This window comes from Eleutherodactylus coqui, chromosome 3 (genome assembly GCF_035609145.1).
Source record: "Eleutherodactylus coqui strain aEleCoq1 chromosome 3, aEleCoq1.hap1, whole genome shotgun sequence".
Lineage (NCBI taxonomy): Eukaryota > Metazoa > Chordata > Amphibia > Anura > Eleutherodactylidae > Eleutherodactylus > Eleutherodactylus coqui.
In genome coordinates this window covers 122,536,648-122,608,736 of record NC_089839.1, presented here as the reverse complement: position 1 = coordinate 122,608,736, position 72,089 = coordinate 122,536,648, and the positions used below count along the sequence as shown (strand labels likewise).

The 72,089-nt window shown below is 47.1% G+C and overlaps 1 long non-coding RNA gene and 2 pseudogenes across 1 annotated transcript; 1 reads left to right on the top strand and 2 right to left on the bottom strand.

Annotated features, from left to right (window-relative positions):
* Window positions 1–24,884: 24,884 nt before the first annotated feature.
* LOC136622731 (U2 spliceosomal RNA) lies at window positions 24,885–25,003 on the bottom strand (annotated as a pseudogene).
* Window positions 25,004–28,440: 3,437 nt separating this feature from the next.
* LOC136619814 (uncharacterized) lies at window positions 28,441–52,268 on the top strand. The gene is made up of 2 exons (XR_010791046.1): window positions 28,441–28,763; window positions 51,971–52,268. It is a non-coding gene; the product is annotated as an uncharacterized lncRNA (long non-coding RNA).
* An 18,950-nt stretch (window positions 52,269–71,218) lies between these two features.
* On the bottom strand, window positions 71,219–71,337 carry LOC136622720 (U2 spliceosomal RNA; annotated as a pseudogene).
* Window positions 71,338–72,089: the final 752 nt, after the last annotated feature.

The window sequence follows — 72,089 nt, the reverse complement described above, 5'->3', positions numbered from 1 at the left end:
CTAGAATGGAGGCCGGCCGCGCGTACACCCGCGGCAAATAAAGCATACCGCGGGTGAGGTCAGGTGATTTCACGGTGCGGAATTCCACGATGGAATTCCGCACCGTGAGCATTGAGCTATTAGGTTCAATAGAACCTAATAGCTGCGGGCAACGCAGCAGATTTACGCAGCGTAAATCCCTCCGTGGGAAGGAGTCCTAACTTTAGCCAGCAGAAGGCGCCATAGTATAAGGCAGAAAAAGAAAAGCCCCTAGGCAACCCGAATCCAAAATTGGATTGCAGAGGGTTAAAGAGGCCCTGTCCTTTTTAGAACGACGGGGGTAAAATCATACGTCAGGATCAGCCCCGCCCCTGACACGTTGGCGCTTTGCGATAAATAAGTGGGTTTTGTGTTGCAGTTTGGGTACCCAGTCTCTGAAAGGTTCGCCATCACTGATATAGAGGAAGCCCCGACATGTTGGATACACATGGGAGTGCAGCGCCAAAAACGCATGGAACCGTAGTAAGAGGAAAAACAGTGTGAAAATGGCCTTATAAAGATATATGTTTACATTTAGGCTGGATTCCGATGAGCTTACGCATATTTGCACAGACAAAGAAATAACACGCAACGATTATCTCAGCTAGTGAAATAGACAATTAGTATAATATGCGTTCTTTCCCTATGAGAATGTGCGAGAAAATATAGTATGCTGCGTATTTTTTTGTACGATCGAAATGCACATGGAAAATACGCGCCTGTGAACAAACCCATTGAAATCAATCATTTCTATTTTCTGTGACTTTCGTAGGTGCAACTGCCCCAGAACAAATGGAATCCTGTCCCCTTCACCAGCAGTTTACACTCCGTGCCAGTGCGCGGAAGTTTGGAAATTGCTACGGGATGACAGGCGCCGCCCGATCTTCACCACCTAAATCAAGTACAACATGTGGCAAAAAAACAATATCAGAATCACTTGGATATGCAGAGCCTTTAGGCCTCATGTCCACGGGGAAAAGAAGAATTAAAATCCGCAGCGGATCACCTGCACGCGGATCCGCACCCCATAGGGATGCAATGACCACCCGCGGGTAGATAAATACCTGCGGATGGTCAATAAAAGTGAATTAATAAAAATGTGGACATGCTCCATTTAGGTGCGGGTCTCCCGCGGGGACGGCTCCCGCAGGCTTCTATTGAAGCCTATAGAAGCCGTCCGGATCCGCGGGAGACCTAAAATAAGAATAACTTACCCGTAGCGGACCGGGCAGATCTTCTTTCTTCGGCCCGGCGGATGGGCCCGGCGCACGCGCGCGGCACGCCTATAGCAGTTTGTCTCCTCACCAACCATATGTATCAGTGTTATGGTGGATGGTCTATATTGCATCTATTACTCCTAGTTCTAGCTGGTTGTCATCCCTTTGATGACTGTCAGGATCCAGTAGCCCCCCACCCATCCTTCCCCTCTGAAGGTAATATGGAGCTCACTAGCTAGACTAGATTGGAGCGGCTCCTCTCTTCAGTAGCTCCACTCTAGCGACTTCACTGATCTGCTGGCTAGAATGTATTGGCTGGTGGTAGGATCTCCCAGCAGCCACTACACTCCAGACGCACCATCCAATCAGTGAGCGCGGGGCGGGGCTAGTGGGCGGCAGCGCTGGGGAGGACGCAGCAGTTCTGAACTTCATGTCTTTTGGGGTGGGTGCGGTGGCCGGGCTTCAGTTCCTGCAGGCAGAGCTGCACATCCAGCAGGTGAGGCCATCATATCTCTAGGGGGCATTAGTGTTTACAGCTGCTTTAACCAGGGCATTGTGGGTAATGGGCGGGGCCATAGTCTCCGCTAGGGCATTGTGGGTAATGGGGAGGGCTCTCTAGTCTTCGCTGGGACTAGTGGGATCATAAATGGAGAGGTATATGTGCACAACAGAAGCATCTGCACAGCGCAGGCCGAGTCTTCATGCATGGCTGCTGCCGCACAGGAGGCTGGAGGGGCGGGTGAATAACAGCACCTAGCGGACATGGCGTGGCCCCAACTGCACCGCTCTGCGCCATCTGCGTGCAGCGCGGGGACTTCTTACAGATGCGACACCATTGTACCCTTTACATTCCACGGTCAGCATAGATTGCTGTCAGTCCCAACCAGCTCCCTCTGTAAACCCTTTACATTCCACGGTCAGCATAGATTGCTGTCAGCTCCAGCCAGCTCCCACTGTGAACCCTTTACATTCCACGGTCAGCATAGATTGCTGTCAGTCCCAGCCAGCTCCCACTGTGCTCCCTCTATATGCCGCGGTCAGCATAGATTGCTGTCAGCCCCAGCCAGCTCCCTCTGTAAACCTTTTACATGCCACGGTCAGCATAGATTGCTGTCAGCCCCAGCCAGCTCCCTCTGTGAACCCTTTACATGTCGCGATCAGCGTAGATGGCCGTCAGTCCCAGCCAGCTCCCTCTGTAAACCCTTTACATGCCGCGGTAAGCATAGATTGCTGTCAGTCCCAGCCAGCTCCCTCTGCGAACCCTTTACATGCCGCGGTCAGCATAGATTGCTGTCAGTCCCAACCAGCTCCCTCTATAAACCCTTTACATGCCACGGTCAGCATAGATTGCTGTGAGCCCCAGCCATCTCCCACTGTGAACCCTTTACATGCCACGGTCAGCATAGATTGCTGTCAGTCCCAGCCAGCTCCCATTGTGAAGCCTTTACATGTCACGGTCAGCATAGATTGCTGTCAGCCCCAGCCAGCTCCCTCTGTGACCACTTTACATGCCGCGGTCAGCATAGATTGCTGTCAGTCCCAGCCAGCTCCCTCTGTGACCACTTTACATGCCGCGGTCAGCATAGATTGCTGTCAGTCCCAGCCAGCTCCCTCTGTGAACCCTTTACATGCCACGATCAGCATAGATTGCTGTCAGTCCCAGCCAGCTCCCACTGTGGGATAGTACAATCTCAGATTCTGCTCCCACGAGTTTACAGCAAGTACCAGCCACCCAGGACATAAGTTATCTCTTAAGGGGTTAAACCCTTAATGCCACCGGATGTACGTCTGTCCTGGCTGTGTGGTACTTGCCACAACAGGACACAAACGTACATCATGTGGATGGCATGAGATCAGAAGCTGAGCTCACACCATCCGATAGCGGGCTTCCCACTGCTACAGCAGGGTACATAAGGATAGCGATCCCTACTATTAAACTCCTACATTCTGTTGAGATGGCAGCGAGTAGAGGATTCCCCGAGGGAGCATGCTCCCTATGTTATTGTTAAGAAAATTGTAGATCAGTGTATCAGTTAATTATTCTATATTGCATTGTACATTAGGAATATATAGCAGTGAAGGGGTTAAACGAAACTCTTCTATAGGCCTGCATGTCTTCTGAGGAAGAAAGATTAGAAGATAAGACAGTCTACTAAATCACTCATGTATGTTTATAGAATAACATACATAGGGAGAAGCAGAATAGACTGTATGGCGCCTTCCCAGGCCTTCCTTTTTCCTGAATTTATGACGGTCTTATTGTATGTAATAGATACACTTAAGGAGGTGTAACTTATGTTAATCACTTTTATTTTAGCCTATTATGTATCCTTATTCACCTTGGAGGTATATACTTTTGCTGTGATGTCATTTATAGTATATAATCTTTGACCACCTTAGAATAAATTAGAAATCACTTGATACCGCACAGGCTGGTGTGATGTGTTTCTCCTGGGCCCAGACTTCTGCACGGGATCTGGGATCATCTTCTCTTTGATAAACACATAAATTCTCCTTACATTTTTGGTCCTTCGAGCCGGAATCACTCACTGCAGAGGGAGAGGACAGCCTGGCTGTGAAAAGGTGGGTCTGAAGTACTCTCCGATCATTAAAAGACCTCCGTCTTGCTTAGACGTCATTAGAGGCCAGTCGGGCATCCTGTCTGAAACAGTGACGTTTTTCAGAACTAGCCGGAGAATTTAGAAGCCTCCCAGATAACGTGTAGTAAGTATAACAATGGTTAAACTTCTCTTCTCTCTTCTTCTTCTTCTGTATACTTTAGTGTTAGTAGAATTTACAATGTGTATTGTAAATGAGAGGCAATCATAGACGAAGGGACAATAGCAGTAGTCTATGTGAAATGTGTAAGGTAAATGAGAAGTATAGACGAATGGGTTGTCAAAGGGGCAATAGCAGTAGTCTATGTGAGACCATAGCCATTGTGAGAAGGCTACAGGAAAGAATTAACTCCGTGCGACACGTAAAAAGTGGTTAGATGACGTCATGGGACACAGGGGTGTCCAGGAACTTTACTCCTTATCTTTCTATTACTTTCTCTTTGATATTGTGTTATAGAGTAACTAAGAATATGAAGAGGGCGGCCGCCTACTAACATAATGTACTATTTGTATTGCTGTCTTATATTGCATGAAGCGAATGTGTGAGTGATTGAGATGAGTGGAATAAATAAATAAATTAAGAGTTCCTAGTTGTAAAGAATTATGTGATAAAATACGGACAAAATCAGCTAAAAGATCAGCAGAAATACGGATTATCCGCTGCTGAAGTCTGGTTAAAAGAAGCCCCAAACTGTCATGCCCATATAAAAATAGACGCCCGACAGTTTGATGAACAATTCAAAGGGTTAATGAGGAGTTCCAATTGAATGAAAAATAGAGAGAGCAGATAGAATAATTCTATGGCCAGATTGGAGTTCTGTAGAAGGAAATTAGAATGGGAGGGGAGGAGATGGTGGACCCCTTCCATAGTATAATCAGAAGGGAATAGGAGGTTATATAGTGAGATACATGGTTACCCTGAGGATGGGATCCTTGCAGGATGTTTTGCAATATGCAAAACATGCAGAAAAGTGTTACAAAGAAAAGGGTGAGAAAGTGAGGTTTTTTTATATGGGGAGAAGAATGTGATATGATGGTTCAAGAAAGTCAGAGAGGTCATTGGACAGCGAGAGGATGTGAAAGCAGAGACAGAGGAAGAAGCAGAGGTGGGATGCAGCTCGGGGATTTAAATGTGTGTTGGAATTATGGGAAGTCTAGTGATTTTGCCCGAGAGTGCCCTGAGAAACAATGTTCTCAGCCACCTTGGGGAAAAATAACTAGGAGGGGTCGATGTACAACACTTGGAGGATCTCATGGCAATTTCTACTGCCTGAGATAGATCTCCAGGTGAATGGGCGGATGATTACTTTCCTGGTGGGCTCAGGAGCGACCAGGACATTAACACATCCCAATATGTAGCCAATGTTAAATGTAGTAATAGTCATATCCTGGTAAGAGGGGTTAATGGCCGGACCCACAGGGAATCCCTCTCTGAACCAGTTATAACAGACCTAGAGACAAATAAGCCTGTGAAATGTCAGATTATGTAGTCTTGAATATGTCCAGTAAATGTGTTGTGATGAGATATTATGATAAAATTAGGTATACCTTCACCAGAGTACCTCAGGGCTGCTGTGAATCTCCAACAATTTTCTCCCAGGCTATGTCAGTACACTTAGCCCAGTTCCAGCCTCTTAGAGGTAGTCAGCGACTACTGTATGTTGGTAGCTAACAGCAGACAGTGGAGAGAATTGTGGGGGGACACAGTCGTACTCTTGAGGTTTATTTATGAGCAAGGCCATAAAGTAAACATGTAGAAACTCCAATACGGTCAGCAAACGATTAAATATTTGGGGTATAACCTGTCAGATGAAGGTAGGCAAGCAATTCTGGAGGTCCCAAAACTATGAGCAAATGATGTCCTCTTTGGGAATGACAATGTTACGTGTGCTGCTGGGATTTGTTGTTCTATTGTGTTTCCAGCAGCACAGCACTCTCAGGGTTAATGATTGAGCTGGCTGGGTGTGGTACTGTCTGCTAGCCAATCCCCTGGTCAGTCTATATGGCCCCTCAGGCGAGCAGTCATGAATGCTTGTCTGGTGAGGGTTGCAGTGTGATCAGGTTCATGTCCGTTTGTACGTTTATATTCTGTCAGTTTTGTGTTAGCTTGCTGTGTGTCCTGCAATCTGTGTCCTGTCCTGTTGCAGTGCGGTGTGAACGCTGTCTGGGTTTGCTGGACTCCTGGTTAGTGTAGGGACTAGCAGTATAACCAGGAGCCGTGAAGTGGCCTACTAGCTTTCAACATATTGTACAACATGTCAACTAATACCTGGTATTTATATTCAGCTTCCAATCTGGTACTAGTGGTTGCATGTTGTATGCGGTGTATTCTGGGTCTGTGGCATGTGAATGCATCCTGTTCTGGTGTGTGGCTCCTAGGATCAGCTAGGGCCCAGATCCGAAGACCGCTGGGCTGCCCTTATTAGGGCAATGTCCCCGCTTAGGTAGGGCCACTGTCATCCTCCCTTGTAGCACAGGGTCAGTTGCCTGAAACCGGTGTGAGTCCCGTGTGACCCTGGTGATACCCGTGTGCGTCCCCTTTGGTCATGATCATGTGGGTTCCGTGCTTTGCCTGCCCACACGATCGTAACAGACAAACTTCTGCAGCTCCTGGATCCCAAATTCTGCATCTCTGACAGCGCTTCTTACCAGACTCATCTGTGATGAACTTCTGGCTGCAGTTGACCGGATCCAGTGAGATGGGCCTCTGAGGAAGCCTTTGTCAGGTTAAAACAGACTCTGGTGGGCACATCAGTCTGGGGGGCTGCTGAACTACAGCAAGCCCTTAGTGCTAACTGTTGACTCAGGGGAAGGATATATGACCTCTGTGTTAACTCAGGAACATGTTGGGAAACAGACCGCTGGCATACTACTCTTGCAGACTAGATCCAGTGGCCGAGCGCTCCCACCCTGCGTACAAGTGGTAGTCAGACCTTCTGCCACTATAGTGCTGTCCCCCCCACACACACACTGAGTACCGCACGCAGTTAGTTATACTCATATCTTAGTCCTTCTAGACATCCCCCTGCAGGACACTACTGCTCACAGCCGCACCTGCCAACCTAGGGATATACTACGCTCCATCCATCTACCTTACTGCCTATCTCTTCAGACGGTCCTCCATACAACTGTCTAGGAGAGATGGCACATGAGGTGTTACTCAGACCAGATCTGCAGGAGGCATCTCTTGTGGATGCTGAATACACTCTTTGTAGATGGACTGTACATCTCCGTTAAAAAAAAAAAAAAAAAAAGCTATCTTACCTAAATTGTTCTTCAGATGTGCAGCAGTTTTGAGCCATGGGCTGTGTCATGTCTCAACAGGGGGGATGGTGGCACTCATATGGACAGTATTCACAGCCTAGGGGTTTACAAACTACTCTAAAAAATTTTTTTTTGTCTTGTATTATTTGTGCTAAACAATGCAGAAGGGAGTATAAGACCAGGAGGGGGCGCCGTCCTACACATGGGGGATGCTGGGAGAGCTCTGGGTGTAACTTCTATAGAAGGAGTGACGAGTGCCATACTGGTAGATCTGCTCCCTGACCTACTGACTGCAATCCCTGCTAGCCATCATAAACCGCTCCTGCAGTCACACAGTTTCTGCCGTCACACGGCTAAATGTCTGACCATTGTCTATGTGTATAGCATCTCTCACATCTCCACCCCGCCATACTGTGCACATCTCACCATACCGTGCACATCTCCATCCCCTTTACCTCCTGTACCCCCCATTACCTGTAGTATGTAAGCTCGTTGGAGCAGGACCCTCACTCCTATTGTTTCCATCAACTGATTACTATGTAACCGTGGTTCTGTAATGTTTGTATTGTCTTTCTGTATCCCCCCTGTCTATGTAAGCGCTGCGGGATATGTTGGCGCTATATACAAAGATTATTATAGATGTGTGTCAGATGAGGGACTTGTTGGCATTGCACACAAAGGGGTAAGGCGTGGCTAGATGCTTGCCTGGCTTGATCGTACTCCTAGTCAGGCCACGTCCCTGGTGGCCATCTTAGTGCTAGGCCATTTTAGTACCTGCTGTAATACCTTCAGCCGCCGCCCAGGTGCCATCTTGGCTCCTTACATCCCATAGCTGTACCTTCTACCTGGCATCCCAATGCTTGTACTTGTAGTACACAACACCAGTGATTAGTGCCTTCTCTGAACTGCATAGGAATAGTCAGCAGCCTCCATCACTGTCCTCTGTGTGTTGATGATATGTTGTCTACCTGAGGTGTGTGCTATAAGATGGGTTCAGTATGATACTGCGGGATATTTAGTCGTAGCAGAGGAATATGTACGGTCTCCTTCAGATAAGTGTCAGGTAGTGAGGGGACAGGTTGCTATGGGTGACGGTAGTGAGGTGACAGGTTGCTATGGGTGACGGTGTTGCTGACAAGGACCAGGGATAGTAGGCAGCAGGACAGAAGGGATGATTACATGATGCAGACAGTCCTGGGATCACACAGTGAAGGAATGAAGGTTTACAGTAGTATTAGATGAAGATGACAACGGCCTGAGTGCTGCTCTGTGTGCTGGGGTCAGCTCACAAATGGTTAAATCATCTGTTACATGGGAATGCTTCTTTCACCCTCACCCCCACCTTTCAGCTTTAGAGTTCAGTGAGAAAAAGGGAGGGGGGAGTGTGACTGACTAGCCATGCTCTGCTTGCTTGATATGAATAGACCTGTAATGAAGATGATCAGGAATGAAGTTTAGTATAAACCTGTGTGAATAGGGAACGTACATTCTTGCTGTTATCTGTGTACATGTCAGTTCTGTGATTGGTTTGCAGTGATTTTGATTGTTAAATGGTGTTTTCAATGTGATAATGTCATTAAGAGAAAAATAATAATGAAGTTGTTGATAATGTGAGAGCTGAGTGTCCCTATTACGGGAAGGATAGCACAAGGATGCTGCAGTTATCTGTAGGAGTCCAGACACAGCTAAAGCTCTGTTTATCTTACTCCATCACCTCTCCCTGATAAGAGAAATTCCTGAGGGGGGGTGTTAAGGTTGGAGGATCAAGCGACTGCAGATGATTGGAGTAGTAGTAGTTGTGTAAATCTTAATGTTATGCAGTAAATATTGTGTATAGATAATGTTAATAATTATATGAGGTAGAAAGACTTGATCCCACGATAGATAAAAGTTAATGACAAGTCTTCAAGCTGTGATGAACGTAAAATGTGTGATTAAGCTTCTTAACTGTACCTACACCCCACAGATAAGTGATCCATGCTATACATTGAGTTTGCTGTTTCCACCTGTGAGCAGGGACCAAATACCTGCTGTTGCCTCTGATCCTGGGGTTAGACTTGCTTCGCGCTACCTGGTAATGGGACCAAGGCAGACTACGGGAGACTGCCTGAGGGATGCTGTGCGGAGAGGAGAACCGTAAAGGGCACGCTGTCTCTGGGATATGGCCTGAGCTACAGAGAGCACGCACAGACGTGTGATGGTTGTGTGGTGACCGGGCCTAGAACAGGTGCCAGGTACAGCCCCTAACGGGATTGTGCTTGGTACAACTGATAATGCCTGTGTACCTAAAGACCTCCGAGGGCAACAGCAAGGGCCGTGTCTGGAGAACTAGGAACACCTCTCCCAAAGGTTCCTCTGACCCATCGGGGTCCCAAGGGGGGTACCGGACGAGTATGGGACGAGAAATTGGATGGCTGCAGGGGGTTTGAGTCTCTTCTCGTATGGTGGGTAACAGTGAATAAAGATGTAGACCGGATTAATTACACATACTATAACCAACAGAGATTTGTTAATTATACAAGAGATGCAATCAAGGGCCTAGAGGAACAACTAGGACATACCTTACACTTATTGAATGGCAAAATAGAATGGCTCTTGTTATATGTTACTAGCAGAGTTTGTAAAATGATTGGAGGATATTGTTGTACTTTCATTCCTAATAACACAGCACCTGATGGTAGTGTTACTCGAGCACTGGAAGGGTTAAATGCATAATAAAATGAACTAGCTGATAACTCTGGTATAGACAATCCATTCACAGACTGGTTGGAAAACTTGTTCGGACACTGGTCACAAGTCATATACTCCACATTAGTCTCTATGTCAGTATTTGCCTCCATTCTAGTACTCTGCGGTTGCTGCTGTATCCGAGGACTGTTACAAAATATTATTATTAACACTTCCATCACCAAAACTATGTTTCAAAATATACAAGATGGCTTACTGGGTCAGGTGACCACCTCTGTCTGACAAGTGATGGGTAAAAGTTGTATGAAGGAAGCGCCATTTTACTTTGATGATTTTGAAGTGTGACATTTTGATTCCAGTGTGTCCTGATTGTACCGGAGGATTGCTCTAAATAACTGATGGACACTTCGATAAGTAAGATTTTATATCCTGATGGACAATCATTTATATATGAAGAAAGAAGCATCAATTGGATAATAAATCAAGGCCAAGCTTCTCTTGGGGGGCGGGCCTAATTTTGGGTACAATTGGTGGAAGAACTTATATATATATATATATATATATATGCATCAATGTAATACTTTTATATGAAATATTTTTATATGAAATAATTACATACTTAGTTTTGAAGTGTAAACCCGGATCTTCTGGCAATAAAGTTTTGGGCCTGATGAAGCCAGGGGGTCTGTGGTAGAGTCATTTTATATGTGTATTTACTATTATACTGTGTTGACGTATTGATCTAAAGTGGGGAATGTTAAGAAAATTGTAGATCAATGTATCAGTTAATTATTCTATATTGCATTGTACATTAGGAATATATAGCAGTGAAGGGGTTAAACGAAACTCTTCTATAGGCCTGCATGTCTTCTGAGGAAGAAAGATTAGAAGATAAGACAGTCTACTAAATCACTCATGTATGTTTATAGAATAACATACATAGGGAGAAGCAGAATAGACTGTATGGCGCCTTCCCAGGCCTTCCTTTTTCCTGAATTTATGACGGTCTTATTGTATGTAATAGATACACTTAAGGAGGTGTAACTTATGTTAATCACTTTTATTTTAGCCTATTATGTATCCTTATTCACCTTGGAGGTATATACTTTTGCTGTGATGTCATTTATAGTATATAATCTTTGACCACCTTAGAATAAATTAGAAATCACTTGATACCGCACAGGCTGGTGTGATGTGTTTCTCCTGGGCCCAGACTTCTGCACGGGATCTGGGATCATCTTCTCTTTGATAAACACATAAATTCTCCTTACAGTTATGTCGTCTGGCCCTTGTAATCGTGGCGGGCCGATTGGTTGCCATGACAACAGGTGTCCCTGCTTGCCATTACCTATGATCACTACTGTAACTGATGAGGCATTGCGGTACAGAAGCCTCTTGTATAATCATGGCTGTTGTGGCCCCTATAGAGAGAGATATAGATATTCAACTTTTCTGTGCATTTTCCTCTATTTCATATGGGGGAGGGGGGGTGAAGACCCCCATATTTGGTATCACCATATCCGTAATGGCCTGTACAATACACTGAATACACTATCAAACACAGAAAAAGACAAAGAAAGACAAACCTCTAATAAATGGAGGCAAAATACTAAGTGATCAAAAGTATGGACCCAAAATGGGGCAAAAAGCTTGTCACGTAGAAAGCAAGGCCTCACATACCTCTGACCGGGGAAGATGCAGAAGTTATGGGATGCTGAATGCGGGGATGGGAAAAGAACTTCCAAAACCAAGTGTTGTGTTTGATATGGAGATAATCTGCCCGCCGCAGGACACAATGTATCCGGGCATTAATGCTGGAATACATCACAGGCGTCGAGAGATGGGAAAATAAGAACTACACTTCACCAGGTCTCATATGGCCATGTCCTCAAGGGGCTTCCAAAAAATACATTGATCCCTGGGGAAGGGGGGGACAAACACAGGGCAGTCAGAATATGACAGTCATGGGACCAGCCCTCCGGAACAGGACCAATGCTCTCTACAGGTGCCAGGAGCAGAAGAATGATGATGTCATCATCCGGCTCCACTACATACACCGCGTCGGCCGACACTCCACCCCTCCCACAACAGGCGTCCGGCAGTGTGAAGGGACCACACAGGCGCCAGGAGCAGGATGATGATGTCATCATCCAACTCCGCACCGGCCGACCCTCCACCCCTCCCACAACAGGTGTCTGGTAGTGTGAGGAGACCACACGGGTGCCAGGAGCAGAAGAATGATGATGTCATCAACCAGCTCCGCGCTGTACACTGCATTGGCCAACCCTCCACCCCCTCCCACAACAGGCAGTGCGGCAAGGGAGTAACGCACTCCATGCACATTCTTTATATGGTGGGGGCCTCTGAGTTCCCTCACCGCAGGGGCCGGTTTGCAATTGTGACACCTGACGGTACACCTATGCTTTTCCTAAAGGCACACAATCTGCTGGTCAGTACGATTAAGGGCGCCCACCCACTGGCGATTTTTTTCCCTGCGAAATTCGCAGCATCTTGTTCTCTGCAGGGGTCTATGGGACTTGTAATGTTAAAATCGCGATCGCGCAAAATCGCGATTTTGCGCGATCGCGATTTTAACATTACAAGTCCCATAGACCACTGCAGAGAAAAAAATGCTGCGAATTTCGCAGGGGAAAAAAAAAATAAAAAAATCGCCAGTGGGTGGGCGCCCTAAGGGTTAATACATTTGTGGCATTTATGCGCATCGTTTACTTAGACTAGTGACGTCCCCGCGCTCTCGTGGAAGGTTGTACATACACTGGAACTATAAGATTTGGGCTCTCCCATTCCCCGACCATAGATGCAAAAACTTCAGCCGAGACACCCAATGAGTATTCCGGAAATTTCTCCCCCCACCCCCGAAACAAATACCAATCATCATCTTCCGCCAGGAGCTGTCATGTCCACAGCCCCCAGGGCTTTAATCCTCAGAGTGAGCATGTTTTTACGGCCCTAGGGATCAAAAACACTATAGGGCGGTCAATAAGGGGTTAAGGAGCAAACAGACTTTGTCACTAAGGCCTCTCTATTTTAGTTTGTTTCAGCCCTTTTTAACGCCCCTCATCACCCATTGTAATGATGGAGTGCGTTACACAACGCTGTTGAGCACGTTTGAAAATGGCGTTCGAAAACGCTTTAAAATGCAGCATTTTACCAGACGCCTGTGTGAAAGCAGCCTTAGGGCTCATGTCCACGGGCGTATACGTAACACACTGTGGGTCTCCTGCGGTGTTTTACAAATTGCAACCAATACTCTCTGCCGGCAGATAGACGGCAGAGGCCGCGTATGTGGTAAGTATAGCACTGTGCATGCCCACTAATTTCACATCACGGACATGCGCAGTTTGATTTTTTTTTTTTAATTCCCGCTCTGTTCAGAGCAGGAGAGTGTATCGAAACACTGCCCTCTTGCAATGTGGAATTTCTGCGGTTTTGTTTTTACCACTTCTTTTCCCGCCCGTTATTTGTGCGCTCGGGAAAAGATAATACCTGCCCTATCATGTAGTAACAGTACCTGCAGGGAAGATCGTGCGGCGCCTGTCATCCCGTAGCAATTTCCAAACTTCCGCGCACTGGCACGGAGTGTAAACTGCTGGTGAAGGGGACAGGATTCCATTTGTTCTGGGGCAGTTGCACCTATGAAAGTCACAGAAAATAGAAATGATTGATTTCAATGGGTTTGTTCACAGGCGCGTATTTTCCATGTGCATTTCGATCGCACAAAAAAATATGCAGCATACTATATTTTCTCGTACATTCTCATAGGGAAAGAACGCATATTATACTAATTGTCTATTTCACTAGCTGAGATAATCGTTGCGTGTTATTTCTTTGTCTGTGCAAATATGCGTAAGCTCATCGGAATCCAGCCTAAATGTAAACATATATCTTTATAAGGCCATTTTCACATCGTTTTTCCTCTTACTACGGTTCCATGCGTTTTTGGCGCTGCACTCCCATGTGTATCCAACATGTCGGGGCTTCCTCTATATCAGTGATGGCGAACCTTTTAGAGACTGGGTACCCAAACTGCAACACAAAACCCACTTATTTATCGCAAAGCACCAACGTGTCAGGGGCGGGGCTGATCAGGACGTATGATTTTACCCCCGTCGTTCTACAAAGGACAGGGCCTCTTTAACCCTCTGCAATCCAATTTTGGATTTGGGTTGCCTAGGGGCTTTTCTTTTTCTGCCTTATACTATGGCGCCTTCTGCTGGCTAAAGTTAGGGCTCCTTCCCACGGAGGGATTTATGCTGCGTAAATCTGCTCCGTTGCCCGCAGCTATTAGGTTCTATTGAACCTAATAGCTCAATGCTCACGGTGCGGAATTCCACGATGGAATTCCGCACCGTGAAATCACCTGACCTCACCCGCGGTATGCTTTATTTGCCGCGGGTGTACGCGCGGCCGGCCTCCATTCTAGTCAATGGAAGCAGTGCGTCACGCTATCTTCCGCTGTAGCACAGCGGAAGATAGAGTAAAAACCACTTCCCCGCCCACCGCCAGCCACGTCATATGACCCAGTAGATTTTGGTAGGCCGCTGTCTCCCCCTTGTGTGCTGCATTAAAAATGCACTCTGCTAAAAATAAAAAGGGTCCAGTTCTGTGGCTTCTCGGAGGAGATAGGGGATCCCCCACCTCCCGTCTCCGAGCTGCAGCGGAGACTGACTAACATGGCTGCCAAGTCCGGTATTTATACTTCTAAATTGATGACATCACAATGCAGTGACATCAGCCTGCCAGACACCTGGCTCATTTGCATACAGTGTGTATGTATGTATGTATGTATGAATGAGTATGACTGAATGAATCTATCTATTTATTTATTAATTATGTAGATTATAGATATAGATTATATCTGAATTATAGATTTTGTGCATATAGATTAAAGATAGATTTTAGATGATATATATATATATTTATATATCTACATACATACACAAACACATAAAGCTGTATTATGTATATATGTAGATTCTATAATGTATGTTGATTATATAATAGATCTATTGATTGATAGATAGATAATCCATAGATCTATTATATAATTAATATAGATGATAAAATCTACACAGATATAAATAATCTAAAATCTATCATCTGGATATAATGTATGTCTATAATCTACTCACTCTATCTATCTATCTATCGCTATACAAATAGCAAGATTTATTTCTCTATATAATCTATAGTTATGGATGGATGGATGGATGAATTTATTTATGTATGGCGGGATAAAAAAAGGCCTGCTGTACATTTTAACTTCTTCAGATGACCATGCTGATCTATTCTTATTCTTACTAGGGTCTACTAATGCCAGCCCAGGGGAAGCCAATAAAGCCCTATGGGCTCGAAGCCAATTTTCCTTTTTTTGGGAAAAAGTTTCCGTCCGTCCCCACTCCAAATGCGTCCACCAAAAGAGATCTCTCAAAACGACCGACGGACGCACCTTCAGACGCAAACTAGTGCTTGCTTCTAGTGTCATCGTCTGCTTAACCATCCTGTGTAGGGAGGTGACGAGTCCTGCAGGCTCTGCAAGCCTAGGATGCGTGAGCACGGTGCAAGAGGAAGGACTGAGGAGGATGTGAGGGGGAGGGGGGAGGGCGCAGTTGAGAAAGCGTTGGGTGGGGCTATGCAAAGGTCCTCCAGCTCCCTCAGAGCATTGTGGGTGCGCCAGGAGTGCTGCCTGAGCGTGTTGCATCTGATACGTCGCCTATTTGGGGATCATTTATTAAAGGGAGCATAGGTGCAGCACGTTTCTGTAAAACCAATAGAGGGCGCTGCAATGTTACTGTAGAAACCAATGGACAGCATGGGAGGTAGCTATACATAGATTTTAAAGACGACGACTGCCAAGGCTAAAGCCCGTGTATATTCCATAGACTATAGCTATCTCCAGGATAGCTGCATGCGCAGTCGTGTGCCGGGTTCGCACGTGCGCAGTCGCGCCATTGTCTCGCACGGCTGCTTTCATTCCGCGCTTCCTGACAAGGCAATGTACGCATACGTCACTAGTGAAGGAAGCGGAAGGTAGCGCAATGTACACTTTTTGACCGGATGGAGGAAAATCGGGTTGCTGGAGGTCACGTGACCGAAGTGACAAGCGGCTCCAGGAGAAGATTTGGGATAAGAAGAGGTAAGCAGGCTCCCTGGGAAGCAATAGGTAAGTATACAGTATATTTTTTTGTTTTTAATGACAGAACCCCTTTAAGGCTCTATTATGACACTTTTCGAACCGTGGTATGGTTACATGCGGGGAGTGTGAAGACGGTATGGTTACATAAGGGGGGTGTGGTGACAATACGGTTACACTAGGAAAGTGGGCTTACACGAGGGGAGCGTGGAGGCGGGGCGGCTACAGAAGGGGAGTGTGATGGAACCCCTAACAATAATCTGTGCTGTGTCATTTCCATAAATGTCATGGAAGGTAATGAAAATGAAGTGAACAGTTTAGCATACAGTAATTCCCCTTTCACATGGGCCAAAATTCTCACTATTCTCACTTACCCAAAGGAAGCAGCTGGTGACAAAACATGAAACGTGGGCAAGGAGGCTCTGGTATCCTGTTGTACCACTTCTAGCTTGGATACAAGAGGTTATACAGATGGGAATGGAGGCTCTAGTACCCTGTTGTACGCCTTGTAGCTTGGATAAAAGATAAGATAAGGACAGGCAAGGGGACTCTAGTACTGCGTTGTACCACTTCTAGCTTCTAGTATAGAAGATGGGGAACAGGCGGCTATGGAGGCTCTATTCTAGAGAATCAATACAGTAAGCAGTGGAGTAGGTCAGTAAATCAATGGCTGAAATAACAGTTGAATTGTGTTACCACGTTACTACTGACAGTCCTCACCTCTTTAGTAACAGGTGGCATGGCTGAAGCCTCATCACAGTATTTCAGTGCCAGAGCTTTCTGTCCTCGGTCTTTGTAGCACTGGGATGAAAGATAAAAAACACCAAAAAAAGCAAAAACCAGTAAAGCAATAGAATCTTACAGTAACTTTGGGGCATTACAGCAGCACACAATGTCCCTGCAGGTTGGATTACAGATGAGTGCTGCTGTATGGTGCCTTCATACCTCTAGGGCAGGATACCTACCTGATATGTATTGTCATGGGGCGCACCAAGATCTTGTCTCAGGCTTTGCTTGCAGTCCTACCATATCGCACTAAATGCAGAAGTGCAGTCAATGCAGCTTTTTACCTAAAATAGTAAAAATTGGTCAAAGCCTCATGCAGTGTATTACCTGACCCTGGAATAACATCAATGGCAATTATAAGAATAATGCTGATAATAATACAAATTCTGTATGTCTGTTTTCAGCCTTACAAAACCATAACTATAGAAGTTTAAATTTATACGTAAAGCTAGATATTTTTAGAAATATCTATATTGATATATAACTATCTATTTTTATAGCTAGATATATATCTATGCAGTAAGATACATTAGATCGATGGTGACACACGCACCCGAAACAAGGACCACAGGTTGTAAGCAGCCATTTTTCCGTCAGTCTCCACTGGAGTCTCTCCCAGGCCCAAACTGAACCTACCTACCTGAATTGTAAGTACCTACCTTCTTGTTCTCTATGAAAGAACTGAGCGTACCTTTTAAAAAAATGGCGGCGGCAGCAGCAACCAATCAGATTTTGTATAGTTTATGTATAGCTACCTGCCATGCTGTCCATTGGTTTCTACAGTAACATTGCAGCGCCCTCTGTTGGTTTTACAGAAACGTGTTGCACCACCTATTGGATTTACCCAAACTTACAGCACCATAGAGATTAGCGGGTCACCTCCCAGTTCTCCATCTTTTTGCCCTATTTTTCTCTAGGGTGGTTTCAAACCAGCGGGTAAAATCGCGCCATTTTTAACCGATGCGTTGGTAATTGAAAAAAAAAAAAAAGCAGATTTCGCAGCCAATGATTCCCGACGGTTCCCTTCCCTTCAGCAAGGTTTTCACTGATGTGATGCTGAGAGAGAAAATCGCAGCCTGCTGTGTCCTTCTGCGCAGTGCGTTTTTTAAAATCTCCCATGTAATCCTATGGAGGCTGCGTTTTATCGCATCACAAGGCGACAAATATGCGCTGCAATGTTAACATTGGAAAGTCCTACCGACTTGCGCGTTAAACAAAAACATGTGGTTTTTAATGTGCGCGGCAGCGATGCGATTTAATCCTCTAAAAAAAAAAAAAGCATCGCTGGTGATGGTCACGGCCGTATATTGGGACAAAACTAAGCCTAAGCTTTCTGTGGTTTCGTTTTCACCAGCAGTATTCTCTCCCGTTAATACTTGACCGAGAAAATATGGGACCTCCCCTATGAATACTATGTGCGTGAAAGATCAGGCGGCCGCCATATTCCCACCATTTATTTTGTTTCTTACAGTTGCTCCTACAGCGGTGTGTGTGTGTTTGTATATGTATGTATGTATGTATGTGTATATATTTTACACACATACACACATCGCAATGCATTGTTCTTACAAGGCGCACTGCACTGGCAGACACACTCGCATATTTGTCATGCGAGATATTGGTTTGAGTTTCTCGGGCTGATATAGTGCTCACTTGTGTAAAATCAGCCACAGAGAATGAATTTAACATCACCAAAGACATAAAGCTATACATTGCCCTCTATTGTCAGCATGCTGTTATCCTGACCCCCAAGTGTCAATGCATAATGCATCCCAAGTGGCAGCTTGCCCACCCATATCACGTCTTGTATCCAAGCTAGAGGCGATACAACAGGGTCTGTTTCACATTTTGTATCCAAGCTAGAGGTAGTACAACTTTAACTTTTTTCCTTCTGCTTTGCTCAGATTCATTCAAATACTGTGGGTCAAAATACGCAGCACAGCCCTAGAGGAATTCGTTAAGGGGTCTAGTTTTTTAAACAGGGTCATTTGTGGGGGTTCTCCAAAGTGCTCAAGGGCTCCACAAGTGAGCAATGGGACCTAAAACACTTTCATGCAAAATAACTGTTCACAAAGCCACCGGCTGCTCCTTTCGGTTTGGGCCCCATTGTGCATACGGACACAAGATTAGGGCCACAATGGGTATATCTCTGAACACAGGACATACGGGGGGTCTCCATTTTGGGGGTGCCAATCCTCATCTTCATGTGCAATATAGAAAAAAATCCCATCATTAAAATTAAAATGACATATTTGCAAAAATATGAAATTTAATTTCTTCCCCTCCAAATTGCATTAATTCTTGACAAAACCTGTGGGGTAAAAATCCTCCTGACCCCCTCAGTGAATACATTAAGGGGTGTAGTTTATAAAATGGGGTCATTTGTGGGGGGATCTATCATTTGGACACCCATGAGACTTTGCAATCTTGGCTTGGTGCAGGAAAAGAAAGTGTTCCTCAAAATGTTAAAAATCAATGTAAAATTTGTACGTCTCCTAAATTGTTAAAAAAAAAACTGAAGTTTTTCTAATGTGCGTCCAGAATAAAGTAAACAGATGGAAATATATATCTTATCAAAGATTTGTACAGTATGTTTGCACATGTTTGAGATATTGTGGCTGAAAATAAATTACATTTTTATAAATTTTTTCTCAATTTTGACGCTTTTAATAAATATACACTAATTTTATCAGACTATTTTCACCACCTAAATGAAGTACAACATGTGGCAAAAAAACAATATCAGAATCACTTGGATATGCAGAGCCTTTAGGCCTCATGTCCACGGGGAAAAGAAGAATTAAAATCCGCAGCGGATCACCCGCACGCGGATCCGCACCCCATAGGGATGCATTGACCACCCGCGGGTAGATAAATACCCGCGGATGGTCAATAAAAGTGAATTAAGAAAAATGTGGAGCATGAAAAAAAAATGGACATGCTCCATTTAGGTGCGGGTCTCCCGCAGGCTTCTATTGAAGCCTATGGAAGCCGTCCGGATCCGCGGGAGACCTAAAATAAGAATAACTTACCCGTAGCGGACCGGGCAGATCTTCTCTTCTTTGCGGCCAGATCTTCTTTCTTCGGCGCGCGGCACGCCTATAACAGTTTGTCTCCTCACCAACCATATGCATCAGTGTTATGGTGGATGGTCTATATTGCATCTATTACTCCTAGTTCTAGCTGGTTGTCATCCCTTTGATGACTGTCAGGATCCAACAACCCCCCCCTCCCACCCATCAGGATCCACCAGCCCCCCCACCCATCAGAATCCAACAGCGCCCCACCCATCAGGATCCAACAGCGCCCCACCCATCAGGATCCAGCGGCCCCACACCCATCAGGATCCAGCGGCCCCACACCCATCGGGATCCAGCGGCCCCACACCCATCGGGATCCAGCGGCCCCACACCCATCGGGATCCAGCGGCCCCACACCCATCGGGATCCAGCAGCCCCACACCCATCCTTCCCCTCTGAAGGTAATATAGCGCTCACTAGCTCCACAAGACTAGATTGGAGCGGCTCCTCTCTTCAGTAGCTCCACTCTAGCCACTTCACTGATCTGCTGGCTAGTATGTATTAGCTGGTGGTAGGATCTCCCAGCAGCCAATACACTCCAGACGCACCATCCAATCAGTGAGCGGGGGCGGGGCTAGTGAGCGGCAGCTCTGGGGAGGACGCAGCAGTTCTGAACTCACGATATTTTTGTATCTTAGTGAACTGAATATGGCCGCCACCACAACTTGCCTCCAGCTTTCCTAGTCTTCTGCACAACATCATTACATGTCTACACCACTTTGTTTTCAGGAGCCGAGGCAAGTGGTGTGATGACTACCGAGCGAGGCTCTGTTCGTGTCAGCGGTAGGGGGCTCCATGATGGTCATCAGGTTACCAACAGTTCTGTCACCCAGCTTTCCTAGTCCCTGAATGGCCAGTCAGCCTCCTTTTGTCATATCACTGTAGGGCAGTGACTCCCACCTCCAGTCCTCGGGACCCCACAGGTCATGTTTTCAGGACTTCCTCAGTGTTGTACAGGTGATGTAATTATCATCGGTACCTCAGACATTGCCACAGGTGTTCTTACTATACGAGATCCTGTACATGACCTGTTGGGGGCGCTGAGGGGCGGAGGTGGGGAGCACTGCTCTAGAGGGTTCTAGGAAAGCTGGGAGATCCATTGTGTTGGCATTAGGTTAGCTGAACCCCCAGCGATCCGCTGTAATCCAAGGAAGATCTGGCAGTAAGGCTAATGTCACACAGTGAGTGCGATACCAGGCCGTGAATTGCGGCCCGTTTTCGCGCTCGCTAACGTACGATTTTTCTGTGGATGTGAGTCATTTTTGTAATAAAACTGCCTCCCCTCCCTCCCGCTGCGGCTGTCCGCACCTAGCACGCGGTGCGATGCTGCCGCCAGCCCCATTAAAACAATGGGTGATGCAAGGCCCCGCCCAAAGATAGAACGAGCCGCGGTTCATATACGTGCAATATTTGCTCTGCCGCGTGAAAAAGGCCGAAGTGTTCAATTCCCCTGCAACGCCCCCGCAGGAGAAATTAAGTATTACGCCGTCCTTCTGCCATATGATGAACAGACATGTTGGCTGCACCATATGGTAAACTGGAGTCGGGTAATAGTGAAACGCTCAAACGTGGGAATACAACCGTTTATGTTCCATCTGAATATTGGCGCATTTACGGTTGGCGTTCGGAGGCAGAACACGTCTTAAGCAGGATTTTCACACAATGAACACAGAAACAGCAAACCTGCTGTGAAGTCGAGGAGCGTCCGACACGTTCGCAGCAATACGTACAAATCTGCCGCAGGACACCGACAGCGGAGATTATTAGCACCACGTGGTCCAGCAAGCTACGAACATGGCCTAAATGTTAGGAGGCTCGTATATATTAGGGAGTCCCCTAATACTCAGGCCGCGTTTACATGAGCGACAAAGTCACACTGCGACAAATCACGTGTTTGTTCGGCCCATGCTTTCCAATGGGGCAATTCACATGTTTTGGAGGGTGCGACATCCCGATATGCCCGCGACTCGTGAGGTTTCGTGGCCCATGTTACCCTATGGAGCCTTCCTCTCTGTTGCATCGCATGAAAGCGTGATTTTTGTGCGGTGCGATGCAACTTTGACAGGAGGAAATCCTATCATCACAGCCATAACCTAAGGCCTATATATATATATACACACACACACACATCACCTAGGAGCGCTGCCCGGCGCTGCTGCAGCTTCCTCCCAGTATATATATATTATATATATATATACACACACTGGGAGCTGTCCAAATCCGCAGCTATGGTTGTGGTTTACACGGAGAGACGACAAGGAGCCGTTCATGTTTAGCCCATGTAAAGGACGCCATCAGCCAACAAATGAGCATTTCCTCGTCAGTCCGCTCATCGCTGCCATGTTCACACGAGGTAATGAGCGGGCACCAGTCAGTGGCCACGAACCTTCGGCCACTGCAGATATTGGCGCGGACTTCCCTTTTACGGGAACCCGTGGCCAGCTGTTAGCCCAGTAAACCAATCCCACGGGTACAATGGTGTCATTTCTGTAAGAAGTCCCCGCGCCGCACGCAAATGGCGCAGAGCGGTGCAGTTGGGGCCGCCCCTCCAGCCTCCTGTGCAATGACAGCCATGCATAAAGACTTGGCCTGCGCTGTGCAGCTGCTTCTGTTGTGCACATAAACCTCTCCACTTATGACCCCACCAGTCCCAGCGAAGACTAGAGAGCCCCCCCCCCAATTACCCACAATGCCCCAGCGGAGACTATGGCCCCGCCCATTACCCACAATGCCCTGGTTAAAGCAGCTGTAAACACTAATGCCCACTAGAGATAGGATGGCCTCACCTGCTGGATGTGCAGCTCTGCCTGCAGGAACTGAAGCCCGGCCACCGCACCCACCCCAGAAGACATGGAGTTCAGAACTGCTGCGTCCTCCCCAGAGCTGCCGCTCACTAGCCCTGCTCCCCGCTCACTGATTGGATGGTGCGTCTGGAGTGTAGTGGCTGCTGGGAGATCCTACCACTAGCCAATACATTCTATCCAGCAGATCAGTGAAGTGGCTAGAGTGGAGCTACTGAAGAGAGGAGCATTTTAGCATTCCCTAAAATAACGTAAACTGCGTTTTATGTCCAACGGCGGGGGTAATTACAGAGGCTGGTTGGGATGGGCACATGGGGCAAGAAAACCAGGTTTCCCCCCTCCTCTAATGCTTTTTGGGGTATTTCTTGACCTCAGCGACGGGTATGGGTTGTAAAAAGTGGCGCTCTGTGAAGCTGGCCATTCAGGAACTAGGAAAGCTGGGTGACAGAACATGTTGGTAACCTGATGACCATCATGGAGCTCCCTACCACTGACACGAACAGAGCCTCGCTCGGTAGTCGTCACCCCACTTGCCTCGGCTCCTGAAAACAAAGTGGTGTAGACATGCAATGATGTTGTGCAGAAGACTAGGAAAGCTGGAGGCAAGTTGTGGTGGCGGCCATATTCAGTTCACTTAGATACAAAAATATCGAATTAGTCATCTTAGTGACTTGACAGAAGATGATGATTGGGATTTGTTCCCGCCAGGAACTTTTGTTCTAAAAGGAACAATCCCGTGGCCCCTTCAGCAGCACTCTGCGCTCTCACACTAACCTGCTATAGTGTGAGTGCAGAGCGCTGCTGAAGGGGCAGCTTTAAAATCCGCCCCACAGGTCAATTTAAACTGTAGATTGTTTTTCCGCATTATATGGATGAGATTTCTTTAAACGTGTGACTACTTCTACATTCACTTCTGTGGAGCTGACGGAGATGGTCAAGCACTGAGCTCCCATGAACGGCGGAGTCGTAGTCATGCAATGAGACTAGTGCTACGCGACCAAGATTGCTGTATAGCCCTGTGACCTCACACTCTCGGGCCGGCTTCACACCACCGGTTTCCTATTGTTCAATCCACAGTCGTCGTCCACACGGAGGATCCGCAGCAAATCACACGCATTGAAAGATACATACTACTGCTACTTCCTTCACTCTCGCGGTCATCCGCATTACAGATTCTGCAGGAACGCAGGGTCGCCGTCTGGGTTAACGGGCAGATTCCGCTGTGGTATCCCGCATTCGGAATGTGAAGCGGTCGTGTGCAACCGGCCTTACTGAAGACAATGGAGTTGCGATACAACTCACAAGTAGCTGCGACCAATATATTGCAAAAATCCAACCTCTAGGAGGTTTAAGCAATTTATAGGTTGTGGGAACTTGCGCGACCCCATTGATATATTTGAGAGTGCAAGTTCACAGGGCTGCACAGCGATCTTTGGTCACATGACCCATGTCATGGCGAAAGACTCCATAGAGCTCCAGCCTTAGGGCTCATGTCCACGACTGTGTTCTCACCGCAGAGACGCAGCGTTTTACGCATACCACCGTGGGCTCTTCGGCCAGATTCACACAGATGTATTTGCACAGCATATTACGCATGAAAAATATACATGCTAAATACACGTCAGTAGAACCCGCTGATTGCAGCGAGTTCCTTCACATAAGTGTATTTTGCATGCGCATTTTGTTAAAAAAAAAAGCAGTCCCCTTTATTTTCTCGTGCATTTCTGCAGGGGCAGAACATGTATTATTCTAATTACACTAATTGCCCATTTCAATAAATGGCGGCATGGTTGCGTGTTTTTTTGCTCTTGCAAATGTGCTTGATTCGTGCTAACAAAAGTACAGTAAGGGCCGCTTCACACAAACATATTTGTTTCAATGGATGCCTTCAGAATTCTCTTTACTCACACATTTCGCATGCGTGCAAAACCTCACCATGCTCTATTTTTGTGCACATTTGCGCACCAAGGGTCCCTGTACAAGTCTATGGGAAGTGTGCACGTAACCGATTCCTATCTCCAAAAAAAGTTATAATAAACAGCGATAAAAAAGTCTTATAAACTCCAAAATGGTACAAATAAAAACTACAGGACATCACGCAAAAACACGAGCCGTCGCACAAGTATCATGCGATACTTCCGCCATGTATCACGTGGACATGAGGCCTAAATCTAAGTGCTTGGTTGTTAGCAGCCGCAGCTGCGCTGCACCTCTTGCTCATCAGTTTTTTTTCCTGCTTTTGGAAACTGCTGTAGGAAAGGGGGTGCACCAGTACTGGAGGTACTGCAATACCAGGTCAATGTGCGGAGTGGACAGAGCAAGCACTTTTTCCAGCTCCCTGTTATAAAAATCAATTTAATATATGATCCCAAGATAGGGGACGTATCAGATGCAACACGCTCAGCCAGCACTCCGGGCACACCCACAATGCACTGAGGGAGCCGGAAGACCTTTGCATAGCCCCGCCCAACGCCTTCTCAACCGTGGTGAGCCGTCCCCGCGGGAGACCCGCGCCTGAATGGAGCATGTCCGGATTTTTTCCTGCACGCGGGACCCGCGCCTGCAGGGAAAAATGACATCCGCAGGTATTTTACTACCTGCGGGTGTCTAATGCATCCATATCCATTGCATAGCGCCGATCGCAATGCCGGGGGTGGGAGGGTCCGAACAGCCCCGGATGACAGCTCCATGCTGCGGACACCGACAGCATGGAGCTGTCACGTCCAGAGCCCGAGGGGCTTTATTCTCTGCAGGACACATGTTTTTACGTCCTCAGAGAATAAAGCCCACTTCGGGAGGACGTAAAAACACTATGGCCCGGGGCGTGGCTTAGCAAGCAAGGAAAGAGGTCGCACGCTGTTTTGCTCCTCCACAGAATCTCCCTTTTCAGCCCTTTTCTGGGTCAAATCAGTGACCCAAACAGAGGCAGACAAGAGCACAGCACCTGGGGACCCACCAGAACCCACAACCGGCCCGGACAAGGCTCACCTGGTGATCTCCAGCCGCCAAAAAGAAGCCGAAGAGCCGCGGCCCTGCACAGCGGCCCACGCCCGCGGCCTAACCCGACAAGTACCGCGCTCAGAAACACCCGGCGAGGACCGCTCACGGAGCCCCAAGCAGAGGACTACGGCACAAGGTAACCCCTGCCGACTTGGAGGGGAGGCTCTGTCACCCTCAGTGCCCGCGCTCTCACCGCAGCGCCTTGCAAATACACAGCCGCGGCTCCCTCCCTCTGAATATACCGCCGTGGCCACCAACCTGCAACTCGGCGGCACATACACTCATCAGGGTGATCCCCCGCTGGACTAATCCCCGCGCTGGTGGTTTTCCCCCTCCTGCTCCCCAGAGCCGACAATCAGCACGGGCGGGCACACCGGAAGATCTGCACCTAGTCTCTAGCTCCCTGTGAGGCAGCGGCCATCTCGCCCCCCCTCCCCCCTGAGTCGAGCAGGCTGCTTGGCATACTAGCCAGACCAGAGCAGAAAAGTAAAAGTAAAAAAGAGAGGATACTGTGATCCTCCCAGCACATCAACACCAGGCAAAGTTTAAAGCAGTACTCACTATTTCTGACGTGCAGCGGGGGAACGGAGGTCCTCTCCCCGGAGCTCTCAGACCGACAGCAGGCTCCATTAAAGTATAGTGCAGTTCAAATATCAATGCACCACAGCACCATCTAGTGGCCAAAACAGAGATAACCAGGACCTGAACCTCTTCTCATCCCTTTCTCAAAGCACTAAACAAAGCCAATCCTTGCCCATTAGAAAGAGCAACGAGGCCCCTAAGGCCTCCTTCCCATGAGCGTGACGGGCTCCGCCGCGTAATATTACGCAGTGAAGCCCGTCACGGCGCCCCCCAGAGACCCCATACTTACCAGCGGAAGATCGCGTGAAGACGCTTCCCCGCCCACCGCCGTTGCGTCAATATTAAACAATATTTTAATGTATTTATATTTTAATAGTATATATATATGCCATATAAATTAATATATGTGGATTTATGTGCAATAGTAGGTATAGATCAGAGGTTAAATAACACTGCATAAAAGTAGAGATCTATACTGAATAAGATCAGGGTAAAACAATGAGGACAGAGGTTAAGGGCTATAACACCTGTCTTCTTTTTATATACATCATTTCATATGTGATAACATTTCTTATATATGATATATACAAGCAAACAGGTACAGAAAATGAAGGGGTAAGAAGAAGGGGCTCCTCCTTTCGTTATATATAGCTAGCGTTAGGTAAGGAGAGAGTTAATGTGCTCCAGCACAGCGTTCCACATCATTGGAGCCTGCTCTGGTGGAGCGTGATGACGTCGGCACGCTACCACTGACGAGACGGCCGAGAGGAGCGCAGGGAATACACTTACTCCATGCGTTCCACCGTGGATGTCGGGGCTACGCTGGCGTGATGACGTCATCGCGCGACGCTGACACACGTGACTGGTCACGTGGGCGGCACGGAGTAGGACGCCGGCATGACAGCAGACAGACGTGCCTGCGGGAGAAAGGAGGAGCACTAAGGTAATTAATACAAACACATAAGGTTATTGTATATATATGTATATATGTTAAATGTATGTGAGTTTTTTATGATTGTGCTTGAGAAAGTCGCTATATGCGACGAAACGCGTTGCACTGTATTTGGATATGGAATAAAGAAAAGTTTTTAGCTTACTCATTTATTGGCAATTCCAATCCCTGGTGGAATTGGGTCCTAAAGGAGCGCAGGAACCTTTTTACTTTTATTGGATATAGCTACAGTGGATCACACCCAGAGTGTGATACAGTTATCCTGGCAGCTCTCCCGACATAGCCCGTCGGGATATCGTGGACACACAGGGAGATGACCGGCAGTATATATTAAAGCGAACCAGGACTTGGAGGTGTAGGTGGAGCTCAGGACCGGGCTCCACTATACACCGGGTGAGTCCCATTTTATGTGAATTATTGTCCACATTGAGATTGCTTTCCATTATTCGTAGTGCGCTGTCCTGAAATACCTTGAGGGAAAGGGTTAATAAACACAGAAGTAATATTAACAAGGGATACACCAAACATAGTGTATCCCGCCATTTTTCCACGCACCATAATAAAAAAAGTGAAGGACTCAGAGTCACACCCTTGGAATTCATTCATGAAAAGTCGGTACAACGTCTACGAGAAAAAGAGATGTACTGGATTTACAGAATGAATACCCTCACTCCAAATGGCTTGAATGAAGTGCTTGAAAAACTATAAGTATGGATTATGAAGGAAGATAAATTGTTGATCGTTAATTATTTATTTATTAATTGTTAGTTATTGGTTATTGATTATCAATTATGAATATATTTATTAATGGCAGTAATTAATTATGAAATGAAACAGAGATGGAGGTAGTATTATAAGAAATGGATATATACATATATATATCAATTCCTGATCAATAATAGGTTTACTAGGAATTTTTTATAGAGAAAAAATATTTTATCATAATTAATATGACATTTTAATATAAATTTTATAGTATATTATATATACATATATCAATATTAAACAATATTTTAATGTATTTATATTTTAATAGTATATATATATGCCATATAAATTAATATATGTGGATTTATGTGCAATAGTAGGTATAGATCAGAGGTTAAATAACACTGCATAAAAGTAGAGATCTATACTGAATAAGATCAGGGTAAAACAATGAGGACAGAGGTTAAGGGCTATAACACCTGTCTTCTTTTTATATACATCATTTCATATGTGATAACATTTCTTATATATGATATATACAAGCAAACAGGTACAGAAAATGAAGGGGTAAGAAGAAGGGGCTCCTCCTTTCGTTATATATAGCTAGCGTTAGGTAAGGAGAGAGTTAATGTGCTCCAGCACAGCGTTCCACATCATTGGAGCCTGCTCTGGTGGAGCGTGATGACGTCGGCACGCTACCACTGACGAGACGGCCGAGAGGAGCGCAGGGAATACACTTACTCCATGCGTTCCACCGTGGATGTCGGGGCTACGCTGGCGTGATGACGTCATCGCGCGACGCTGACACACGTGACTGGTCACGTGGGCGGCACGGAGTAGGACGCCGGCATGACAGCAGACAGACGTGCCTGCGGGAGAAAGGAGGAGCACTAAGGTAATTAATACAAACACATAAGGTTATTGTATATATATGTATATATGTTAAATGTATGTGAGTTTTTTATGATTGTGCTTGAGAAAGTCGCTATATGCGACGAAACGCGTTGCACTGTATTTGGATATGGAATAAAGAAAAGTTTTTAGCTTACTCATTTATTGGCAATTCCAATCCCTGGTGGAATTGGGTCCTAAAGGAGCGCAGGAACCTTTTTACTTTTATTGGATATAGTTGCGTCATGTGACACGCCCACCGCGTCACATGACGCGGCCGGCCGTGTCACGTGACGCGCCGGGCGCCTCATATGATGCGCCGGCCGCGTCATATGACGCGCGGCGGTAGGCGGGGAAGCGTTTTTTCACGCTATCTTCCGCTGGTTGCAGCGGGAGATAGCGTGAACGGACGGCTTCCATTGACTGCAATGGAAGCCGTCAGCGCGTACACCCGCAGCAAATAGAACATGCTGCGGGTGACAACGGGAGATTTCACGGTGCGTAATTCCGCGGTGGAATTACGCATCGTCTGCATTGTGCTATTAGGTTCAATAGAACCTAATAGCATGGGACAACGCAGCGGATTTGTGCCGCGGATTTACGCGGCGTAAATCCGTTCGTGGGAAGGAGGCCTAAGTGTGTTGAGAATAGGGACCCACAGTTAACTACAAGGAGAATAACTCCCCACCTTACTGCCAAGTGATCTGTGGAGGAATATCTGCATAGCCAGACTGCTATATAGAAACTGTCAGCAACCCACAAAGACAGACCCTGTGCCAAAGGGTACTGACAGAAAAACACTATATAGCCTCCTCAGCATTACAAAATAGCCTGGAAGCAAGTCCCAGCCCCCGCAACACCCAAAGAAGCAATACATCACGCGCCTCGCAGACGCAAATATCAAATTCCCGGTGCGACCCAGCGGACTCCTCAATCCCAAACACTTTCTTCTCAGCAAATACTGATAGTTCTAAAAAAAGAAAGGACTCTTATCAGGCAAAGCCACACTTAACAAATCTTCAAAACTCTACAGGAGCACTACCTAAGGCACTCAAGATGGAATAGCAGGACTCTATGTTCTAACTCCACCCGCCACATGAGGCTCCTCAGCAACACATAACAGGACCACTCAACATCAATGAGCTTCTAAAGGAACGTTTAACAAACAACTACGCCTTCCAACGCCTCCATAAAGAATACGCCACCCGGTAGACCACTATACAACAAATAGCGACCAATCCACAGCGCATATCCAAGAATTAACTATTCAGGATGGTTAAGCGACGTATTAAAGCAACGGCCCCCAGGAGACTCTCAGAGTACTTCCCGCCTGGCACACAGAGCAACAAAAACAAACCCGCCACATCTCATTCAAACATCCCCGTAACCGAAGAAATACCCAACACCCACAGCCCTGCGGCTCTGTCTCCATACTCCTACACAGGATCTCTCCCGCCTACCCCAGCCAATCCCAACACCTCCCCTGGAAGCGGAGGGAAAAGGAATGTTCAGGACCCCCTACCAGCCTCCCCCTCCCCAAAAGGACCGGCGGCAAAAAAGAGCCAAAATAACAATCCACAAGAAACTCCCCCGCAGACAGATCCTATCAACAATCTCCAAGCTTATCCCGACTCTGAAAGCCCCTTAACTATAAACGCTCTGAAGACTATGCTAATCTCGCTGCAAAAGGACATTTCTAAAGATATACAGAGCCTCTCTGGTCAATTACAATCTAACATCGACCACCTAGCTACCAGAACTGACCACCTTGAACGGAAAATGGGAGAATTTACCAAAGCCCACAACGAGTTAGTAGATGCGCATGGCAGTATGGAAGAAGTCGCATATTTGAGAGAGAAGGTCATAGACTTGGAAGACCGATCCAGAAGAAACAATCTCAAATTTAGGGGAGTTCCAGAGACTGTGACCCCCCCTGACATTCCACAATATATACTCAAATTACTCCAAACGCTCCTCCCGGACCTTCCCGAGATCGAATATGCAGTTGACAGAGCCCACAGAATTCCAAAAGCACGCTCTGTCCCTGAGTCAGCCCCCAGAGACATCTTAGCAAGAATACACTTCCATAAAATAAAAGAGGAAGTCTTGGCAGTTGGAAGGCGTAGAGGCACACTACCGACTCCATATGAAGACATACAAATATTTCCAGATCTTTCAGCCGCCACTCTGCAGTCTCGGAGAAAGTTTACAGAAGTTACAGCAGCACTACGAGAGGCGCACATCAAGTATAGATGGGGATTCCCAACCAAACTACTGATCTCAAAAAATGGAACCATCCAGGTTGCCACCTCGCCAGAAGAAGGCGTCTCGTTCCTGAAACAATGGGGGATCCCTATCCTTCAGAAGCCTCTGAGGACGGCGGTAGAATCTCCTACAAGAATCGAACAAGACTGGAAAACAGCAGATAAGCATGGCAGACACACATAAATTGATGTTGTAAAGGGTCTTGAACCCATAGTTATATTTCTCCTTTACGGAGCCTAAAGTGGATGGTTTAAAATGCCACCCCTACCTAAGGTTCATTCATCCAGTGCAGATAGGCGCTGGATGAACAATATTTTGATTTTGTTAACTGTTAATGATGTTTTTTTTCCTTATGTCAAATATAGTTATAAAAGGTTCAGTAGGAGGCCACTTCCCTACCCCCCCACCATACTTAATATGAAAAAACACAACGACTCCCCAGCGTATAAACCACCTACCAGTTATGCCCATTAGCATCACATCCCTAAATGTAAAAGGCCTGAACAGCCCCTATAAACATAGCATGCTTTGGAGACAGGCTCTTAAATCCCACTCAGACATCTTCCTCGCCCAAGAGACACACTTCCTGAGAGATAAACACCCCCCCTGCAACCACCCTAAATTTCCAAACATTTTCCTGGCATCAAATGAAGGGAAAAAAAAGAAAGGCGTAATGATAGCCATTAGCCGGAACGTTACATTTTCCCCAAAAAACGTATACGTGGACCCAGGCGGGCGATTTCTAATATTAGTCTGCGTAATTAACGCCACCACCTACACTCTAGTAAATGTCTACTTCCCATTTAAAAGGCAGGCCAAATTCTTCAAACATGTTCTTTCCGAAGTGGCTAAAATTCGAGAGGGGAATTTGGTGATCGGAGGAGATCTAAACTCAGTGGTGGACCCTACCTTGGACTCCACCGCGAGCGGCAGGTGCATGTCACCCATTGTCCCAATCATACACTCAGAAGAATTATACGACGTGTGGAGGTGCATGCATGGATCGTAGAGGGACTACACGTTTCTCTCCGCGCCACATGCATCTTATTCTAGGATAGATATGTTCCTGCTGCCGCGGGCAGGCCTCGAGGGGGTTTTACAGGCGGATATTGGAACAATATCATGGTCTGACCACGCCCCCATATCCTTAACGCTCCAAGAGAAATTCAACTACTCCCCATCATTCCCATGGAGATTAAATGAATACACTTTAAACCATCCTGAGCACGAACTACCTCTTAAAGAGGAATTAGAAGGATTTTTTGCAAACAATATAGGATCAGTCCCGAACATCTCCACAGTGTGGAATACACACAAAGCCTACATGAGAGGCATATTTATTAAACTTGGAGCAAGAGCCAAAAAGAAAAGAGAAGAGGAATTTAACCTCCTAATGGACAAAATTAAATCCCTAGAAGCATTAAATAAAAATAAACCTACCCCACAAAGGACAACAGACCTTTTTAACCTTCGGGCGAAGCTACAAAACCTGTTGGTTTTTAAACATGACATCGCGTTTCAAAAACTCAGAATGCAATTTTATGCGCACGACAATAGGACGGGAGCCTTACTAGCGAAGCAGCTCAAAGATCTTAGAACTAAAGAAAGAATTGCATACCTCCTCGACCCACAAGGCAGAAAAATCTTCCATCCCCAAAAAATGGCGAACGCATTTGCTGCATATTATTCCTCCTTATATAACTTAAAAAATAACCAAAACATACACCATCCCCAAAAGGAAGAAATACACAGTTTCCTACAAAGTGTGAACCTCCCTCGCCTGTCTCCCGAGCAAATAGAAAATCTCTCTTCCCCAATTACCTCTCAGGAAGTGGAGGACGCGATTAAATTACTTAAACCCCACAAAACCCCAGGCCCGGACGGATTTTCAAACGGTTATTATAAAAAATTTGCACCGCTCCTGGCCCCTCATCTGGCATCTGTGTTCAACAGGGCGATGGAAAACGGCTCCTTCCCACCCGAGATGTTGGAAGCTCTGATCGTTACAATCCCCAAACCAGGGAAGGAGAATACATCCCCAGCCAATTTCCGACCTATCTCCCTGTTGAACACAGATGTAAAAATTTACGCAAAAATCCTTGGTATAAGACTGTTCACAATCCTTCCGGTATTAGTAGCAACAGACCAAGTGGGATTTGTCCCCCAAAGACAGGCATCGGATGGTACCCGTCGCTTTCTAGACCTGGTCAGGGTGGCCGAAAGGAACAGAACACCAGCTATGCTCTTAGCACTAGATGCTGAGAAAGCATTCGACCGAATCCATTGGGGGTTTCTGGAAGCCACCCTGGAGAGGTTTGGATTTTCAGGACGTATCAAGACAGCAATTATGTCCCTGTACTCTGCCCCGTCAGCAAGGATATTCGCCTCGGGATGCCTTTCCTCTCCATTTGCAATCTCTAATGGTACAAGACAGGGGTGCCCCCTTTCCCCCCTAATATTTGCCTTGGTAATGGAACCACTGGCTGAAAAGTTTAGGACTAATCCAAACATTCAAGGGATCAAAGTAGCATTACAAGAACATAAGATTGGTTTATATGCAGACAACGTCATTTTAGCCATTACTAACCCAACCTCTTCCCTGCCACATGTCCAGTCTACTTTAGACCAATTTGGAGATGTCTCATACTATAAAATCAACAACACAAAATCCCAAATGTTAAATTTAGGCCTGGACCCCAAGACGACCCAAAGCATTACGGAAGCATTCCCTTTCACATGGTGCAGCAGTTCTATGCCATACCTGGGCATCAACATAGCATACCCCAGCTCCCTCACCTTCTCCAAAAACTATCTACCACTTCTTAACAGTATCCCCAATATTCTAAGTAAGTTTCGCAAACCCTTCATCTCCTGGGCAGGTAGAATAGCGGCAGTCAAAATGATGATGCTACCCCGAATTCTATATGTCTTCAGAACAGTACCAATCCCAATTCCGTCCCAATTCATAACCAAACTCCAAGCCTTAATTAACCAATTCATCTGGGGAGGATCCCACGCTAGAATAAAATTCGCCACTTTAGCAAAACCATACGTACTGGGAGGTATGAGAGCACCTGACATTAAGCGATACTTCGCAGCCACTATTCTAGATCAAATCAAACACTGGTGGGTTACCTCATCCCCCAAAAAATGGGTGAGCATAGAAAAAGCAACATTGGGAGCCCCCCTGATCTCCCTTCTCGGAGTTGCCCCCCCCCCCCCCCCCGCTGCCGACTCGTACCCTACCAAGTCTTCAGGTGTCGGTGCAGATTTGGAACCAACTAGTGGCATCCAACTCGGAAAAGGTCTCGGCCATATCCCTCCCCCTGAGATTCCTATCCTCTATACTCCCGGACTTTGAATTTGGGACCTGGGAGAGAGCTGGGGTGAAAAAAGTAGGAGATCTATGGGAAGAGGCTGCTATAATGGACTTCCCTACATTAAGCAGAAAATTCAATCTCCCTAGTAAACTGGGCTTCTCACATTTGAGATTGAGATACGCACTACAATCCCTAGATATTAGTAAACCACTATTCCCAAAAACGGCCTTTACTTTCTACTCGCTCTCAATAGAGGTCTCCGGAGGCATATCTACTTTTTACGAGAGCTCGTTCTCTCAGATCTCCCAAACCAAATCAGCCCATATGATGCTATGGGAGCTTGACTTTAAACAAACATTCAGTCTGGAAGATTGGAGTAGGGCGCTTGCATGGACGAAAAAGATATCGCATGGAATAGCACACTGGGAAACATCCCAGAAGATATTTCTTCGCTGGTACCTTACCCCAGCTAGAATATCTAAGATGAACAACCTAATCCCGGAGACCTGCTGGAGAGAGTGCGGTGCGAAAGGCACATATTTTCACATGTGGTGGCTTTGTCCAGTCATAAGATCGTTCTGGAACACAGTGTTCAACTTCATCCACTCAGTCACCCACCAATATGTAGCCCCTGACCCGACCCTGGCCCTTTGTTTCCTGAACACAAAGAAGCTATCCCCCTTCTACTCGGCTCTCACTCACACATTCTCCTAGCGTCACGTATGGCAATTGCCAAACACTGGAAAGCAAAGGAAGCCCCCTCCATACTGGAGGTAAGGAACTTAGTAAACCACACATTTCATTTAGAGGAGGCCTACTCACGAAGATTTGCTTCCGGGGCCCACGAATGACCTTTTGGGCAACCTGGATAGACTATATGACTAATAATCCCTAAAGACACGAAAAGGCAATGCCACCTCCCTTAACTGCTAAACCCAAATGAGGCGGACCTGCTGACCCCCCACATGTTCTAACTCCCCCTCCGTCGACCGAAGCCCCCCCCCCTACCCACACCCCGGAAAACATACGGTAGTATGGTAAATTCGATAGATTTTGGACTCAAATAACTCATCAGTCCCCATCATAAGTGTACCTCCTCTATCTCATGTTATTTTATTCCATATTATTTTATTTTATTTTATTTTGTTCCTCTTTCAATATGTTATATATATATATGCTCTATTCTGCTCTGTAGTTCTGATATAATTTGGATATTGCCACAGTACTACTACACTTCAATATGTTAACAATATGAAAAGTCCCTTTTTTTTTCTCTCTTTTTCTCTTTTGATTGTAATGGAAAATTGTTAATAAAGAGACAATTAAACAGGGTCATTTGTGGGGGTTCTCCAAAGCCGCTCAAGGGCTCCACAAGTGGGCAATAGGGCCTAAAACACTTTCATGCAAAATAACTTCACAAAGCCACCGGCTGCTCCTTTCGGTTTGGCCCCCATTGTGCATACGGACACAAGATTAGGGCCACAATGGGTATATCTCTGAACACGGGACATACAGGGGGTCTCCATTTTGGGGTGCCAATCCTCATCTTCATGTGCAATATAGAAAAAAATCCCATCATTAAAATTAAAATGACATATTTGCATTTTTGACCCCCTCAGTGAATACATTAAGGGGTGTAGTTTATAAAATGGGGTCATTTGTGGGGGGATCTATCATTTGGACACCCATGAGACTTTGCAATCTTGGCTTGGTGCAGGAAAAGAAAGTGTTCCTCTAAATGTTAAAAATCAATGTAAAATTTGTATGTCTCCTAAATGGTTAAAAAAAACCTGAAGTTTTTCTAATGTGCGTCCAGAATAAAGTAAACAGATGGAAATATATATCTTATCAAAGATTTGTACAGTATGTTTGCACATGTTTGAGATATTGTGGCTGAAAATAAATAAAGTTTTTTTTAAATTTTTATCAATTTTGACGCTTTTAATAAATATACACTAATTTTATCAGACTATTTTCACCTCCTAAATGAAGTACAACATGTGGCAAAAAAACAATATCAGACTCACTTGGATATGCAGAGCCTTTAGGCCTCACCTGCACGCGGATCCGCACCCCGTAGGGATGCATTGACCACCCGCGGGTAGATAAATACCCACGGATGGTCAATAAAAGTGAATTAAAAAAAATGTGGAGCATGAAAAAAAATGGACATGCTCCATTTAGGTGCGGGTCTCCCACGGGGACGGCTCCCGCAGGCTTCTATTGAAGCCTATGGAAGCCGTCCGGATCCGCGGGAGACCTAAAATAAGAATAACTTACCCGTAGCGGACCGGGCAGATCTTCTCTTCTTTGCGGCCAGATCTTCTTTCTTCGGCGCGCGGCACGCCTATAACAGTTTGTCTCCTCACCAACCATATGCATCAGTGTTATGGTGGATGGTCTATATTACATCTATTACTTCTAGTTCTAGCTGTTTGTCATCCCTTTGATGACTGTCAGGATCCAACACCCCCCCCAGGATCCAACAGCGCCCCACCCATCCTTCCCCTCTGAAGGTAATATAGCGCTCACTAGCTCCACAAGACTAGATTGGAGCGGCTCCTCTCTTCAGTAGCTCCACTCACTTACCCAAAGGAAGCAGCTGGTGGCATCACCAGCTTGTTCACACTCAGGAGGCTCTATTCCCTGCAATTGGCTTAGTTCCGTGGGTTTGCATAGTTATTGCCTAATACATCTCTAAACATCTATAGGCAACACACTGTTCCTGCTTTTTTTCACTCCTACTTTAATAGATAAAGATATCTTATTTGGACAATTGGTATGTTTCTCCGAAGGTTTGTTCAGTTAGTGGAAATTTGGTACAGTATTGTGATGGAACCTGTACGTTTGCTAAAAAAAAAAAAGGAATTAAATACTCAAATCTAATCTAATGTAATGTCTTTTTCGACCAATAAGACAAATTGAACACAGCAAGTGTGTGTGTGAGAGAGAGGGGGTGGCTGAGTAAGTGGGTGAGCAGGCGGGCGGCTGTGTGAGGAGCAGAGTGTTTAGAAAAGTTTCAGAAGGAGGACCAGCACATTGGATAACTTTTTCGTAGAAAAATCAGCTTTTATTTTCCCAGTATGTAAGCATGAAAAGGAGTGCGACGTTTCAACCTCACATACCAGCTCTTTATCATACATACACACACACACTCATACATACACACACACACACACTCATACATACACACACAAACTCATACATACACACACACACACACACACACTCATACATACACACACATTCATTCTCACACACACACACACACACACACATTCATACACACACACACATTCATACACACACACACATTCATACATACACACACACACACACACACACACAAACACACACACACACACACACATTCATACACACACACACATTCATTTTCACACACACACTCATTCTCACACACATTCATATACACACGCACACACATTCATACACACACACATTCATAAGTTTCACCTCCCCTCATGGATCGGATCCATGAGGGAAGGTGAAGATACTCACCCCACTTCGTATCCATAAGGGGAGATGAAATTACGTACCTAAGGTCCCCGGATTTGTCCCCTGATGGGATGTTGATCCGCGGACCTTACCCCGGCCATCAGCGAGAGGAGATGAAACATCTTCTCGGAGGCTTCCGCATTTGAATCCAGATCCGGTTATCCTCCATGGACCCTTCCGGCTTCTGTGCATGCGCCCGCCGGCCTCCACCAGTGGATTCTACATACGGCAGTGTGATCCCAGCGTTATTCAGACCACTACCTAGAATACATAATTTACAAGAAGCCCCAGGAACGCTTGCCTTCCTGCAGTTCCAAGAGCAGCTTGTTGAGAGTCTTCTGTGTGAGACTTCCGCACCATGGCAAGCATACGAAGCCTCACAGAGCGCCACTTTTTACACCCCATACCCGCCGCTGAGGTCAAGAAATACCCCCAAAAAAGCATGAGAGGAGGGCGGATACCTGATTTTCTTGCCCCATGTGCCCATCTCAACCAGCCTCTGTAATTACCCCGCCGTCGGACATAAAACGCAGTTTATATTATTACATTTATCTAAGATTTAGGGAATGCTAAAAATTGGGGATGGCAGGGGGGAGGGGGGTTGTAGAGGGGGATTATTTTTAGAAAGTCAATTTTTTTTTCCGCACAAGTGGGCAATGGGGCCTGGAATTTATTCAGTTGTGCACTGAAATCCAACGGGTGTTCCCCCCATTATAGGCCGTACATCATGTGGATGGCGTGGGATCAGAAGCTGAGCTCACACCATCCGATAGCGGGCTTCCCACTGCTACAGCGGGGTACATAAGGATAGCGATCCCTACTATTAAACTCCTACATTCTGTTGAGATGTAAGCAAGTAGAGGATTCCCCGAGGGAGCGTGCTCCCTATTTTATGTCGTCTGGCCCTTGTAATCGTGGCGGGCCGATTAGTTGCCATGACAACAGGTGTCCCTGCTTGCCATTACCTATGATCACTACTGTAACTGATGAGGCATTGCAGTACAGAAGCCTCTTGTATAATCATGGCTGTTGTGGCCCCTATAGAGAGATATATAGATATTCAACTTTTCTGTGCATTTTCCTCTATTTCATATGGGGGGGGGGGGTTGTATTGCAGACGAATAGTTTTACATTCAGTAAATCCTGTGCCTCGCTGAGAACTGTCTGCGTCGTTTTAGTTTGGTTTTCTCGCTCCGCCATATTTTCTTTGGGCGACTTTCAGGAATCTTTTCCTCCGTTATTCTCATCCGTGACTTACAGCTCTGTTTGCGCCTGACGTACGTGGTAACAACTAGCGAATGCTGTCTGAAAAAAAACATATCTTTCATCTGCTGTGTAGCGTGGTATCGGTAAAGCCGGCCAAGGGATCGCTCTCCTCGAGGCACAATTGCGCTTCGTGCCGCCGAGTGTATTGCGCCCACGCTCCTGGGAAGAAGCTTTCGCAGTCATGAAGAGCGATAGCCTCGAACGCCCCTTTAACAATATTGTTTAGGGCTATTGGACTGCTTTTTGCCTGTGACTCACCTTTTTTTTTTTTTATAAGCTTTTTCTTTCAAAGAATTATGACGGAGGATCCTGAAAAACTGCGCAATATTTTACACCGATTGAGTAAACAGAAAAGATACTCAAACACAGCGGCCTTTGGTTTATCAGGGAATGAAACTTGGTGTAAAATCCACATTTTTAATAAATAATAAAACGTGATTTGAATTTGTTTTTTTGTTTTACCTTATTTATGTTTTCAGACTCCTGATTACCCACGCTGTAAAGCCGGCTGCACATGGCTGTGACAGGCTCTGCCATGGAATTCCGGGCGGAGCCCGTCACGGCGGCCCCAAGAGACCCCAATACTTCCGGTTTCGGAGTCCCGCATGACGCCTCAGCGCGCATGGGCAATCGAGCGCGTGACGCCTGATTCTACGCGGATTGTATTTTTCTAGTGGACATGAGGCCTAAGGCCGCCTGCAGACGGCCGTGTCGCATCCAGCTGCTCGCAACGGGACCCGACCTGAGCGCCTGCAGAGAGCAGTGTGGAACTCGCCCGCTCCCGCAGCTCTGACTCATGTGCCAGCAGACGGCGCATGCGCAGAGCCGGCAGCCAGCGAGTGACGTTTATGTCCGGGGCTCTGCGAACCCCGCACAGAATTAGAGCATGGCGCGGTTTGTTTTCTGCGCGTGATTTCGCGTAGATAAACCACGGCCTTCTGCATAGGATTGCGTATTAAAATGCAATCCTATGCAGGCGTGTACAGCCGGAAATGTACGGTGCTGCGTCTGGCATAGACTGAAGTGGCAGCGGTTCGCACTCGTCATCAGCTGCGTGTGTGTATGTACGTGCGTGTGTGTACGTGCGTGCGTGTGTGTATGTATGTATGTACGTGCGAGTTTAAAAAGTTAAAGTTTCATCTCCCCTTACGGATCGTATCCGAAAGGGGGATGAAATTACGTACCCAAGGTCCCGGATTTGTTCCCTGGTGGGATGTTGATCCGTGGACCTTACCCCAGCTTCTGCGCATGCGCCCGTCAGCATGATGGTGGACACATGCGCAAAAGTGAAAGATTGCCCAAGAAATGTAACATCTCCCTGCTGCTGGCTACCAAAGGTAGCCAAGAGCCTGGAGATGTCACGGGGAGCCGCGGTATGCGGTTACTGGTCACGTGATCGCCGTTATCCAATGCATAATGGCGATCACGTAAAAGTTCTTTAAAAAGTGGCAGTTTCATCTCCCCTCACCGATGCGATCGGTGAGAGGAGATGAAACATCTTCTCGGAGGCTTCCGCATTTGAATCCAGATGCGATTATCCTCCATGGATCCTGCCAGCTCCTGGGTATGCGCCCGCCGGCAAAATGCCGGACACATTCGCAGGAGCCGGGGAGCCCAGGAAATTTTAAATCTCCTTGCTCCCAGTGACCAATGGTTGCTGAGTGCTTGGAGCAGTGACCGGGGGCCTCGTTGAGCGGTCCCCGGTCACATGATAAAGTAGCGAACTAACATTAGGCCGGTCACACATGACCGGAGAGGAATTACGGGTTCTGCATGCGCTTGATCAACGGTAATCCACGGATCAATCGCATGCATTGGATTACACAATTCCCCTCAATTAGCGGGTCGGAATTACGTAATCCACTCGCAGAAACAGAACACGGCATGCTATATTTTACCGCGGATATCCGCGACCTAGAGCCCATTGTGCTCTATGACCACGGATATACCCGCAGCCCATATGCAAACACATTGTGTACGGGCTGCGGGTACCCGGGTCATCTCTAAGCGACGGCACGGGAAATATAAACAAAAAACTGCCTGTGTGAGTAGGCAGTTATGCCCAGAGGAGCGTGCGTGGCCATTTGAGTCTCCTCACTTAGTTTATAGTATATAGTTGCTCTCCCTAAGGAGAAAAGAGCGTTTCTGACCCCTGTCCTAGGCCTCTCACTAGCAAAAGCCAGACTCCTACTGTACACTGATGATGGGAAATAACCCGGAAACAGCTGTATGTACATGGAGTCTGGCTTTGCTTTTGATTCCCAGTCATTGTAAGAAGACTTGTATAAAAAGTCCCACTTTGACTCGAAGGAATGCTGCCTTTCAATAGGTGGCACTGTGGAGGATTTATTCCATCTCCCTTATTTGCATATTACCCAGAGGAGCGTGCGTGGCCATTTGAGTCTCCTCACTTAGTTTATAGTATATAGTTGCTCTCCCTAAGGAGAAAAGAGCGTTTCTGACCCCTGTCCCAGGCCTCTCACTAGCAAAAGCCAGACTCCTACTGTACACTGATGATGGGCAATAACCCGGAAACAGCTGTATGTACATGGAGTCTGGCTTTGCTTTTGATTCCCAGTCATTGTAAGAAGACTTGTATAAAAAGTCCCACTTTGACTCGAAGGAATGCTGCCTTTCAATAGGTGGCACTGTGGAGGATTTATTCCATCTCCCTTATTTGCATATTACCCAGAGGAGCGTGCGTGGCCATTTGAGTCTCCTCACTTAGTTTATAGTATATAGTTGCTCTCCCTAAGGAGAAAAGAGCGTTTCTGACCCCAGTAGGCAGTTATGCGCAGAACATTACGCGGCCGTACGCAGGGTCACAGCTGGAATCCGCTGCGGGCCTCCGCAAGCAGATTCCGCCTACGGCTACGTAAGCCCGGCGTTATTCAGACTGCTACCTGTAATCCGTAATTTACAAGAAGCCCCGGGAACGCTCGCCTTCCTGCAGTTCCAGGAGCAGCTTGTTGTGCGCCTTGTCTGTGAGACCGCCGCACCGCAGCAAAATTACAAAGCCTCACAGAGCGCCACTTTTTACACCCCATACCCGCTGCTGAGGTTACGAAATCCCCCCCAAAATACATGAGAGGAGGGGGGATACCCGGTTTTCTTGCCCCATGTGCCCATCCCAAGGAGCCTCCGTAATTACCCCTGTCTTCGGACATAAAACGCAGTTTATATTATTACCTTTATCTAATATTTAGGGAATGCCAAAAAAATGGGGATGGCGGGGGGGGGGGGGGAGGGATTATTTTTAGGATGTCAGTTTTTTTTTCTGTATAAGTGGGCAATGGGGCCTGGAAATTATTCAGTTCTGCCTAGAAATCCAGCGGGCATTCCCTCCATTATAGGCCTAGCCATGTGTCCTGTAAGTAGATTAGGGCCACAATGGGTATGTTTCTGAACACGGGACAAATGGGGGAATCCATTTTGGGGTGAAAGTCTTCATTCCTATGTGTGCTGTAAAAAAAAAACAGTTTTTAAATTGACAAAATTGCCAAACAAATGAAAATCGTAATTTTTTCCTTCTGCTTTGCTTAGATTCAGTCAAATACTGTGGGGTCAAAATACGCAGTACACCCCTAGATGATTTTGTTAAGGGGTCTAGTTTTCAAAATAGGGTCATTTGTGAGGGTTCTTTTTCGTTTTGGCCGCCCAATGTCTCTACAAGTGGGCAATGGGGACTGGAATTTATTCCGTTGTACCCTGAAATCCAATGGGTGCTCCTTCCATTATAGGCCTAGCCATGTGTCCTTTAAGTAGATTAGGGACATAATGGGTATGTTTCTGAACACGGGACAGCGGGGGTATCCATTTTGGGGTGAATGTCTTCATTCCTATGTACACTGTCCAAAAAACCCAGTTTTTCAATTGACACAATTGCTAAAAAAATGAAAGCCTGTTTGCGCCTTAATGACCAGGCCAAACTTGCCACAACTTGCCTCCAGCTTTCCTAGTCTTCTGCACAACACCATTACATGTCTACACCAATTTGTTTTCGGGGGCCGAGGCAAGTGGGGTGACGACTACCGAGCGAGGCTCTGTTCGTGTCAGTGGTAGGGAGCTCCTTACCTATTGCTCCCCAGGCAGCCTGCTTACCTCTTCTTCTTATCCCAAATCTTCTCCTGGAGCCGCTTGTCACTTCGGTCACGTGACCTCCAGCAACCCGATTTTCCTCCATCCGGTCAAAAAGCGTGCATTGCGCTACCTTCCGCTTCTTTCACTAGTGACGTATGCGTACATTGCCTTGTCAGGAAGTGCGGAATGAAAGCAGCCGTGCGAGACAATGGCGTGACTGCGCACGTGCGAACCCGGCACACGACTGCGCATGCAGCTATCCTGGAGATAGCTATAGTCTATGGAATATACACAGGCTTTAGCCTTGGCAGTCGTCGTCTTTAAAATCTATGTATAGCTACCTCCCATGCTGTCCATTGGTTTCTACAGTAACATTGCAGCGCCCTCTATTGGTTTTACAGAAACATGCTGCACCTATGCTCCCTTTAATAAATGATCCCCAGATAGGGGACGTATCCGATGCAACACGCTCAGGCAGCACTCCAGGCGCACCCACAATGCTCTGAGGGAGCTGGAAGACCTTTGCATAGCCCCACCCAACGCTTTCTCAACCGCGCCCTCCCCCCTCACATCCTCCTCAGTCCTTCCTCTTGCACCGTGCTCACGCATACTAGGCTTGCAGAGCCTGCAGGACTCGTCACCTCCCTACGCAGGATGGTTAAGCAGACGATGACACTAGAAGCAAGCACTAGTTTGCCTCTGAAGGTGCGTCCGTCGGTCGTTTTGAGAGATCTCTTTTGGTGGACGCATTTCGAGTGGGGACGGACGGAAACTTTTTCCCAAAAAAAGGAAAATTGGCTTCGAGCCCATAGGGCTTTATTGGCTTCCCCTGGGCTGGCATTAGTAGACCCTAGTAAGAATAAGAATAGATCAGCATGGTCATCTGAAGAAGTTAAAATGTACAGCAGGCCTTTTTTTTTTTTTTCCTGCCATACATAAATAAATTCATCCATCCATCCATAACTATAGATTATATAGAGAAATAAATCTTGCTATTTGTATAGCGATAGATAGATAGAGTGAGTAGATTATAGACATACATTATATCCAGATGATAGATTTTAGATTATTTATATCTGTGTAGATTTTATCATCTATATTAATTAGATAATCCATAGATCTATTATCTATCTATCAATCAATAGATCTATTATATAATCAACATACATTATAGAATCTACATATATACATAATACAGCTTTATGTGTTTGTGTATGTATGTAGATATATAAATATACATTTATATATCATCTAAAATCTATCTTTAATCTATATGCACAATACTATATAATCTATATCTACATAATTAATAAATAAATAGATAGATTCATTCATTCATACTCATTCATTCATACATACATACATACATACATACACACTGTATGCAAATGAGCCAGGTGTCTGGCAGGCTGATGTCACTGCATTGTGATGTCATCAATTTAGAAGTATAAATACCGGACTTGGCAGCCATGTTAGTCAGTCTCCGCTGCAGCTCGGAGACGGGAGGTGGGGGAACCCCTATCTCCTCCGAGAAGCCACAGAACTGGACCCTTTTTATTTTTAGCAGAGTGCATTTTTAATGCAGCACACAAGGGGGAGACAGCGGCCTACCAAAATCTACTGGGTCATATGACGTGGCTGGCGGTGGGCGGGGAAGCGGTTTTTACTCACTCTGAGTAAAGCCCTGGGGGCTGTGGACATGACAGCTCCTGGCGGAAGATGATGATTGGTATTTGTTTCGGGGGTGGGGGGAGAAATTTCCGGAATACTCATTGGGTGTCTCGTCTGAAGTTTTTGCATCTATGGTCGGGGAGTGGGAGAGCCCAAATCTTATAGTTCCAGTGTATGTACAACCTTCCACGAGAGCGCGGGGACGTTACTAGTCTAAGTAAACGATGCGCATAAATGCCACAAATGTATTAACCCTTAATCGTACTGACCAGCAGATTGTGTGCATTTAGGAAAAGCATAGGTGTACCGTCAGGTGTCACAATTGCAAACCGGCCCCTGCGGTGAGGGAACTCAGAGGCCCCCACCATATAAAGAATGTGCATGGAGTGCATTACTCCCTTGCCGCACTGCCTGTTGTGGGAGGGGGTGGAGGGTTGGCCAATGCAGTGTACAGCGCGGAGCTGGTTGATGACATCATCATTCTTCTGCTCCTGGCACCCCTGTGGTCTCCTCACACTACCAGACGCCTGTTTTGGGAGGGGTGGAGGGTCGGCCGACGCGGTGTACGGCGCGGAGTTGGATGATGACATCATCATGCTGCTCCTGGCGCCTGTGTGGTCCCTTCACACTGCCGGACGCCTGTTGGGGGAGGGGTGGAGTGTCGGCCGACGCGGTGTATGTAGTGGAGCCGGATGATGACATCATCATTCTTCTGCTCCTGGCACCTGTAGAGAGCATTGGTCCTGTTCCGGAGGGCTGGTCCCATGACTGTCATATTCTGACTGCCCTGTGTTTGTCCCCCCCTTCCCCACGGCTCAGGGGTCAATGTATTTCTTGGAAGCCCCTTGAGAACATGGCCATATGAGGCCTGGTGAAGTGTAGTTCTTATTTTCCCATCTCTCGATGCCTGTGATGTATTCCAGCATTAATGCCCGGATACATTGTGTCCTGCGGGGGGCAGATTATCTCCATATCAAACACAACACTTGGTTTTGGAAGTTCTTTTCCCATCCCCGCATTCAGCATCCCATAACTTCTGCATCTTCCCCGGTCAGAGGTAGGTGAGGCCTTGCTTTCTACGTGACGACCTTTTTGCCCCATTTTGGGTCCATACTTTTGATCACTTAGTATTTTGCCTCCATTTATTAGAGGTTTGTCTTTTTCTCCAGTTTTTCTGTGTTTGATAGTGTATTCAGTGTATTGTACAGGCCATTACGGATATGGTGATACCAAATATGGGGGTCTTCACCCCCCCTCCCATATGAAATAGAGGAAAATGCACAGAAAAGTTGAATATCTATATCTCTCTCTATAGGGGCCACAACAGCCATGATTATACAAGAGGCTTCTGTACCGCAATGCCTCATCAGTTACAGTAGTGATCATAGGTAATGGCAAGCAGGGACACCTGTTGTCATGGCAACCAATCGGCCTGCCACGATTACAAGGGCCAGACGACATAACATAGGGAGCATGCTCCCTCGGGGAATCCTCTACTTGCTGCCATCTCAACAGAATGTAGGAGTTTAATAGTAGGGATCGCTATCCTTATGTACCCTGCTGTAGCAGTGGGAAGCCTGCTATCGGATGGTGTGAGCTCAGCTTCTGATCCCACGCCATCCACATGATGTACGCTTGTGTCCTGTTGTGGCAAGTACCACACAGCCAGGACAGACGTACATCCGGTGGCATTAAGGGTTTAACCCCTTAAGAGATAACTTATGTCCTGGGTGGTTGGTACTTGCTGTAAACTCGTGGGAGCAGAATCTGAGATTGTACTATCCCACAGTGGGAGCTGGCTGGGACTGACAGCAATCTATGCTGATCGTGGCATGTAAAGGGTTCACAGAGGGAGCTGGCTGGGACTGACAGCAATCTATGCTGACCGTGGCATGTAAAGGGTTCACAGTGGGAGCTGGCTGGGGCTCACAGCAATCTATGCTGACCGTGGCATGTAAAGGGTTTATAGAGGGAGCTGGCTGGGACTGACAGCAATCTATGCTGACCGTGGCATGTAAAGGGTTCGCAGAGGGAGCTGGCTGGGACTGACAGCAATCTATGCTGACTGGGCATGTAAAAGGTTTACAGAGGGAGCTGGCTGGGACTGACAGCCATCTATGCTGACCGCGGCATGTGGAGGGAGCACAGAGGGAGCTGGCTGGGACTGACAGCAATCTACGCTGATCGCGACATGTAAAGGGTTTACAGAGGGAGCTGGCTGGGACTGACAGCCATCTTTGCTGACCGCGGCATGTAAAGGGTTCACAGTGGGAGCTGGCTGGGATTGAAAGTAATAAATGCTGACCACGGCATGTAAAGGGTTTACAGAGGGAGCTGGCTGGGGCTGACAGCAATCTATGCTGACCGTGGCATGTAAAAGGTTTACAGAGGGAGCTGGCTTGGGCTGACAGCAATCTATGCTGACCGTGACATGTAAAGGGTTCACAGAGGGAGCTGGCTGGGGCTGACAGCAATCTATGCTGACCGCGGCATATAAAGGGAGCACAGTGGGAGCTGGCTTGGGCTGACAGCAATCTATGCTGACCGTGGAATGTAAAGGGTTCACAGTGGGAGCTGGTTGGGACTGACAGCAATCTATGCTGACCATGGAATGTAAAGTGTACAATGGTGTCGCATCTGTAAGAAGTCCCCGCGCTGCACGCAGATGGCGCAGAGCGGTGCAGTTGGGGCCGCGCCATGTCCGCTAGGTGCTGTTATTCACCCGCCCCTCCAGCCTCCTGTGCGGCAGCAGCCATGCATGAAGACTCGGCCTGCGCTGTGCAGCTGCTTCTGTTGTGCGCATAAACCTCTCCATTTATGACCCCACTAGTCCCAGCGAAGACTAGAGAGCCCTCCCCATTACCCACAATGCCCCAGCGGAGACTATGGCCCCGCCCATTACCCACAATGCCCTGGTTAAAGCAGCTGTAAACACTAATGCCCACTAGAGATATGATAGCCTCATCTGCTGGATGTGCAGCTCTGCCTGCAGGAACTGAAGCCCGGCCACCGCACCCACCCCAAAAGACATGAAGTTCAGAACTGCTGCGTTAAAAAACTAGACCCCTTAACGAATTCTTCTAGGGTTGTGCTGCGTATTTTGACCCACAGTATTTGAATGAATCTGAGCAAAGCAAAAGGAAAACATTACAATTTTAATTTTTTGGGCAATTGTGTCATTTTAAAAGCATTTTTTTGTACAGTGTACATAGGAATGAAGACTTTCACTCCAAAATGGATCCCCGTTTGTCCCGTGTTCAGAAACCTACCCATTGTAGCCCTAATATTATGACCGTATGCACAACAGGGCCCAAACCGAAAGGCGCATCAAACGTCAACTGTGTCTTAACATTTACGTAATCGCCATTATCCATCGGATAACAGCGATCACATGACCGGGGACCGCTCACTGCGGCCCTCAGTCACTGCTCCAGGCTCTCGGCTACCTTTAGTAGCCAGGAGTAAGGAGACTTTAAATTTACCAGGCCCTCTGCAGCTTCTGCGCTTGCGTCCACCATCTTGCTGATGGGCACATGCGCTCACATGGACCATGCTCCATTTTCGTGCGGGAGACCAAAATCGGAATTTACTCACCTGCTCCGGATCTTCCCTTCGCCGCGGCTGGCTGTATAACATATCCAGTCGTGTAACGATCACAATTAAGCTGCGCTGCGAACACACAGGATAGATGATGTATACTCACTTAGGAGAGGGGAGTGTCAGCCTCCCCCCTCAGGAGTCCGAGATGGCTCTAAACAATTGTTAACTCCGAAGACTACCTCCACCAGAATCGAAAGTTGCTTCCTCACGATCCAATATCAGGAAATAGTTTTTATTATTAAACAAACACAAATAGGTCCCTTTTTGAGGGGACCCGACATATACATACAACGCGTTTCGGCTGTTGGAAGCCTTTTTCAAGTATATCCTGCCACTCATAGATAGCTAACTTAAATATAAAACTACTAGACATACAATTCAATCACCTGGAAGAGCCACGTTGTATCGGGCGAAGTATACATCCTGGCGTGCGTCCCTGCATTGCCACCGGCTCACGCGTCATAATAACGCTGCTGGAGGACCTGTGATGATGCCGAAAAATGGGCGGAGCAAGCGGTCACATGACTGGCAATGTCATGTGACACCGCAGATGGAATTGACAGTGAGGAGGTCACGTGACTGGCACTGTCATGTGACCGGCACAGACACGTCACATTACGTATGGGGGCTCACAGCGGGAGAGGTGGGCTAGCCGTCACCTATTATCCCGGCTGACATGTAAAGCTCCTTCCCATGTAATAACATGATAGGCATCCTATAATGTGATACACCATGACATATCAAAAAAGGCCCATTATATAAATATATATATAAATATATATATATTATATAAATATATAAATTATATAAGTGATTTTTTTTAAAATGGACCATGAAAAAATCTGGACCATGCTCCATTTTCGTGCGGGAGACCAAAATCGGAATTCACCTGCTCCTGATCTTCCCTTCGCCGCGGCTGGCTGTATAACATATCCAGTCGTGTGAGACCGGCCTTCGGTAGATCACTACCTTTTTATCACGTGACCAGGGACAGCTCAACGAGACCACCGATCACTGCTCCAGGCTCTCGGTGACCTTTGGTAGCCGGGAGCATAGAGATTAAAAATTTACCGGGCTCCCCAGCTGCTGCGCATGTGTCTGGCATTTTAAGGCAGGTTCATGCGCAGAAGCCGGAGAAGGTCCACGGAGGAGGATCACATTGAGGTTCAAATACGGAGGCCTCCGGTAAGAAGTTTCATCTCCTCTCACCGATCTAAGAGGGGAGATTAAACTTCAACTTTTTCTTAACTTTTACATGATCGCCGCTATCCAACCGAGGATAAGGATCCCGGGGGACATCTCCGGAGGCCTATAGAAATATTTTCACCTTCCTTTACGGATTGGATTCGTTACGGAATGGATATCCATTGGCTAACGGCAATCACGTGACTGGGGACCATGTACTGCGGCCCACCATGAAATCTCCAGGCTCTCGGCTATGTTTGGTAGCCAGGAGCAGGGATATCTTAAATTACTCAGGCAAACTGCGGCTCTTGTATCGGCCAACGTTGACGACGGGCGCGTGCGCAGAAGCCGAGGTGAGGTCCAAGGGTAAATCCGGGGGCCTTAGGTATGTAATTACATCTCCCCTCACGAATATGAGCGAAGATTACATTTTACCATTTTTTAACTTTATTTACTTTTAAGGGTGACTGGTGGTCGCGCCAACAGCAGGGAGCTGTCATGTCCACAGCCCCCAGGGCTTTAATCCCCAGAGCAAGTGTCTTTTTACGGCCCTGGAGATTAAAGGCCGCTTAGGCAGGAAGTCACTAAGGGGTTAAGGAGCAAACAGACTTCGTCACTAGGGCCGCTCTCACACAGACAGTTTTTACAGCGTTTAGCTCGGCGTTTGAAAAGCCACGGTAAACACTGTAAAACACCTCCATTGATTTCAGTGGAGCTTCTCAGTGATGTGGATTTATTTTGGGGTCTACGGCGTAATCAATAGGAATGTTTGTACCCTTCCAGATTTATGTTCAGAGATTGTGCGCACAATGTAAGAGATCACACGGAGACAAGACTGTCAGTGAAGAAAGTCTTCCTGACTGTTTATTAGTAGGCGTATAGCATCTTATATAGCATGATGAGTTAATTGCTAGAGATGAGCGAACGTGTTCGGCTCCGCCCCTTTTTGCCCGGACACCGAACTTTGCGAGGAATTCCGTGTTCGGGCGAAAAAAGTTCGGGGGTCGCCGTGGCAGCGCGGGGGGTTGCGGCGGGGAGTGGGGGGGAGAGGGAGAGAGAGAGGGCTCCCCCCTGTTCCCCGCTGCTGCCGCCCGCGCCGCCGCGCCTCTCCCCGCCCCCCGGCGCCCCCCGGATACTTACGCGCGAACACGGAAGTCCTCGGAAAAGCCGGTGTTCGGGTGCGTAAGTGTTCGTTAAGAACACGTTCGCTCATCTCTATTAATTGCCCTTTATGGGCAGCAGGAAGCAATACGTGGTTGGGAATCAAAGCATGGGATTGGGTGGTCCAAATATGGTCTTTTTCCATACGGTCCTGCGTGAGTTGCTGTAGTCATGGACGTCCGACATCACGTGGTTTCAGGTACAAAATCAGCACCATCTCTCCGAGTTTGATGGAGAGGGCAGGGGCGAGAATGAGCAATGTGTCGTCAAATGACGCCTGAGGGTTATGTGCAGGTAAAATGTGTCCTGAGGTTATGAGCGTGTGTTTCTATAATGCTGCATATTCTGATGACGGTTAGCAGTAATGAAACTGTCTGTTTTACTAACTGTCCCTACACTACCCCGCAGCCCTCAACGGTTGACCCTCCTCGACCTCCCAGATCGAGGCAGGCCCATCGAGCAAGCTAAGGCAAGCTCTCCGGGTCTACCACAGGGTTTTTCACAGCCCTTGCGACTGGACCACAGCTAGCCTGAGTCCCCTGTATTAGTTTAGTCGCTCTTCTTTGAACCCCCTCCAATACTGTAACATCTTTCCTGAGCACCGGTGATGAAATAAGAACATCTAAAATCTATTTGGTATCTTCGTGTCCATAACAATTTGAACTCTCAAAAAATCAGCATCATTTATGTTGTCAGAAAAAAAGCCAAAATGTCAGAATTGTACTTTTTGGGTCATTCAATTCCCCCCCCCAAAAAATATCATAAAAAACGATAAAAAAGTGGCATGTAGTCCAAAATGATACCAAGAGAAACCATAGGTTGTCCTTCAAAGTTTTGAGATGTAAGCAAGTAAAGGATTCCCCGAGGGAGCGTGCTCCCTATGTTATGTCGTCTGGCCCTTGTAATCATGGCGGGCCGATGGGTTGCCATGACAACAGGTGTCCCTGCTTGCCATTACCTATGATCACTACTGTAACTGATGAGGCATTACCGTACGTGTACGTATGTATATATATTTATTATATATGATTGTTCTGACCAGGTTGGGGGAGTAGTGGTCAATGTAAGTGGGTGGAGCGGATCTAGGGATCAGTAATACTGGTGTGATGTGACTGTTAACCTGCTGATTTTTCATCATTTCCTGCAGATCTGATGTCCTTGAGAATGGGAAGGCTGTCCGACAGTGAAGAGACCCTCAACGTTCAGCAATCTTGAAACCCTTCGTTTTATGGACTGCTTTTTGCCTGTGACTCACCTTCTTTTTTTTTTATAAGCTTTTTCTTTCAAAGTATTATGATGGAGGATCCTGAAAAACTGCGCAATATTTTACACCGATTGAGTAAACAGAAAAGATACCCAAACACAGCGGCCTTTGGTTTATCAGGGAATGACACTTGGTGTAAAATCCACATTTTTAGTAAATAATAAAACGTGATTTGAATTTGTTTTTTTGTTTTACCTTATTTATGTTTTTAACTCCTGATTACCCACGCTGTAAAGCCGGCTGCACATGGCTGTGACGGGCTCCGCCATGGAATTCCGGGGCGGAGCCCGTCACGGCGGCCCCAAGAGACCCCAATACTTACCTCCAGTTTCGGAGTCCCGCATGACGCCTCAGCGCGCATGGGCAATCGAGCGCGTGACGCACCGCAGCGGCATGTGACGCGGTAGGCGTAGAGGCGGTTTCACGCTATCTTCCGCTGTGCTACAGCGGAAGATAGTGTGAATGGACGGCTTCCACAGACTGTAATGGAAGCCGTCCACGCGTACACCCGCGGCAAATAGAGCATGCCGTGGGTGAGGACGGGTGATTTTACGGTGCGGAATTCCGCTGTGAAATTCCGCACCGTAAGCATTGAGCTATTAGGTTGAATAGATCCGTCTGTGGGAAGGAGCCTTAAGGCCTCATGTCCACTAGCAAAATGGAATTGCGGTTTCCGCAGCGGATTTGCCCCTAGGGAATCATTGGCCATCCGTGGTCCATTAAACTGATTTTTGCACCCGCGGATGGAATTTTAATAGAATTGCGTTTTTCACGCGTGGGAGAAAAAAACCCGGCATGCTCTGAGGGAGCTGGAAGACCTTTGCATAGCCCCACCCAACGCTTTCTCAACCGCGCCCTCCCCCCTCCCCCTCACATCCTCCTTAGTCCTTCCTCTTGCACCGTGCTCACGCATCCTAGGCTTGCAGAGCCTGCAGGACTCGTCACCTCCCTACGCAGGATGGTTAAGCAGACGATGACACTAGAAGCAAGCACTAGTTTGCCTCTGAAGGTGCGTCCGTCGGTCGTTTTGAGAGATCTCTTTTGGTGGACGCATTTCGAGTGGGGACAGACGGAAACGTTTTCCCAAAAAAAGGAAAATTGGCTTCGAGCCCATAGGGCTTTATTGGCTGCCCCTGGGCTGGCATTAGTAGACCCTAGTAAGAATAAGAATAGATCAGCATGGTCATCTGAAGAAGTTAAAATGTACAGCAGGCCTTTTTTTTCCCCGCCATACATAAATAAATTCATCCATCCATCCATAACTATAGATTATATAGAGAAATAAATCTTGCTATTTGTATATCGATAGATAGATAGATAGATAGATAGATAGATAGATAGATAGAGTGAGTAGATTATAGACATACATTATATCCAGATGATAGATTTTAGATTATTTATATCTGTGTAGATTTTATCATCTATATTAATTAGATAATCCATAGATCTATTATCTATCTATCAATCAACAGATCTATTATATAATCAACATACATTATAGACTCTACATATATACATAATACAGCTTTATGTGTTTGTGTATGTATGTAGATATATAAATATATATTAATATATATATATATATATATATATCATCTAAAATCTATCTTTAATCTATATGCACAAAATCTATAATTCAGATATAATCTATATCTACATAATTAATAAATAAATAGATAGATTCATTCATTCATACTCATTCATTCATACATACATACATACACACTGTATGCAAATGAGCCAGGTGTCTGGCAGGCTGATGTCACTGCATTGTGATGTCATCAATTTAGAAGTATAAATACCGGACTTGGCAGCCATGTTAGTCAGTCTCCGCTGCAGCTCGGAGACAGGAGGTGGGGGAACCCCTATCTCCTCCGAGAAGCCACAGAACTGGACCCTTTTTATTTTTAGCAGAGTGCATTTTTAATGCAGCACACAAGGGGGAGACAGCGGCCTACCAAAATCTACTGGGTCATATGACGTGGCTGGCGGTGGGCGGGGAAGTGGTTTTTACTCTATCTTCCGCTGTGCTACAGCGGAAGATAGCGTGACGCACTGCTTCCATTGACTAAAATGGAGGCCGGCCGCGCGTACACCCGCGGCAAATAAAGCATACCGCGGGTGAGGTCAGGTGATTTCACGGTGCGGAATTCCACGATGGAATTCCGCACCGTGAGCATTGAGCTATTAGGTTCAATAGAACCTAATAGCTGCGGGCAACGCAGCAGATTTACGCAGCGTAAATCCCTCCTTGGGAAGGAGCCCTAACTTTAGCCAGCAGAAGGCACCATAGTATAAGGCAGAAAAAGAAAAGCCCCTAGGCAACCCGAATCCAAAATTGGATTGCAGAGGGTTAAAGAGGCCCTGTCCTTTTTAGAACGACGGGGGTAAAATCATACGTCCGGATCAGCCCCGCCCCTGACACGTTGGCGCTTTGCGATAAATAAGTGGGTTTTGTGTTGCAGTTTGGGTACCCAGTCTCTAAAAGGTTCGCCATCACTGATATAGAGGAAGCCCCGACATGTTGGCTACACATGGGAGTGCAGCGCCAAAAACGCATGGAACCGTAGTAAGAGGAAAAACAGTGTGAAAATGGCCTTATAAAGATATATGTTTACATTTAGGCTGGATTCCGATGAGCTTACGCATATTTGCACAGACAAAGAAATAACACGCAACGATTATCTCAGCTAGTGAAATAGACAATTAGTATAATATGCGTTCTTTCCCTATGAGAATGTGCGAGAAAATATAGTATGCTGCGTATTTTTTTCTGCGATCGAAATGCACATGGAAAATACGCGCCTGTGAACAAACCCATTGAAATCAATCATTTCTATTTTCTGTGACTTTCATAGGTGCAACTGCCCCAGAACAAATGGAATCCTGTCCCCTTCACCAGCAGTTTACACTCCGTGCCAGTGCGCGGAAGTTTGGAAATTGCTACGGGATGACAGGCGCCGCCCGATATTTACCACCTAAATCAAGTACAACATGTGGCAAAAAAACAATATCAGAATCACTTGGATATGCAGAGCCTTTAGGCCTCATGTCCACGGGGAAAAGAAGAATTAAAATCCGCAGCAGATCACCTGCACGCGGATCCGCACCCCATAGGGATGCAATGACCACCCGCGGGTAGATAAATACCTGCGGATGGTCAATAAAAGTGAATTAATAAAAATGTGGACATGCTCCATTTAGGTGCGGGTCTCCCGTGGGGACGGCTCCCGCAGGCTTCTATTGAAGCCTATAGAAGCCGTCCGGATCCGCGGGAGACCTAAAATAAGAATAACTTACCCGTAGCGGACCGGGCAGATCTTCTTTCTTCGGCCCGGCGGATGGGCCCGGCGCACGCGCGCGGCACGCCTATAGCAGTTTGTCTCCTCACCAACCATATGTATCAGTGTTATGGTGGATGGTCTATATTGCATCTATTACTCCTAGTTCTAGCTGGTTGTCATCCCTTTGATGACTGTCAGGATCCAGCAGCCCCCCACCCATCCTTCCCCTCTGAAGGTAATATGGAGCTCACTAGCTCCACAAGACTAGATTGGAGCGGCTCCTCTCTTCAGTAGCTCCACTCTAGCGACTTCACTGATCTGCTGGCTAGAATGTATTGGCTGGTGGTAGGATCTCCCAGCAGCCACTACACTCCAGACGCACCATCCAATCAGTGAGCGCGGGGCGGGGCTAGTGGGCGGCAGCGCTGGGGAGGACGCAGCAGTTCTGAACTTCATGTCTTTTGGGGTGGGTGCGGTGGCCGGGCTTCAGTTCCTGCAGGCAGAGCTGCACATCCAGCAGGTGAGGCCATCATATCTCTAGTGGGCATTAGTGTTTACAGCTGCTTTAACCAGGGCATTGTGGGTAATGGGCGGGGCCATAGTCTCCGCTAGGGCATTGTGGGTAATGGGGGGGGGCTCTCTAGTCTTCGCTGGGACTAGTGGGGTCATAAATGGAGAGGTTTATGCACACAACAGAAGCATCTGCACAGCGCAGGCCGAGTCTTCATGCATGGCTGCTGCCACACAGGAGGCTGGAGGGGCGGGTGAATAACAGCACCTAGCGGACATCGCGCGGCCCCAACTGCACCGCTCTGCGTGCAGCGCAGGGACTTCTTACAGATGCGACACCATTGTACCCTTTACATTCCACGGTCAGCATAGATTGCTGTCAGTCCCAACCAGCTCCCTCTGTAAACCCTTTACATGCCACGGTCAGCATAGATTGCTATCAGCTCCAGCCAGCTCCCACTGTGAACCCTTTACATTCCACGGTCAGCATAGATTGCTGTCAGTCCCAGCCAGCTACCACTGTGCTCCCTCTATATGCCGCGGTCAGCATAGATTGCTGTCAGCCCCAGCCAGCTCCCTCTGTAAACCTTTTACATGCCACGGTCAGCATAGATTGCTGTCAGCCCCAGCCAGCTCCCTCTGTGAACCCTTTACATGTCGCGATCAGCGTAGATGGCTGTCAGTCCCAGCCAGCTCCCTCTGTAAACCTTTTACATGCCCAGTCAGCATAGATTGCTGTCAGCCCCAGGCAGCTCCCTCTGTAAACCCTTTACATGCATAGATTGCTGTCAGTCCCAGCCAGCTCCCTCTGCGAACCCTTTACATGCCACGGTCAGCATAGATTGCTGTCAGTCCCAACCAGCTCCCTCTATAAACCCTTTACATGCCACGGTCAGCATAGATTGCTGTGAGCCCCAGCCAGCTCCCACTGTGAACCCTTTACATGCCACGGTCAGCATAGAATGCTGTCAGTCCCAGCCAGCTCCCATTGTGAAGCCTTTACATGTCACGGTCAGCATAGATTGCTGTCCGCCCCAGCCAGCTCCCTCTGTGACCACTTTACATGCCGCGGTCAGCATAGATTGCTGTCAGTCCCAGCCAGCTCCCTCTGTGAACCCTTTACATGCCACAATCAGCATAGATTGCTGTCAGTCCCAGCCAGCTCCCACTGTGGGATAGTACAATCTCAGATTCTGCTCCCACGAGTTTACAGCAAGTACCAGCCACCCAGGACATAAGTTATCTCTTAAGGGGTTAAACCCTTAATGCCACCGGATGTACGTCTGTCCTGGCTGTGTGGTACTTGCCACAACAGGACACAAACGTACATCATGTGGATGGCATGAGATCAGAAGCTGAGCTCACACCATCCGATAGCGGGCTTCCCACTGCTACAGCAGGGTACATAAGGATAGCGATCCCTACTATTAAACTCCTACATTCTGTTGAGATGGCAGCAAGTAGAGGATTCCCCGAGGGAGCATGCTCCCTATGTTATGTCGTCTGGCCCTTGTAATCGTGGCAGGCCGATTGGTTGCCATGACAACAGGTGTCCCTGCTTGCCATTACCTATGATCACTACTGTAACTGATGAGGCATTGCGGTACAGAAGCCTCTTGTATAATCATGGCTGCTGTGGCCCCTATAGAGAGATATAGATATTCAACTTTTCTGTGCATTTTCCTCTATTTCATATGGGGGGGGGGGGGGTGAAGACCCCCATATTTGGTATCACCATATCCGTAATGGCCTGTACAATACACTGAATACACTATCAAACACAGAAAAACTGGAGAAAGACAAACCTCTAATAAATGGAGGCAAAATACTAAGTGATCAAAAGTATGGACCCAAAATGGGACAAAAAGCTCGTCACGTAGAAAGCAAGGCCTCACATACCTCTGACCGGGGAAGATGCAGAAGTTATGGGATGCTGAATGCGGGGATGGGAAAAGAACTTCCAAAACCAAGTGTTGTGTTTGATATGGAGATAATCTGCCCGCCGCAGGACACAATGTATCCGGGCATTAATGCTGGAATACATCACAGGCGTCGAGAGATGGGAAAATAAGAACTACACTTCACCAGGCCTCATATGGCCATGTCCTCAAGGGGCTTCCAAGAAATACATTGACCCCTGGGGAAGGGGGGGACAAACACAGGGCAGTCAGAATATGACAGTCATGGGACCAGCCCTCCGGAACAGGACCAATGCTCTCTACAGGTGCCAGGAGCAGAAGAATGATGATGTCATCATCCGGCTCCACAACATACACCGCGTCGGCCGACACTCCACCCCTCCCACAACAGGCGTCCGGCAGTGTGAAGGGACCACACAGGCGCCAGGAGCAGGATGATGATGTCATCATCCAACTCCGCGCCGGCCGACCCTCCACCCCTCCCACAACAGGTGTCTGGTAGTGTGAGGAGACCACACGGGTGCCAGGAGCAGAAGAATGATGATGTCATCAAGCAGCTCCGCGCTGTACACTGCATTGGCCAACCCTCCACCCCCTCCCACAACAGGCAGTGCGGCAAGGGAGTAACGCACTCCATGCACATTCTTTATATGGTGGGGGCCTCTGAGTTCCCTCACCGCAGGGGCCGGTTTGCAATTGTGACACCTGACGGTACACCTATGCTTTTCCTAAAGGCACACAATCTGCTGGTCAGTACGATTAAGGGCGCCCACCCACTGGCGATTTTTTCCCCTGCGAAATTCGCAGCATTTTTTTCTCTGCAGTGGTCTATGGGACTTGTAATGTTAAAATCGCGATCGCGCAAAATCGCGATTTTGCGCGATCGCGATTTTAACATTACAAGTCCCATAGACCACTGCAGAGAAAAAAATGCTGCGAATTTCGCAGGGGAAAAAAAAAAAAAAAAAAAAAAAAAAAATCGCCAGTGGGTGGGCGCCCTAAGGGTTAATACATTTGTGGCATTTATGCGCATCGTTTACTTAGACTAGTGACGTCCCCGTGCTCTCGTGGAAGGTTGTACATACACTGGAACTATAAGATTTGGGCTCTCCCATTCCCCGACCATAGATGCAAAAACTTCAGCCGAGACACCCAATGAGTATTCCGGAAATTTCTCCCCCCACCCCCGAAACAAATACCAATCATCATCTTCCGCCAGGAGCTTTCATGTCCACAGCCCCCAGGGCTTTAATCCTCAGAGTGAGCATGTTTTTACGGCCCTAGGGATCAAAAACACTATAGGGCGGTCAATAAGGGGTTAAGGAGCAAACAGACTTTGTCACTAAGGCCTCTCTATTTTAGTTTGTTTCAGCCCTTTTTAACGCCCCTCATCACCCATTGTAATGATGGAGTGCGTTACACAACGCTGTTGAGCACGTTTGAAAATGGCGTTCGAAAACGCTTTAAAATGCAGCATTTTACCAGACGCCTGTGTGAAAGCAGCCTTAGGGCTCATGTCCACGGGCGTATACGTAACACACTGTGGGTCTCCTGCGGTGTTTTACAAATTGCAACCAATACTCTCTGCCGGCAGATAGACGGCAGAGGCCGCGTATGTGGTAAGTATAGCACTGTGCATGCCCACTAATTTCACATCACGGACATGCGCAGTTTGATTTTTTTTTTTTAATTCCCGCTCTGTTCAGAGCAGGAGAGTGTATCAAAACACTGCCCTCTTGCAATGTGGAATTTCTGCGGTTTTGTTTTTACCACTTCTTTTCCCGCCCGTTATTTGTGCGCTCGGGAAAAGATAATACCTGCCCTATCATGTAGTAACAGTACCTGCAGGGAAGATCGTGCGGCGCCTGTCATCCCGTAGCAATTTCCAAACTTCCGCGCACTGGCACGGAGTGTAAACTGCTGGTGAAGGGGACAGGATTCCATTTGTTCTGGGGCAGTTGCACCTATGAAAGTCACAGAAAATAGAAATGATTGATTTCAATGGGTTTGTTCACAGGCGCGTATTTTCCATGTGCATTTCGATCGCACAAAAAAATACGCAGCATACTATATTTTCTCGTACATTCTCATAGGGAAAGAACGCATATTATACTAATTGTCTATTTCACTAGCTGAGATAATCGTTGCGTGTTATTTCTTTGTCTGTGCAAATATGCGTAAGCTCATCGGAATCCAGCCTAAATGTAAACATATATCTTTATAAGGCCATTTTCACATCGTTTTTCCTCTTACTACGGTTCCATGCGTTTTTGGCGCTGCACTCCCATGTGTATCCAACATGTCGGGGCTTCCTCTATATCAGTGATGGCGAACCTTTTAGAGACTGGGTACCCAAACTGCAACACAAAACCCACTTATTTATCGCAAAGCGCCAACGTGTCAGGGGCGGGGCTGATCAGGACGTATGATTTTACCCCCGTCGTTCTAAAAAGGACAGGGCCTCTTTAACCCTCTGCAATCCAATTTTGGATTTGGGTTGCCTAGGGGCTTTTCTTTTTCTGCCTTATACTATGGCGCCTTCTGCTGGCTAAAGTTAGGGCTCCTTCCCACGGAGGGATTTATGCTGCGTAAATCTGCTGCGTTGCCCGCAGCTATTAGGTTCTATTGAACCTAATAGCTCAATGCTCACGGTGCGGAATTCCACGATGGAATTCCGCACCGTGAAATCACCTGACCTCACCCGCGGTATGCTTTATTTGCCGCGGGTGTACGCGCGGCCGGCCTCCATTCTAGTCAATGGAAGCAGTGCGTCACGCTATCTTCCGCTGTAGCACAGCGGAAGATAGAGTAAAAACCACTTCCCCGCCCACCGCCAGCCACGTCATATGACCCAGTAGATTTTGGTAGGCCGCTGTCTCCCCCTTGTGTGCTGCATTAAAAATGCACTCTGCTAAAAATAAAAAGGGTCCAGTTCTGTGGCTTCTCGGAGGAGATAGGGGATCCCCCACCTCCCGTCTCCGAGCTGCAGCGGAGACTGACTAACATGGCTGCCAAGTCCGGTATTTATACTTCTAAATTGATGACATCACAATGCAGTGACATCAGCCTGCCAGACACCTGGCTCATTTGCATACAGTGTGTATGTATGTATGTATGTATGTATGTATGTATGAATGAGTATGACTGAATGAATCTATCTATTTATTAATTATGTAGATTATAGATATAGATTATATCTGAATTATAGATTTTGTGCATATAGATTAAAGATAGATTTTAGATGATATATATATATATATATTTATATATCTACATACATACACAAACACATAAAGCTGTATTATGTATATATGTAGATTCTATAATGTATGTTGATTATATAATAGATCTATTGATTGATAGATAGATAATCCATAGATCTATTATATAATTAATATAGATGATAAAATCTACACAGATATAAATAATCTAAAATCTATCATCTGGATATAATGTATGTCTATAATCTACTCACTCTATCTATCTATCTATCTATCTATCGCTATACAAATAGCAAGATTTATTTCTCTATATAATCTATAGTTATGGATGGATGGATGGATGAATTTATTTATGTATGGCGGGAAAAAAAAAAGGCCTGCTGTACATTTTAACTTCTTCAGATGACCATGCTGATCTATTCTTATTCTTACTAGGGTCTACTAATGCCAGCCCAGGGGAAGCCAATAAAGCCCTATGGGCTCGAAGCCAATTTTCCTTTTTTTGGGAAAAAGTTTCCGTCCGTCCCCACTCCAAATGCGTCCACCAAAAGAGATCTCTCAAAACGACCGACGGACGCACCTTCAGACGCAAACTAGTGCTTGCTTCTAGTGTCATCGTCTGCTTAACCATCCTGCGTAGGGAGGTGACGAGTCCTGCAGGCTCTGCAAGCCTAGGATGCGTGAGCACGGTGCAAGAGGAAGGACTGAGGAGGATGTGAGGGGGAGGGGGGAGGGCGCAGTTGAGAAAGCGTTGGGTGGGGCTATGCAAAGGTCCTCCAGCTCCCTCAGAGCATTGTGGGTGCGCCGGGAGTGCTGCCTGAGCGTGTTGCATCTGATACGTCCCCTATTTGGGGATCATTTATTAAAGGGAGCATAGGTGCAGCACGTTTCTGTAAAACCAATAGAGGGCGCTGCAATGTTACTGTAGAAGCCAATGGACAGCATGGGAGGTAGCTATACATAGATTTTAAAGACGACGACTGCCAAGGCTAAAGCCCGTGTATATTCCATAGACTATAGCTATCTCCAGGATAGCTGCATGCGCAGTCGTGTGCCGGGTTCGCACGTGCGCAGTCGCGCCATTGTCTCGCACGGCTGCTTTCATTCCGCGCTTCCTGACAAGGCAATGTACGCATACGTCACTAGTGAAGGAAGCGGAAGGTAGCGCAATGTACACTTTTTGACCGGATGGAGGAAAATCGGGTTGCTGGAGGTCACGTGACCGAAGTGACAAGCGGCTCCAGGAGAAGATTTGGGATAAGAAGAAGAGGTAAGCAGGCTCCCTGGGAAGCAATAGGTAAGTATACAGTATATTTTTTTGTTTTTAATGACAGAACCCCTTTAAGGCTCTATTATGACACTTTTCGAACCGTGGTATGGTTACATGCGGGGAGTGTGAAGACGGTATGGTTACATAAGGGGGGTGTGGTGACAATACGGTTACACTAGGAAAGTGGGCTTACACGAGGGGAGCGTGGAGGCGGGGCGGCTACAGAAGGGGAGTGTGATGGAACCCCTAACAATAATCTGTGCTGTGTCATTTCCATAAATGTCATGGAAGGTAATGAAAATGAAGTGAACAGTTTAGCATACAGTAATTCCCCTTTCACATGGGCCAAAATTCTCACTATTCTCACTTACCCAAAGGAAGCAGCTGGTGACAAAACATGAAACGTGGGCAAGGAGGCTCTGGTATCCTGTTGTACCACTTCTAGCTTGGATACAAGAGGTTATACAGATGGGAATGGAGGCTCTAGTACCCTGTTGTACGCCTTGTAGCTTGGATAAAAGATAAGATAAGGACAGGCAAGGGGACTCTAGTACTGCGTTGTACCACTTCTAGCTTCTAGTATAGAAGATGGGGAACAGGCGGCTATGGAGGCTCTATTCTAGAGAATCAATACAGTAAGCAGTGGAGTAGGTCAGTAAATCAATGGCTGAAATAACAGTTGAATTGTGTTACCACGTTACTACTGACAGTCCTCACCTCTTTAGTAACAGGTGGCATGGCTGAAGCCTCATCACAGTATTTCAGTGCCAGAGCTTTCTGTCCTCGGTCTTTGTAGCACTGGGATGAAAGATAAAAAACACCAAAAAAAGCAAAAACCAGTAAAGCAATAGAATCTTACAGTAACTTTGGGGCATTACAGCAGCACACAATGTCCCTGCAGGTTGGATTACAGATGAGTGCTGCTGTATGGTGCCTTCATACCTCTAGGGCAGGATACCTACCTGATATGTATTGTCATGGGGCGCACCAAGATCTTGTCTCAGGCTTTGCTTGCAGTCCTACCATATCGCACTAAATGCAGAAGTGCAGTCAATGCAGCTTTTTACCTAAAATAGTAAAAATTGGTCAAAGCCTCATGCAGTGTATTACCTGACCCTGGAATAACATCAATGGCAATTATAAGAATAATGCTGATAATAATACAAATTCTGTATGTCTGTTTTCAGCCTTACAAAACCATAACTATAGAAGTTTAAATTTATACGTAAAGCTAGATATTTTTAGAAATATCTATATTGATATATAACTATCTATTTTTATAGCTAGATATATATCTATGCAGTAAGATACATTAGATCGATGGTGACACACGCACCCGAAACAAGGACCACAGGTTGTAAGCAGCCATTTTTCCGTCAGTCTCCACTGGAGTCTCTCCCAGGCCCAAACTGAACCTACCTACCTGAATTGTAAGTACCTACCTTCTTGTTCTCTATGAAAGAACTGAGCGTACCTTTTAAAAAAATGGCGGCGGCAGCAGCAACCAATCAGATTTTGTATAGTTTATGTATAGCTACCTGCCATGCTGTCCATTGGTTTCTACAGTAACATTGCAGCGCCCTCTGTTGGTTTTACAGAAACGTGTTGCACCACCTATTGGATTTACCCAAACTTACAGCACCATAGAGATTAGCGGGTCACCTCCCAGTTCTCCATCTTTTTGCCCTATTTTTCTCTAGGGTGGTTTCAAACCAGCGGGTAAAATCGCGCCATTTTTAACCGATGCGTTGGTAATTGAAAAAAAAAAAAAAGCAGATTTCGCAGCCAATGATTCCCGACGGTTCCCTTCCCTTCAGCAAGGTTTTCACTGATGTGATGCTGAGAGAGAAAATCGCAGCCTGCTGTGTCCTTCTGCGCAGTGCGTTTTTTAAAATCTCCCATGTAATCCTATGGAGGCTGCGTTTTATCGCATCACAAGGCGACAAATATGCGCTGCAATGTTAACATTGGAAAGTCCTACCGACTTGCGCGTTAAACAAAAACATGTGGTTTTTAATGTGCGCGGCAGCGATGCGATTTAATCCTCTAAAAAAAAAAAAAGCATCGCTGGTGATGGTCACGGCCGTATATTGGGACAAAACTAAGCCTAAGCTTTCTGTGGTTTCGTTTTCACCAGCAGTATTCTCTCCCGTTAATACTTGACCGAGAAAATATGGGACCTCCCCTATGAATACTATGTGCGTGAAAGATCAGGCGGCCGCCATATTCCCACCATTTATTTTGTTTCTTACAGTTGCTCCTACAGCGGTGTGTGTGTGTTTGTATATGTATGTATGTATGTATGTGTATATATTTTACACACATACACACATCGCAATGCATTGTTCTTACAAGGCGCACTGCACTGGCAGACACACTCGCATATTTGTCATGCGAGATATTGGTTTGAGTTTCTCGGGCTGATATAGTGCTCACTTGTGTAAAATCAGCCACAGAGAATGAATTTAACATCACCAAAGACATAAAGCTATACATTGCCCTCTATTGTCAGCATGCTGTTATCCTGACCCCCAAGTGTCAATGCATAATGCATCCCAAGTGGCAGCTTGCCCACCCATATCACGTCTTGTATCCAAGCTAGAGGCGATACAACAGGGTCTGTTTCACATTTTGTATCCAAGCTAGAGGTAGTACAACTTTAACTTTTTTCCTTCTGCTTTGCTCAGATTCATTCAAATACTGTGGGTCAAAATACGCAGCACAGCCCTAGAGGAATTCGTTAAGGGGTCTAGTTTTTTAAACAGGGTCATTTGTGGGGGTTCTCCAAAGTGCTCAAGGGCTCCACAAGTGAGCAATGGGACCTAAAACACTTTCATGCAAAATAACTGTTCACAAAGCCACCGGCTGCTCCTTTCGGTTTGGGCCCCATTGTGCATACGGACACAAGATTAGGGCCACAATGGGTATATCTCTGAACACAGGACATACGGGGGGTCTCCATTTTGGGGGTGCCAATCCTCATCTTCATGTGCAATATAGAAAAAAATCCCATCATTAAAATTAAAATGACATATTTGCAAAAATATGAAATTTAATTTCTTCCCCTCCAAATTGCATTAATTCTTGACAAAACCTGTGGGGTAAAAATCCTCCTGACCCCCTCAGTGAATACATTAAGGGGTGTAGTTTATAAAATGGGGTCATTTGTGGGGGGATCTATTATTTGGACACCCATGAGTCTTTGCAATCTTGGCTTGGTGCAGGAAAAGAAAGTGTTCCTCAAAATGTTAAAAATCAATGTAAAATTTGTACGTCTCCTAAATTGTTAAAAAAAAAACTGAAGTTTTTCTAATGTGCGTCCAGAATAAAGTAAACAGATGGAAATATATATCTTATCAAAGATTTGTACAGTATGTTTGCACATGTTTGAGATATTGTGGCTGAAAATAAATTACATTTTTATAAATTTTTTCTCAATTTTGACGCTTTTAATAAATATACACTAATTTTATCAGACTATTTTCACCACCTAAATGAAGTACAACATGTGGCAAAAAAACAATATCAGAATCACTTGGATATGCAGAGCCTTTAGGCCTCATGTCCACGGGGAAAAGAAGAATTAAAATCCGCAGCGGATCACCCGCACGCGGATCCGCACCCCATAGGGATGCATTGACCACCCGCGGGTAGATAAATACCCGCGGATGGTCAATAAAAGTGAATTAAGAAAAATGTGGAGCATGAAAAAAAAATGGTCTCCCGCAGGCTTCTATTGAAGCCTATGGAAGCCGTCCAGATCCGCGGGAGACCTAAAATAAGAATAACTTACCCGTAGCGGACCGGGCAGATCTTCTCTTCTTTGCGGCCAGATCTTCTTTCTTCGGCGCGCGGCACGCCTATAACAGTTTGTCTCCTCACCAACCATATGCATCAGTGTTATGGTGGATGGTCTATATTGCATCTATTACTCCTAGTTCTAGTTGGTTGTCATCCCTTTGATGACTGTCAGGATCCAACAACCCCCCCCCTCCCACCCATCAGGATCCACCAGCCCCCCCACCCATCAGAATCCAACAGCGCCCCACCCATCAGGATCCAACAGCGCCCCACCCATCAGGATCCAGCGGCCCCACACCCATCAGGATCCAGCGGCCCCACACCCTTCAGGATCCAGCGGCCCCACACCCATCAGGATCCAGCGGCCCCACACCCATCAGGATCCAGCGGCCCCACACCCATCAGGATCCAGCGGCCCCACACCCATCAGGATCCAGCAGCCCCACACCCATCCTTCCCCTCTGAAGGTAATATAGCGCTCACTAGCTCCACAAGACTAGATTGGAGCGGCTCCTCTCTTCAGTAGCTCCACTCTAGCCACTTCACTGATCTGCTGGCTAGTATGTATTGGCTGGTGGTAGGATCTCCCAGCAGCCAATACACTCCAGACGCACCATCCAATCAGTGAGCGGGGGCGGGGCTAGTGAGCGGCAGCTCTGGGGAGGACGCAGCAGTTCTGAACTCACGATATTTTTGTATCTTAGTGAAATGAATATGGCCGCCACCACAACTTGCCTCCAGCTTTCCTGGTCTTCTGCACAACATCATTACATGTCTACACCACTTTGTTTTCAGGAGCCGAGGCAAGTGGTGTGATGACTACCGAGCGAGGCTCTGTTCGTGTCAGCGGTAGGGGGCTCCATGATGGTCATCAGGTTACCAACAGTTCTGTCACCCAGCTTTCCTAGTCCCTGAATGGCCAGTCAGCCTCCTTTTGTCATATCACTGTAGGGCAGTGACTCCCACCTCCAGTCCTCGGGACCCCACAGGTCATGTTTTCAGGACTTCCTCAGTGTTGTACAGGTGATGTAATTATCATCGGTACCTCAGACATTGCCACAGGTGTTCTTACTATACGAGATCCTGTACATGACCTGTTGGGGGCGCTGAGGGGCGGAGGTGGGGAGCACTGCTCTAGAGGGTTCTAGGAAAGCTGGGAGATCCATTGTGTTGGCATTAGGTTAGCTGAACCCCCAGCGATCCGCTGTAATCCAAGGAAGATCTGGCAGTAAGGCTAATGTCACACAGTGAGTGCGATACCAGGCCGTGAATTGCGGCCCGTTTTCGCGCTCGCTAACGTACGATTTTTCTGTGGATGTGAGTCATTTTTGTAATAAAACTGCCTCCCCTCCCTCCCGCTGCGGCTGTCCGCACCTAGCACGCGGTGCGATGCTGCCGCCAGCCCCATTAAAACAATGGGTGATGCAAGGCCCCGCCCAAAGATAGAACGAGCCGCGGTTCATATACGTGCAATATTTGCTCTGCCGCGTGAAAAAGGCCGAAGTGTTCAATTCCCCTGCAACGCCCCCGCAGGAGAAATTAAGTATTACGCCGTCCTTCTGCCATATGATGAACAGACATGTTGGCTGCACCATATGGTAAACTGGAGTCGGGTAATAGTGAAACGCTCAAACGTGGGAATACAACCGTTTATGTTCCATCTGAATATTGGCGCATTTACGGTTGGCGTTCGGAGGCAGAACACGTCTTAAGCAGGATTTTCACACAATGAACACAGAAACAGCAAACCTGCTGTGAAGTCGAGGAGCGTCCGACACGTTCGCAGCAATACGTACAAATCTGCCGCAGGACACCGACAGCGGAGATTATTAGCACCACGTGGTCCAGCAAGCTACGAACATGGCCTAAATGTTAGGAGGCTCGTATATATTAGGGAGTCCCCTAATACTCAGGCCGCGTTTACATGAGCGACAAAGTCACACTGCGACAAATCACGTGTTTGTTCGGCCCATGCTTTCCAATGGGGCAATTCACATGTTTTGGAGGGTGCGACATCCCGATATGCCCGCGACTCGTGAGGTTTCGTGGCCCATGTTACCCTATGGAGCCTTCCTCTCTGTTGCATCGCATGAAAGCGTGATTTTTGTGCGGTGCGATGCAACTTTGACAGGAGGAAATCCTATCATCACAGCCATAACCTAAGGCCTATATATATATACACACACACACACATCACCTAGGAGCGCTGCCCGGCGCTGCTGCAGCTTCCTCCCAGTATATATATATTATATATATATATACACACACTGGGAGCTGTCCAAATCTGCAGCTATGGTTGTGGTTTACACGGAGAGACGACAAGGAGCCGTTCATGTTTAGCCCATGTAAAGGACGCCATCAGCCAACAAATGAGCATTTCCTCGTCAGTCCGCTCATCGCTGCCATGTTCACACGAGGTAATGAGCGGGCACCAGTCAGTGGCCACGAACCTTCGGCCACTGCAGATATTGGCGCGGACTTCCCTTTTAAGGGAACCCGTGGCCAGCTGTTAGCCCAGTAAACCAATCCCACGGGTACAATGGTGTCATTTCTGTAAGAAGTCCCCGCGCCGCACGCAAATGGCGCAGAGCGGTGCAGTTGGGGCCGCCCCTCCAGCCTCCTGTGCAATGACAGCCATGCATGAAGACTTGGCCTGCGCTGTGCAGCTGCTTCTGTTGTGCACATAAACCTCTCCACTTATGACCCCACCAGTCCCAGCGAAGACTAGAGAGCCCCCCCCCCCCCAATTACCCACAATGCCCCAGCGGAGACTATGGCCCCGCCCATTACCCACAATGCCCTGGTTAAAGCAGCTGTAAACACTAATGCCCACTAGAGATAGGATGGCCTCACCTGCTGGATGTGCAGCTCTGCCTGCAGGAACTGAAGCCCGGCCACCGCACCCACCCCAGAAGACATGGAGTTCAGAACTGCTGCGTCCTCCCCAGAGCTGCCGCTCACTAGCCCTGCTCCCCGCTCACTGATTGGATGGTGCGTCTGGAGTGTAGTGGCTGCTGGGAGATCCTACCACTAGCCAATACATTCTATCCAGCAGATCAGTGAAGTGGCTAGAGTGGAGCTACTGAAGAGAGGAGCATTTTAGCATTCCCTAAAATAACGTAAACTGCGTTTTATGTCCGACGGCGGGGGTAATTACAGAGGCTGGTTGGGATGGGCACATGGGGCAAGAAAACCAGGTTTCCCCCCTCCTCTAATGCTTTTTGGGGTATTTCTTGACCTCAGCGACGGGTATGGGTTGTAAAAAGTGGCGCTCTGTGAAGCTGGCCATTCAGGAACTAGGAAAGCTGGGTGACAGAACATGTTGGTAACCTGATGACCATCATGGAGCTCCCTACCACTGACACAAACAGAGCCTCGCTCGGTAGTCGTCACCCCACTTGCCTCGGCTCCTGAAAACAAAGTGGTGTAGACATGCAATGATGTTGTGCAGAAGACTAGGAAAGCTGGAGGCAAGTTGTGGTGGCAGCCATATTCAGTTCACTTAGATACAAAAATATCGAATTAGTCATCTTAGTGACTTGACAGAAGATGATGATTGGGATTTGTTCCCGCCAGGAACTTTTGTTCTAAAAGGAACAATCCCGTGGCCCCTTCAGCAGCACTCTGCGCTCTCACACTAACCTGCTATAGTGTGAGTGCAGAGCGCTGCTGAAGGGGCAGCTTTAAAATCCACCCCACAGGTCAATTTAAACTGTAGATTGTTTTTCCGCATTATATGGATGAGATTTCTTTAAACGTGTGACTACTTCTACATTCACTTCTGTGGAGCTGACGGAGATGGTCAAGCACTGAGCTCCCATGAACGGCGGAGTCGTAGTCATGCAATGAGACTAGTGCTACGCGACCAAGATTGCTGTATAGCCCTGTGACCTCACACTCTCGGGCCGGCTTCACACCACCGGTTTCCTATTGTTCAATCCACAGTCGTCGTCCACACGGAGGATCCGCAGCAAATCACACGCATTGAAAGATACATACTACTGCTACTTCCTTCACTCTCGCGGTCATCCGCATTACAGATTCTGCAGGAACGCAGGGTCGCCGTCTGGGTTAACGGGCAGATTCCGCTGTGGTATCCCGCATTCGGAATGTGAAGCGGTCGTGTGCAACCGGCCTTACTGAAGACAATGGAGTTGCGATACAACTCACAAGTAGCTGCGACCAATATATTGCAAAAATCCAACCTCTAGGAGGTTTAAGCAATTTATAGGTTGTGGGAACTTGCGCGACCCCATTGATATATTTGAGAGTGCAAGTTCACAGGGCTGCACAGCGATCTTTGGTCACATGACCCATGTCATGGCGAAAGACTCCATAGAGCTCCAGCCTTAGGGCTCATGTCCACGACTGTGTTCTCACCGCAGAGACGCAGCGTTTTACGCATACCACCGTGGGCTCTTCGGCCAGATTCACACAGATGTATTTGCACAGCATATTACGCATGAAAAATATACATGCTAAATACACGTCAGTAGAACCCGCTGATTGCAGCGAGTTCCTTCACATAAGTGTATTTTGCATGCGCATTTTGTTAAAAAAAAAAGCAGTCCCCTTTATTTTCTCGTGCATTTCTGCAGGGGCAGAACATGTATTATTCTAATTACACTAATTGCCCATTTCAATAAATGGCGGCATGGTTGCGTGTTTTTTTGCGCTTGCAAATGTGCTTGATTCGTGCTAACAAAAGTACAGTAAGGGCCGCTTCACACAAACATATTTGTTTCAATGGATGCCTTCAGAATTCTCTTTACTCACACATTTCGCATGCGTGCAAAACCTCACCATGCTCTATTTTTGTGCACATTTGCGCACCAAGGGTCCCTGTACAAGTCTATGGGAAGTGTGCACGTAACCGATTCCTATCTCCAAAAAAAGTTATAATAAACAGCGATAAAAAAGTCTTATAAACTCCAAAATGGTACAAATAAAAACTACAGGACATCACGCAAAAACACGAGCCGTCGCACAAGTATCATGCGATACTTCCGCCATGTATCACGTGGACATGAGGCCTAAATCTAAGTGCTTGGTTGTTAGCAGCCGCAGCTGCGCTGCACCTCTTGCTCATCAGTTTTTTTTCCTGCTTTTGGAAACTGCTGTAGGAAAGGGGGTGCACCAGTACTGGAGGTACTGCAATACCAGGTCAATGTGCGGAGTGGACAGAGCAAGCACTTTTTCCAGCTCCCTGTTCTAAAAATCCATTTAATATATGATCCCAAGATAGGGGACGTATCAGATGCAACACGCTCAGCCAGCACTCCGGGCACACCCACAATGCACTGAGGGAGCCGGAAGACCTTTGCATAGCCCCGCCCAACGCCTTCTCAACCGTGGTGAGCCGTCCCCGCGGGAGACCCGCGCCTGAATGGAGCATGTCCGGATTTTTTCCTGCACGCGGGACCCGCGCCTGCAGGGTAAAATGACATCCGCAGGTATTTTACTACCTGCGGGTGTCTAATGCATCCATATCCATTGCATAGCGCCGATCGCAATGCCGGGGGTGGGAGGGTCCGAACAGCCCCGGATGACAGCTCCATGCTGCGGACACCGACAGCATGGAGCTGTCACGTCCAGAGCCCGAGGGGCTTTATTCTCTGCAGGACACATGTTTTTACGTCCTCAGAGAATAAAGCCCACTTCGGGAGGACGTAAAAACACTATGGCCCGGGGCGTGGCTTAGCAAGCAAGGAAAGAGGTCGCACGCTGTTTTGCTCCTCCACAGAATCTCCCTTTTCAGCCCTTTTCTGGGTCAAATCAGTGACCCAAACAGAGGCAGACAAGAGCACAGCACCTGGGGACCCACCAGAACCCACAACCGGCCCGGACAAGGCTCACCTGGTGATCTCCAGCCGCCAAAAAGAAGCCGAAGAGCCGCGGCCCTGCACAGCGGCCCGCGCCCGCGGCCTAACCCGACAAGTACCGCGCTCAGAAACACCCGGCGAGGACCGCTCACGGAGCCCCAAGCAGAGGACTACG